Source organism: Cannabis sativa, chromosome 2 (assembly GCF_029168945.1).
Source record: "Cannabis sativa cultivar Pink pepper isolate KNU-18-1 chromosome 2, ASM2916894v1, whole genome shotgun sequence".
In the NCBI taxonomy this organism is placed as follows: Eukaryota; Viridiplantae; Streptophyta; class Magnoliopsida; order Rosales; family Cannabaceae; genus Cannabis; species Cannabis sativa.
In genome coordinates, this window is record NC_083602.1 from 33,809,923 (window position 1) to 33,882,011 (window position 72,089).

General features: G+C 35.0%; 1 protein-coding gene and 1 non-coding gene across 4 annotated transcripts; both read left to right on the plus strand.

Moving 5' to 3' along the window:
• Nucleotides 1-36,025: 36,025 nt before the first annotated feature.
• Nucleotides 36,026-51,272, plus strand: LOC115713940 (uncharacterized). Of its 3 annotated transcripts, none has more exons than XM_061110501.1 (9): nucleotides 36,026-36,418; nucleotides 44,128-45,741; nucleotides 45,971-46,197; nucleotides 46,302-46,634; nucleotides 47,607-47,853; nucleotides 49,875-50,003; nucleotides 50,087-50,302; nucleotides 50,475-50,598; nucleotides 50,721-51,272. In XM_061110501.1, the coding sequence occupies exons 2-9, from the start codon at nucleotides 44,191-44,193 to the stop codon at nucleotides 50,954-50,956; spliced, it is 3,063 nt and encodes a 1,020-aa protein (XP_060966484.1). In that variant the 5' UTR covers nucleotides 36,026-36,418; nucleotides 44,128-44,190; the 3' UTR covers nucleotides 50,957-51,272. The 3 variants fall into 3 exon arrangements, with proteins under 3 accessions (XP_060966484.1, XP_030498285.2, XP_060966483.1); XM_030642425.2 differs by lacking the exon at nucleotides 36,026-36,418 and adding an exon at nucleotides 43,615-44,002; XM_061110500.1 differs by lacking the exon at nucleotides 36,026-36,418 and adding an exon at nucleotides 43,618-44,002 and having other exon boundaries at nucleotides 44,108-45,741.
• Nucleotides 51,273-66,454: 15,182 nt separating this feature from the next.
• TRNAT-GGU (transfer RNA threonine (anticodon GGU)) lies at nucleotides 66,455-66,528 on the plus strand. Its single transcript has one exon. It is a non-coding gene; the product is annotated as a tRNA-Thr (tRNA).
• The last annotated feature ends 5,561 nt before the right edge of the window (nucleotides 66,529-72,089 follow it).

Genomic DNA, 72,089 nt, shown 5'->3' on the forward strand with positions numbered 1-72,089 from the left:
TGATACTTTGACTCTCGCCTATCGGGACACTGTATCAGTTTGTTGGAAACCTTGGAAATTATTTAGGATTGTATGTTTTAGTATTTTCACTGGTCATTCCTACTTGCTATATGTTTAATAATTTCTGAATTGTGTATGAATTTATATTGAACCATGTTATTTTCTGTTATTAAGTTGTAGTTTAATTTCGAATCTTCATTGTTGGTCTAACATGTTTGTTTTTCTAATGAGATAAATCCCTAATGGATTTACACCATTAGACATACAAAATAATGTTAGATCTCGAAAGATAAATATTATATATGCGACATCTAGCTGTTCATCAATTGATGACACTTTAGACTAGTATTTTTACGATATGAAACAAGAAGATTGTATAAATAAGATTACTTTGACATTCGCTAATCGAAGCATCGTTGGATTCTTATTTATAAACGAAATTATCCTAATTCCTCTTAGCTTATTCATTTCGAAAAGTTCAATAACATATCATTGGATGAATGGTCTATAAATCATTTCATGTCATTCTATATTTTCTCTTAAGAAATTAAATGACGCATATGATTATAATCCCAAAATTCTATTCCCAATTGATATAAATCCTCAATCTTAGAAATCTCCTACTTGTATGGGCGAATCTGACTTAGAGTTTAAAATAGTAGTGGTGGTCCAAGATAGAATTACTCATTATATTTGATATAAATTTTAAGTCTTTGACTTTAATTTTAGATTCCAAATAGAAATTTTCTTATATTTCTAATTTCAGATACAATACAGTTACACTTTCTCAAGTGTTCAGTATCCATCTTTTATTAATGGATTCAAACTGTATGGAATATGAGTTAGGTATTCTGTGACCAAGATCCACTTGCACTATTCTAAGAATTCTTTTATAAACCTAAGTCATCAAAAGACACTACAACATTTTTTTAATCTATGGCATTTGTATCTTGTTCATAGTGGATTTGACAAGATCAATCTCTGCAAAGAGTTAATATGCCTATATCCACTGAAAGTAGTTCATCTCATTCGCAGATGGATGTACATTCAGGGGTGGATATGAGTTTTCCGTTGTATTCTTAAAACGATCACTCTAGATTATACCTTATGCAAAGAAATTTGAAATGTTTGAAAAATTTCATTAATTTCTAGCAATGGTTAAAACCATTAAGGTAAGTGGTTAAAGATCTTGGGAACTGATAGGGGTAAAGAAATAGTTAGTAGATATGCAGTTCAAAGATCATTAAATTGATTTTTGAATTATATCCAAACTTACCTCCCCAGAAATTTCGAGTTGCATGTTGATGATTAGTTACTAGTCGTTGCCTAATTCCTTCTATGGTAATACAATTTCAGAATGATGTAATGGTTGTATACTTAATGTAAATCATTACTAGATTCATGGATGACCTAATCAAAATCTTAAGAAAAGCTAGAACTATTAACCATGGTTTGTTAGCTATTCTAAGTGATTAGGGGTGGACCATCCCATAGTCAATAGATAAGAAAGTGTTTGTTCAAACAAATTCTACTTTTCTAAGAAAATGACTAAGTCTAATAATAAAGTAGCAAATAAAGGAGATATTTAATTCTTGATTCCAAAAGTGTTCTATCATCTTATTTATGATGATCCCACTGCCTTTGTTGTCTTGTCACAACCGAAGAGATCAATACCATTTAGTTTTCTTAGACATAATTCACGGTACCTTGTCGTAGTGGGAGAGTTTCTAGGAACTCACCTTCTTATGACTTGGGAGACACTAGTGATTAAAATCCATTGTGAGTTTAAACAAGTTATGGATTGTCAAGATAAGAAACTAAGAAGAAAGCCAATAGAACTATGGTTTAATCCATTCACATGGAATAACCTAAAGTTTTCTATTACAAGGACATAAAAGGAAATTTTAGTTAATAAGTTTATTCTATGGACTTAACAAAACTTCATGTTCCTAGTATTATAGGTTTGAGTCTATCTAAACCTATGGCTTGTGGTATACCTGGTAATTACTTACTCTAATGCAAGCAACTTACTTTAGTAAGATGCTGAAGCATTTTCTTTCTAATGGCAATCTATAGAAGCTTCACAACTTCTTAGACATAGATTTTATTTATCTAAGGAAAAGTCTCAACTATTCCAGAAAAGATAAAGTCATTTCTTATATCAACAGTGAGAGGTCTTAGATATGTTTTTGTATGCCTTAGACCAGACACCTGCTGTTGAGTGGGAGTAATGAGTAGGTATCAGATTAATCCAGGAGAAGAACATTGGAAGACAATCAAGTAAATCTTAAGATTAAGAAGAGGAACTTTATGTTAGTCTATAAGGGTGTGTTTAAAACTCTTAGACTACACCATATCAGATTTCGAAATTTGCCTTTGTGCTAGAAAATCTTTCTGATAAGATGGTGGTTACTCTGGGGGTGGAATAGTGATTTTGGAGAAGTGTAAAAACCTATCTGAAGTCTCTAAGTCTACCAGGAAGGGACTGAAAGTTAAAGTTACAGGAAAGGTACTTATTCAGTCTAAGGAAAGTTCTATACATCTTTGGCACCATTCCAAATTGCCTTAAACTACTAGTGTTAATTTCTTGATTAACCAAAAGTAGTTGCCAAAGCTATAGAATCAGGTATCCCAAGAGAGTAGACATATAGAGAGGAATTTCACATTATCAATGATTTTGTGATTAAGGATGAGTAATGGTGGAGAAAAGGTTGTGGTTAATTCAAGGTGTTGAGATTATTTGATTTGTATATCGAGGTGTTGAGATTATTTGAAACGCACTTTTTGTTTTATATTAGTGCAAGTGGGAGTTTGTTGGGTTTTATGCCCTAAATAAAACTCATTTCAATATAATCAGATTTACTTATTAATATAGATCAGAAATAACATTTAATGTTGCATGGTTCACATGATTTATTTCATGATTATATGTACAAAATGTATAAATTCATCTGTAACCCTTTTCACATACTTGATCCTGTTTATTGTGCCGTCAACACATTGGAAAGTAAACATGACTATGTGAATAAAGTTTCCTAGATTTATCAGACATAGGGTTTTACTGATATGATAATCTACAACAGAGTTTACTTGCATTTGGAGAAGTGCTATGTTCTTTCCAGAGCATTGGTTAAAGTAAAGCTCAGGTTGGATGCATGGAGTATGCATCGGAAGGGACCGATATTGAACTTTGACTTAGATTTAATTAAACTTACCGTAAAATCTATTCAAGTCAATATCGCCAAGTTGATCCTAGATCAAATGTTCTTAATCCTGTTATGATTAGGCTCAATCTCGAGAGGCTATTCGTGTTCTTTGATTTGTTAGTTAAGCCTACTTTTAGGTCAGGGTGATACGTACATTTTGGGAACACGGTAGTGCAATTGAGTGGGAGCGCTATCATAAACATGGAATCTATAGCTTCTATCTGGCGAATAGTAAGTAAAGGATGATCTCCTTCGAGCTTGACCAAACGAAAATAAATGGTGGAGATCTCATTTCACATAAGCTGAAATATCATTTATACGGGGTCAAGTGTTTTAAGGAATAAATACATTGTAGGGTGTAACGGTAATTTAATCCCTTTACAGTGTAGATCATTCATATAGAGGATCAGTGATCACATTAGGATTATAACAATGGATAACTGATGATGCGTCTATATGGTGGAATATATAGAGCATTCTATTATACTGAGACTGCAATTCTAAGTTCTATGTGTGGATTCAACGAAGAATTAATAAGTTAGTGAATTTTAGTAATAAATTCTTGATCTACTTATTGGAAGCTCGGTTATATAGACCCATGGTCCCCGCACTAGTTGAGATAATATTGCTTGTAAGACTCATATAATTGGTTTTGATTAATCAATTATAATTCTCAAATTAGACTATGTCTATTTGTGAATTTTCATTAAGTAAGGGCGAAATTGTAAAGAAAGAGTTTTAGGGGTATATTTGTTAATTATGATACTTTGTATGGTTCAATTAATAAATATGATAAATGACAACATTATTTAATAATTATTTATAGTTATTAAATAGTTAGAATTGGCATTTAAATGGTTGAATTTGAAAATTGGCGTTTTTGAGAAAATCAGATGCAAAAAAGATAAAACTGCAAAATTGCAAAAAGTAAGGCCCAAATCCACTTGTATAGGGCCGGCCACTTTTGTAGGGTTTTCCCTCTGATATTTTCATTATTTTAATGCCAAATAATTCAAACCTAACCCTAGTGGAATGCTATAAATAGATAGTGAAGGCTTCAGGAAAATAACACTTTTCTTCTGACACTTTTGATTCAGAAAAAACTGAGCCTTCTCTCTCCCTATCTTTGGCCGAACCCACTCTCTCTCTCTTCCTCATTGAGATTTCGAAATACTTAGTGTAAGAGTAGTGCCCACACACAGCAAGTGATACCTGAATCATAGTGAGGAAGATCGTGAAGAAAGACTTTCAGCAAAAAGGAGTTTCAGCATCAAAGATTCAGAGAAAGAGATCCAGGTTCAGATATTGATAATGCTCTGCTACAGAAAGGAATCAAGGGCTAGATATCTGAACGGAGGGAGTCATTATATTCCGCTGCAACCAATGTAAGGTTTCTTAAACTTTATATGTGTTTATTTCATCGTTTTAGAAAGTTCATATTTAGGGTGTTAATCAACATACTTGTGAGTAGATCTAAGATCCTGGTAAAATAATTCCAACAGTGTCACCATTCATGTGATGCCACGTCAAAGTGCAAAAATTAGGATAACAAATATATTTTCTATTTAATTAAATTTCTTGAAATAGAATCAAATAATTAAGTATCTTGAACAAAATTAACTTAATTATTAATTCTATTTTTAAGTTCTAAGAAAAATATTATAATTTAAATATTAGAAAATATAAATTTGTTACTAGAAATCACTATCTAGAATATTTCATTAAACTAAGTGTATTTATCTAAATTAATTTTAAAATAATCCAATAAAAAATTAATTTCATTTATTTTAAAATTAATTACGTTGCTAATTCAATTTTAATTAGGTTAAACTAATATAATTTGCCTAATACAATTATTTAAATAAGGCAAATGGGCTTTCACAATTGGGGTTGTTCATGTGAGGGAGGGCTGGGTTTAGTATGTCGTACCCACTACTAATGGCCCCCTAACTCTCACACAAGGCCTAAATGAGAGAAATTTAACCTTTCATTAAATAATTAATATTCATTGAATAAGCCCAATACTAATTGGGCCTAAATAAAACTATCAAATGTGATATTTTATTTTAGCAACTTAGTCCATTTATATATCTAAAAGTAAATGGGCTTCCTATATGCATCTAAGCCCAAAAGCAAACATATAGGCTCACACAGGTCAAATTGATTTGGATGGGCCCTGTCATGTTACTAGGTTTACACAGATGAAAGAAATTACAAAATTTACCTGTTACACATTATTTATAAGATCTATTAACAATTGGACTATGATTAAAATCATATAATTGGATCTGTCAACAAGTTAATCATATTAGATAAAATAAATAATAAGTTTGTTATAAAAAAAAATTGAATAAACAATTTAAATAAACAAAGAATGTCCATCTAAAAAATGTGAAATAAGATATTAATATAATTAAATTATTATTTTAAACTAACCAACTAAAATTTGAAAATTTAGGTTTGTTAAAAGCAACCTTAAATATCTCATCAAAATTTAAAATTCAAAAATGAAACTAATTTAAAATATCTATGTTTATTTGAATTATTTTTATCAAATTAAATTAAATATCTGAGAAGATAAATGATTTGAAAATAACAAAATAGCTATTTTTAATATCATTTTCTAATCTAATAATTTAATAAAATTAAAATAATAAAATAAACTAATTTTAAAATAGATTTGGTTAGGCAATTATTATTTTAATAATAAAATAATAAATAAATAATAATTATCCTAGTTATGTGTCAACATATCTCAAATTAAGCATTATTCAAATTTCTACAAAAATATCTAGGTTATTTAAATACTTAAAATACAATTTATAAATTTCTAATAAGTAAAATGATAAAAAAAATAGCATAAATATCATTTTTCTAACTTATAATTTATAAACAATTAAATATTTAACAAAATAACCAATTTTTTAATTTGAAAAATATTATGGTTAGAATATTTATAAAAATATCTAGGTTAATTTGAAATTTATTAATTATTTAATTTATCATATAAGATAATTTTAATATAATATTTCAAATTAAAAAGATTATGCTATCATTTAATTTAAATATGTCCAATATTAAAATATCTGATCTTATAATTAAATAATATATAAATATTAAAGAAATTAACAAATTTTAAATGTGACCATAATTTTTACAAAAAATAAAATAATCATTTTTTAAATTTAAACCTCAAAATATCATAAATTAATAATAATCTATTAAAAATAAATATTAATAATTTAAAATTGATATTTAATTTTAAATATATTTAAAATAATATTTTATTTTGATATTAGGGTTTAAAAACTACAAAAAATCGAAATTGGGGAAACATCCCAAAAAATTCAGGTGGCTGCCAGCATTGGGCGTGCAACAAGCTGCACGCAGCCTTCATGCGCGCGCGAAAGGATGAGATGCAGCCTCCTTGACCGAGAAATCTCGGTCAGCTGCAGGGTGCGTGTGCGGGCGACAGCAGGGTCCGTGTCTGAATGCACACGGCTTCAGACAGCATTCATGTCCCTTGTCCGTGTGCGTCTGGCCTTCTTGTCCGAGGCTCTGGTGCGCATGAGCACCACCCTCGACACCCAATGGACCCCGATTTTCAAATTGTCATATCTCCTTCGTTTTTCATCGGAATCGAGTTCCGTAAAAACGAAAATTGCTTAATTTTTCACAAGGAATCCAAATAAATTATTTTCATGGAAAAAATTTCTTAAATGACATTCAATTATCAAATAATCACATAAACCAACATGAACACTGTTGGAATTTATTTTGCCAGGATCTTAGATCTACTCACAAGTATGTTATTTAACATCCTAAATATGAACTTTCTAAAACGATAATAAACACATATAAAGTTAAGAAAACCTTACATTGGTTGCAGCGGAATAATATTTCTCCTTCCACTCAGATCTCTAACCCTTGTATCCTTTTTGTTGCAGAGTATTATCAAGATCTGAGTCCGAATGTCCTTCTCTTTGATTTGGATCCTTCATGATCTTCCAAACTATGATTGAGGTACCACTTGCTGTGTGTGGGCACTACTCTTTCACTAGGGTATGTCGAAATTGGAAGAGGAAGAGAAGAGATATAGGGTTCGACTATAGAGAGAAAAGGAAAGGCTCAATTTTCTGAAAGAGGCAGTTTCCTGAATCACTGAATAATTGCTTAACTGCTTCATTTGGTGTGAGCCATCACTTTCTATTTATAGACAACTGCTAGGTTTAGGTTAGTAATTAATTGGCATTAAAATAATAAAAATAATAATTGGAAAATTCTTGCACAAGTGGCTGCCCTATGGTGTTAATGGGCCTCACTTGGATTTTACAGTTTTCACAATTTTTATTTTTATTTTCTCAAAAATGCCAATTTTCCAATTCTGACCATTTAAATGCCAAAACTAATTATTTAATAACTAAAATAGATTATTAAATAACATTGTCATTTAACATAATTATTAATTAGACATATAGAGTCTCTTAATTAATAAATAAACATAGAATCTCTTTTCTTTACAATTTCACCCCTGCTTAGTGAAAATTCACAAACTAGACATAGTCTAACTTTAGAATTATAATTGATTAATCATAAATCAATTATTGAGTCTTACAAGAAGTATGGTGTCAACTAGAATGGGGACCATGGATCTATATTACTGAGCTTCCAATAAGTCGAACCGAATTTACCAAATAAATTCCCTAACTATTTCTTGTTGAATCCACTCTTAGAACTTGGAATTGCACTCTCAGACTTATATAGAGCGTTCTATATGTTCCACGATATAGATACGCTATCTCATTTAACCATCGTTATAATCTTAATATGATCAAAGATCCTCTATATAGATGATTTACATCGAGAAGGGATAAATTTACCATTTTCACCCCTCAATTTATTTGGCCCCTTAAAACACTTAGCTACCTATAAATACTATTTTAGTGGTCTAAGATATAGTCACTGAAACAAGAGCTCATCCATTTACTTCTATTTAGCTAAGCTCGAAGGGAATCATCACTTGACTTCTATACACCAGTAGAAGCTATAAATTCCATTTTTATGTTCAGCGCTCCCACTCAGTCATACTATCATGTTCCCAAAATATACGTATCACCCTGACCTAAAAGTAGGCTTAACTAATAAATCAAAGAACATAAATAGCACTCCTGAGATTGAGCTTAAGCATATCAGGATTTAGATTCTTTTGATCTAAGATCAACTAGTGATATTGACTTGGACAGATACAACGGTAAGTTTATAATATCTTGACTAAGTTCAATATCGGTCCAGTCCAATGTATACTCCATACATTCGAAACTAGTATACTTTACCAATGTCCTGGAAAGAACATAACACTTACTCCAAGTGTAAATATACTTCATCGTTGATTATCACATCAGTCTAAATCCAAAACACTGATGAAACAGGGACTTAGTCTTTTGAATCATATAATCACAATCACATTCCACTGTGTTGACAACACTGTAATTGTGAATAAATATATGTTCTGGACTTAACTGATTTTGTGCATATATTAAACCATAAGCGTGAAAAATACATGTTTACATAGATCACTTCAAATCTCTTAAATTGATAACTAATCAGATTGTAATGGGTTTTATTTAGGGCACAAAACCCAACAAACTCCCACTTGCACTAACATAAAACAAGTTGTGCATTCCAATCAATTTGTTGTCTTGATCTTCAGATCAAGTGTAGTATATTTGACACCACCCAAACTTCTGGAACCAGGTTCATAAAACATTATGAAACATCCTTAACTATATGTTATACTCATCAAGGAATACTGAAATCCTTACTGCTTATTAAGTACATCTGAACAAACAGAAGACATATCTCTCTCATACTTTAAAATTTGGAACTGAGATAATACAGTGTAGAATTTTCTTCAGTAGAACAACTTTCTGGTAATTTCGAATTTAAAAAGTTATATATATCTTCTCTGGTGGAGCTTGAATTATTATAGAAGGGTTTTTACACTCTTCTAGAATAACTCCTCCACCCCAAGAGTAACCACCATCTCAAATTCTTAATGAGTTAGTGTAGATATAAGGATAACTAATATACAGTTCCTTAATATCTAACATATAGGTCACTTTCATAAATCTTTCTTGAGTATCTCCTAATGTTCCTTATTTGATTACATCTCAGATGGCTCTCACTCAATAATAGGTGTCTGGTTAAATAATACTTTCAACCTCTTACTATTGTTTTGATTGATATCTAGTTGTGACTTATTATCTTAGTCTAAAACTGTAAGTTTCTTTAAGACTAAGTCATCAACATAGCAGACTAGTATTTGAAGTGAAAAGTACTTACTAGAGATTAAGCAATCAAATTAAGATACCATATATTGTTATGAGGATTAGAAATCTTGACTCAAGTCATTCGAATGGACTATGGAAGAATTCTTCTATCTTATTGTCATAATTCTAGTAAGTTATTTCTATCCACATGAATGGTTAGATTTGCTTTCTCAAAATTGCTCTTAAGTTCCTATCACAAGTGACAACCAAATGAAGATGGGTAAAGAGTTTTAAAATTCTCCCACTCAATTAAGGTAGTGTGATACATTATCAAAGAACTTTATTGGTATCATTATCTATTACAACAGTAAATCTAAACTGGAATATATAATCAAGATCAAGGATTTATTCTGATAATAGCTAATTTATTATATTACTTCCATGTTTAAAATTATGTGTCACAAAGAGTACTGTGGAATATAGTCCACCCCTAAGTATATAGAGATTATGATCCACCCCTAAAGGTTATAGAGATTATGTGGAGTTTTGAATATAATCTAGAGTTCATTAGATATAAAAGATCGTTGAACTGCATATTATTCTTAACTTTTTCTCCACCCCTATCAGATGAAAAGATCCTTTTATTAAACAAATTCTTAATAATTGTTTTAGAATTAACAATTATTCATAAACATTGAAATAATTTGTAGTGTTTATGTAGTAATAACTCTATAAATAGTTTAAGGAACTATAGAATTTGTATCAATAAAAGCACATACACATACTAACATTATAATTTGGTAATCATTGCAGAAGAAACACTTTTCTTTTGGTGTATCACTAGGAGCAGCATCCTTTTTGTTCTTAGCTGTTTTCACAGCTTGAGCTTACTTCTTGTTATTTTTCCACTTCTTCTTATTCTTGGGTCTGGAAGTAGAGACAACGTGTGCCTCAGGTTTAATCGTCCCATTACCATTTCAAGAATTCTGAGGTTTACTCCCTTTCTTCTTGGGTCCTCCAATCAAATTTTCATATGTATAAAGGTCATTGACTAACGTGTGAAAGTCTTGTTCCTTCTTATTCATGACATAATTTGATGTATAGGGCAGAAAAGCTGGAGTAAGACTATTCAAGATAAGACTCACTTGAGTTGTCTGATCCATTTCAGCACCATGATTCTAGGCTTCTTGGAAATAACTTGCCATTTGGAAAAGGTGATCACGCACATTCTGAAGGGGTTCCATCCGTGCATTGATGAATTTCTTAGTCGCGTCAAAGCGAGACTGGATAGATGCCATTCCGAATAGCTCAGTTAACTGCGTCATTATTTCTGCAGCCGTGACAGTGTTAGCAAACCTTGTTTTCAAGTTGTCAACCATGTTGGAAAGCATGAAGTATCGAGCTTTGTTGTTAGCATTCTGCCAACGCTCGAACTTCTCTTTAACAGCTTTAGTTGCATTGTCACCCGGCTGTTCAGGTGACAGCTCAGTCAACACAAACATGGCACTTTCACCTATGAGAGCAATATTAATGTTCTCTTTCCATTTAGGGAAGTTATATCCATTTAGCTTATTTTCAGTCAACAGTGGTAACATGGGATTTGACATGGCTATACAGGATACTACAAAATAATAAATAGAAATCAATTATGGTTTAACACAAAATCTTATTCAGAAATTATTAGCAGATAGCAAGTAGGAATGACAAGAGAAAATACTAAAACATACAATCCTAAACAATTTCCAAGGTTTTCAACAAACTAATATCAGTGTCCCGTTTAGGCGAGAGTCAAAGCTACCATCCATTGAATAGAGTTGTCAGCTCATCTAAAATAATAACCATTCTAGCAACCTTTTATTCGATCGAAAAGAGAATCTGACGTTGTCCCGTTTAGGCGAGAGTCAAGGTCATTCATATTTCATGAGCTTCCACCATTGTTTCATACGTTTGTGAGTCTTATACAGTCGCCACCATTAGGGTGATCAATAATAATATAAAAAACTTACAAATGTACTTATCTTTCAAGATTCTACGGCGCTAACTTGCTAATGAACGTTCCTCCATTAGGGAGGATTACTCACTAAAACAATAGCTATGTAAAACCAACAATGGAGATCGAATATCTTAATAATAATAAAGCTCATTATTTAAAATGTATTTTCTTCTATTATTCATTTATTTTAAATATATATTTAATTAATTAAATTTTAAATTTAGAATAAAATTCTAAATAAAATTTAATTTAATATTTATAAAATTATACTTAGATGGTTATGAAAATAAAATGAATTATTTCCATCTTAGTATTAATTTTCCAATAAATATTTAGAAAATTATTTAATTTAAGTTGTATTAATTTAAATTAATATGCAACTCAAATTTAAATTTTCGATAAGAATATATATTGTATTTCGAAAAAAAATTAAAGTATAAAATTATACAATTTTTGAAATACTTAAAAATAAATTAATCTTTACTAAAAAAAATACTTCAAGCAAAAATATTACCTATCTAGATTTTCTTTTACTAATTAATTTAATTTCTAATAATAATATATTTTAGTTCATTTATTTTAAATTAATCATTAAATGAAAAAATCATAGATTTAAGTTGGTTCAAAAATTAATTAATTTAGAACTTTAATCTATTTTTCAAGATAAATTCAAAATCATCTTGCATAATCAAATGCAATTTCGAAAATTGATTAATAAAATAAATAAAATATATTTTTGAAAATTATTCAAATTTAAGTTGTTATAAAAAATTTCCAACTTAAAATAATTTTCTATTTAATTAAATGTCATGAAAATAACAATATTTAAGTATCATGATGAAAATCAACTTAGATATTTAATTTTCAATTTAATTAAATGTATTAAATTCAAGAAATAAATAATTAAATATAGAGAAAACTTAATTATTAATTTCTAGTTTAATACTAGGAAAAATATTCTTAACTAGAATTGTACCAAAATTAATTATTAAACAATTAATTTCACAATCAATGATATTTTCCTATTTTAATATTAGAAATAATAACTAGTATAGAAATAACTATCTAGAAAATATCTCAATTTAACTAAGTATCTTTTCAAGATTTGGAAAATATCTAATTTAAGTTGTTATAGAAAGAATCTAAAATAACCAACTTAAAATTTTCCAAATAAAATTTAATTAAATATCAAAATTAAGTAGTAACTACCTAATTTAAGAATATTCTATTTTAAGTTTAACAACTTAAAAAATATCTCTAGAATCTTCAATAACCAACTCCTAGAATTCCTCAACTTAATTTTAAATTCAAAAGATATTCAAATTTAAGTTGATAAGAAAAATTAGTTAGTAATAACTAATTTATAACTTAAATAGGAATATTTGATGAAATAATTAAAGTAAGTTTCAGAAAGAATCTAGTTAGTTAAAATTCTTTATTTAATTAAATACAAGAAAAATACAAATAGTTTATCTAGAAATAATATCTTAAACTAACAGTGTTTTTCTTAAAATTAACTTTGAAATATTAAAATGAAAATAAATTTCATATATTTTAAAAGTTAATTATGTTGCTAATCAATTTTATTAGGTTAAACTAATTTAATTAACCTAATACAGTTATTCAAATCAGGCAAATGGGCCTTCACAATTGGAGTAGTGCATGTGAGAGGGAGCTGGGTTCAGTACGTCGTACTCACTTCTATTGGCCTCCATCTCTCACACAAAGCCCAAAAGAGAGGAATTTAACCTTAAAATAAATAACTGTTATTCATTGAATAGGTCCAAAAACTAAATAAACCTAAATAAAATCTATCAGGGGGTGACATTTAGCAATAACTTATATGCATCTATAATAAAATAAACATATAGGCTCACACAGGCACACAGATTTGGATGGACCCTATCATGTTACTAGGTCATACACAGTTGAAAGAAGAATGTAAAATTTACCTGTTACAAATTATTTACTTGACCTATTGACAATTGAACAATGGGTTAAAATCATATCATTGGATCTGTGAACAAGTTAACTATGTCAATTTAGATCAAGCAATAATAGGTTTTATAAAACTTACACATAAGCTAAAACACAAACCCCTGCAACAGGTTGAATTTGGATAGTTGGAAGTAGGATTTATTTAATTTTAAATAATTAATTAAATTTCAAAAATAATTAAATAATAATAAAAAAAATATTTTTCAGATTTTTAAATGAAATAAAATAATATTTAAAATTAAACCTATAATTTTTGAAAAATTAGGTTTCAACTAACCTAAATATGATTTCAAAAAAAAATTGCTAACCACCTTTTAAATTTCATGTTATTTTATAAATTAAATATTCAATAAAAAATGATAAATAAATATCCTTTTCTGATTTTATAATTTATTTTAAATAAAAAATAACAAAATTTAAAAGTTAGCAAAAATATCTTATTTCTATTGAAAAATAGCATGATTATAGTAATCTTATTTTAAATTTAAATAAGGCCATATTACTTAAAATAGAATAATATTATTTAAAAAAAAAATTAATATCTGACCTTAAATTTAAAAATAAGATTAAATAATCAAATTTAAAAATAAGATAAAAAAATTAAGCAAAAAGATAGATTTTTACCTATTTTCAAATTCAAATTACACTAATATCTAAAATTAATTTTAAAAAAAAAATTAATTGATTTCTGATAATTAGATTTAAAATATGAAAAGTAAGAATCAAAATACAAAACTACACAAAAAATCGGAAGTTAATTCCATTAAACAGCATGAAAAATCAAAGAAAACGAAAAAATTGCGAGCTGTATGGATGGTATGCACAGCATACCACCCGCACGCGTACAAGGGGAAGGGGAACCGAGATTCCTCGGCGCTGGAGGCTGCAAGCAGCCATTCTGCACGCGTGAGGGAGGGTGATCACCATCCTGATTTTTTCCGATTTTCAAAAATTCATAACTAATTCAAATAAAATCGAAATTGAGTTCTGTAAAAAAAGTAAATTGCTTAATTTTTTCCAAACTATCCAATAAAAATAATTCCAGAAACGAAAATTCAATTATTTTTCCCAGAATTTCACAAACATCAATCAATCATCAATACAACACACAAAATAACATGATACCATCCAAATCACATACAAATCGTTTTAAGTCCAAATTTCTTGCAAGCAAATCAATTACCATGGCTCTGATACCAGTTGCTGGAATTTATATTACCAGGATCTTAGATCTACTCACAAGTATGTTATTTAACATCCTAAATATGAACTTTCTAAAACGATAATAAACACATATAAAGTTAAGAAAACCTTACATTGGTTGCAGCGGAATAATATGTCTCCTTCCACTCACATCTCTAACCCTTGTATCCTTTCTGTTGCAGAGTATTATCAAGATCTGAGTCCGAATGTCCTTCTCTTTGATTTGGATCCTTCACGATCTTCCAAACTATGATTGAGGTACCACTTGATGTGTGTGGGCACTACTCTTTCACTAGGGTATCTCGAAATTAGAAGAGGAAGAGAAGAGATATAGGGTTCGGCTATAGACAGAAAAGGAAAGGCTCAATTTTCTGAAAGAGGCAGTTTCCTAAATCACTGAACATGAATAGCACTCCTGAGATTGAGCCTAAGCATATCAGGATTTAGATTCTTTTGATCTAAGATCAACTAGTGATATTGACTTGGACAGATACAACGGTAAGTTTATAATATCTTGACTAAGTTCAATATCGGTCCAGTCCAATGTATACTCCATACATTCGAAACTAGTATACTTTACCAATGTCCTGGAAAGAACATAACACTTACTCCAAGTGTAAATATACTTCATCGCTGATTATCACATTAGTGTAAATCCAAAACACTGATGAAACAGTGACTTAGTCTTTTGAATCACATAATCACAATCACATTCCACTGTGTTAACAACACTGTAATTGTGAATAAATATATGTTCTGGACTTAACTAATTTTGTGCATATATTAAATATATATATTAAACCATAATCATGAAAAATACATGTTTACATAAATCACTTCAAATCTCTTAAATTGATAACTAATTAGATTGTAATGAGTTTTATTTAGGGCACAAAACCCAACAAACACATCCAAATCAACACAAAAACCATATTCATCGTTTTAAATCCATATTTCATAAAAATAAGTCATTACCATGGCTCTGAGGCAAGTTGTTAGGAATATTTTACCAGGATCTAGATTTACTAACAAGTATGTTTAATTTGTTGGAAATATTGTACCAGGATCTAGATTTACTACCATGTATGTTTCATTAACATCCTAATATGAATTCTAAAACAATGAAATAAACACATATAAAGTTTAGGAAACCTTACATTGGGTGCAGCGGAATATAATGACTCCTTCCGTTCAAATCTCTAGCCCTTGATTCCTTTCTGTAGCAGAGCATCACCAAGATCTGAACCTGGATCTCTTTCTCTCCTTCTTGTTGATTGGATTCTTCACAATCTTCCACACTATGATTGAGATACCACTTGATGTGTGTGGGCACTACTCTATCACTAGGGTATTTCGAAATTGAAGAGAAGAAAAGAGAAGAAGAGGGTGGCGGCTATGAATAGAATAGGAGGCTCAGGTTTTTCTCTGGAATGAATAAGATGCATTCTCTTAGTTTCCTGAAGCCATCACTTTCTATTTATAGAAAACCATCTAGGGTTAGGTTAGAATTGTATGGCATTAAAATAATGAAAAATATAAATGGTAAAATGCTTGCATAGTGGTCGGCCATGATATGGATAATGGGCCTCACTTTGCAATTTTGCCATTTTGTCATTTTTCAATCCCATTTTCTCAAAAATGCCAATTTTCAAATTTAACCATTTAAATGTCAATTCTAATTATTTAATAGCTAAAAAATAATTATTAAATAATATTGTCATTTAATATATTTATTAATTTATACATATAAATTCTCTTAATTAATAAATAAACCTAGAATCTCTTCTCTTCACAATTTTGCCCTTACTTAGTGAAAATTCATAAAGTAGACATAGTCTAACTTTAGAATTATAATTGATTAATCAAAATCAATTAACTGAGTCTTACAAGCAGTATGGTCTCAACTAGTATGGGGACCATGGGCCTATATAACCGAGCTTCCAATAAGTCGAACCGAATTTACCAAGTAAATTCCCTAACTTATTAATTCCTTATTGAATCCACACTTAGAACTTGGAATTGTACTCTCAGTCATATAGAACGCTCTATATGTTCCACGATATAGATACGCTATTAATTATCCATTGTTATAACCCTAATTTGATCAATGACCCTCTAATAGATGATCTACATTAAATAGGAACTAAATTGCCGTTACACCTTCAATGTATTTTATCCTTAAAACACTTAGCTCCGTATAAATGATATTTCAGCGAAGTGAAATAAGATCTCAACCATTTATCTCTGTTTAGCCAAGCTCGAAGGATATAATCGTTTCACTTCTAAATTCCTATAGAAGTTATAGACTCCATATTTATGTTAGCGCTCCCGCTCAATTATACAATCATGTTCCCAAAATGTACGTATCACCCTGACCCAAAAGTAGGCTTAACTAACAAATCAAAGAACATGTATAATACTCTTGAGATCGAACCTAACCATATCACGATTAAGATCATTTGATCTAGGATCAACATGTGATTTTGAATTGAATAGATATTATGGTAAATTTTAATATATCTAATCAAAGTTCAATATCGGTCCCTTCCGATGCATACTCCATACATCCGATACTGGTAAACTTTGCCAATGCCCTGGAAAGGACATAACACTTATCCAAGATGTAAGAATACCTATCGTTGATTATCATGCCAGTCTAAATCCAGTGAACTGACAAATCAGGGAATAAACTTTCGAACATATAATTAAGATTATATTTCACTGTGCTGACAACACTATAATCATTAGCAAATTCATATGTTCTGGACTTAAATAGAATTCATACATTATATATATAATCATGAAATAAATCATGTGAACCATGCAACATAAAATGTTATTTCTGATCTTTATTAATAAGTAAATCTGATTATATTGAAATGAGTTTTATTTAGGGCACAAAACCCAACAAACTCCCACTTGCACTAATATAAAACAAAATGTGCATTTCAAATAATCTCAACACCTTGATATACAAATCAAGTGTAGTAGTAGTATACTCCTCGTAATAGGATCATATAGGTTGAATTAAACACAACCTTTTCTGTAACACCCTAACTACCTTAGGCGTATTACGTGATTTTTAAACGTACTGTGCAGCTCGTTGCTAATCAACGAGGTTTATGGAAAAACGTGATTAATTAAAATTTTGCTTTTTAATTAAACTTATAAACCATATTACAAAAGACTCGGGATCCCGATTTATAAAATCATTTACAAAAGTTTTAACTGTTTAATTGTTACATCAAAATAAAAGTCGTCTAACGACCAGTTACAAAAATTCAGCCTTGCTGTCCCGAGGATCGTACGCTCCAGGCCTAACCGCCCCGACATGTACAATCTCATAAGCTCGCTCACGGTCCATCAGCAATAGCCTCGCCTTTACCTACACATGAACATAAACTGTGAGTCGACAGACTCAGTAAGAAAAGCATAATAATATCATACATAAAACTAACTGCCGTGTCCAACACGATGCGAGTCCCGCCTTGCCATGTCCAACATGGTGCGGAGCCACTACCGCCATGTCCAACATGGTGCGAGTTTTGAACGTTCATAAGGACGGTACTATTGACAAGTATCCTCCCGATCGGTCGAACCGGTCATACTCCGCCGCTTGGTCATACTCCAGCCTGTACCGACGGGATAGGTCAATAGCACCGAACCACCAACCAAATGTCAGCCTGATCGGTCGAACCGGTCATACTCCGGCTGCTGGTCATACTCCAGCCTGTACCGACGTGATAGGGTTGGATGGTTCGAAGCCTAAATACATAACTAATGTAATCTAGCAGGCTTCCTACATGCACGCTAGACATGTAATCTACATATGCATACTGTTATACTAATCTTACCTGGATTCCGATTTCAGGTGTGCCGGTCAACCTGACTGGAACTGAAGCTGAGCGGCGGATTACTGGCTCCTAAACCATAAAAATCACAACGCTATAAGTGACACGCTAAATCACTTTCCCGGGGACTAAAACTAGGAACTAAAAGTTTCCCTATCGATAAAAAGCATGGCAATACCCCTAAAAACATAAAAATGAGGAAAACTAGGGTTTCTGAATTTTCCCCAACCGGTAGACCGGTTGCCCAACCGGAATTCCGGTTCTGGAAAATTCAGAACCCTCATCCGGAATTCCGGATGTACAACCGGAATTCCGGTTCCTCGCAGGCAGCCAACTAAAATTTTCATAACTCGACCAATTCAACCCCAATTGGTACCAAACTTTCCAGACCTGCTCTAAACACCCCCAAAGAACAAATCTAAGGCCTCAAAACCACCCAGCAAACACATAGACAAAATTCACCATTAAAGACCAAGCTTTGAGTTCCAAAACTCAAACTTGGTTAAATCCACTAACATGCATCCAAACCTAGTTAATTCTACTCAAATAAGCATGAATAAGCTTCTGAAAACACCCAAGAACATCCAGCAATTTCACAGAAACAAAATGAACCATTTCACTCAAAAATCACATATTTGCATAGGAAATTCAAAGCTTTAAACAACACCACTAGCATGCATTAAAACCTATATAATCCATCCATTTAAAACTTAATTAAGCTACTGGAAACAACAATTAAACACAGCAATATACAGCTTTACAAACTAACATGCAACCTACCATTTTCACCTCAAAAACATCAAGAATAAAAAGAAGAGATGAGAACCACTTACTAGTAACTATGGATCATAAAATCAACACAAAAATGGCTTGAATCACCACAAAAATTCCAGCTCTTGAACCCCAAGTTTCAGCCGAAAAAGAGAGAGAGAAAAGAGAGTGTTTTGCTTGAAATTTTCTTTCTTTTTTCTAAACTTAGTATTTTGTGAAAATGAAAGAGAAATAAACTAACCAAGCACTATTCATTTCAGCCAAATAAATCATGAAATAAACATTTAATTTTTCAAATAAAAAGTCACTAAAGACAAAAAGTCATTGGGGCAAAAAGACCATTTTGCCCCTCCACCATAAAATCACAAAAATCATACTAAAGGGGTATTTTTGGGAAATTCTAAATTCCTGGCCATTCCCGACATTCCCAATGTCTAAAACCCGTCCCCAAATTACTAACATACTAAGTTGTGATTTCTACTGAGCCAAACGCCGAGTTCCAAAATACCGAACACCGGAAATGCAAAATATAAAAACTATTGATGACATAATCATGCATTTCTAAATTCCATAAATAACAGTAATAAATTATTTAAATAGCTATAAATAATTTCATAATTAAACATAAACAACTGCTAATTTCCAAATTAACTAAGCGGGCTTTACATTTTCTCCACCATTACTCTTCCTTAATCACAAAATCCTTGATATTGTAAAATTCCTCTCTATATGTCTACTCTCTTGGGATACTGGATTCTATACTTTTGACAACTACTTTTTGGTTAATCAGGAAATAACACTAGTAGTTAAGACAAGCTGGAACGGTGCCACAAATGTATAGAACTTTCCTTAGACTGAATAAGTACCTTTCCTGCATCTTTAACATTCAGTCTCTCTGGTAGACTTAGAGACTTTCTAGCACAAAGGCAAGTCTTGAAATCTGATGTGGTGTAGTCTAAGAGTTTTAAACACACCCTTATCGACTAACATATAGTTCCTCTTCTTAATCTTAAGATTTACTTGATTGTCTTCCAATGTTCCTTTCCTAGATTAATCTGATACCTACTCATTACTCCCACTCAACAGGGGGTGTCTGGTCTAAGGCATACTAAAGCATATCTGAGACCTCTCACTGTTGATTCAAGGAATTCTTTCATGGCTTTATCTTTTCTGGAATAGTTGAGACTTTTCCTTAGATAAATAAAATCTATGCCTAGAATTTGAGAAACTTCTATAGATTGCCATTAGAAAAGAAAATGTTTCAGCATCTTACTAAAGTAAATTGCTTGCACTAGAGTAAGTAATTAACCAGGTATACCATAAGCCATAGGTTTAGATAAACTCAAACCTATAATACTAGGAACATGAAATTTTGTTAAGTCCATTGAATAGACTTATTAACGAAAATTTCCTTTTATGTCATTGTAAGAGAAAACTTTAGGTTATTCCACATGAACGGTTTTAACCATCGTTCTCTTGGCTTTCTTCTTAGTTTCTTATTTTGACAATCCATTACTTGTTTAAACTTACAATGGATTTTAATCACTAGTGTCTTCCAAGTCATAAGAAGGTGAGTTCCTAGAAACCCTCCCACTACGACAAGGTACCGTGAATTATGTCTAAGAAAACTAAATAGTATTGACCTCTTCAGTTGTGTCAAGACAACAGAGGCAGTAGGATCATCATATGTAGAATAAGATGATAGAACACTTTTGGAATCAAGAGAAAAAATATCTCCTTTATTTTCTACTTTATTTCCAGACTTAGTCATTTTCTTAGAAAAATAGTATATGTTTAAACAAACACTTTCTTATCTATTGACTATGGGATGGTCTACCCCTAATCACTTAGAATAGCTAACAGACATGCAAAGCATTTATTAACAGTTCTAGCTTTTCTTAAGATTTCGATTAGGTCATCGATGAGTCTAGTAATGGCTTACACTAAGTACACAACCATTCCATCATTCTGAAATTTTCCTTTCACTAGGGTATTACCTTAGAAGGACTTAGGCAACAACTAGTAACTAATCATCAATATGCAAATCGAATTTCTAGGGAGGTAAGTTTGGATATAATTCAAAAATCAATTTAATGATCTTTGAACTGCATATCTACTAACTATTTCTCCACCCCTATCAGTTCGCAAGATCTTTAACCACTTACCTTAATGGTTTTTCACCATTGCTAGAAATTCATGAAATTTTTCTAACATTTCAAATATATTTGCATAAGGTAAAATCTAGAGTGATCGTTTTAAGATTATAACAAAAAACTCATATCCACCCCTGAATGTACATCCATCTGCGAATGAGATGAACTTACTTTCAGTGTGTTATCCCAAAATTGGCACTCTGACGTGGCATCACAAGAATGGTGACACATGGCATCTGCTTAGAGCACCTGGTCGGATCAACATGCCGAGCAGGATGCCTCGCTGGCATGTCCATGATGGAATACTCAACGAGTCGTGCAGAATGAGCAACACTTAGCGAATTCAACCAAGCACTTCGTGAGTCACCAGCTCAATCCCTATAACTCAGGGATCAACTTGCGTGGATGTGGCATACACACGATTCCACTATCGGTGTATACGGCCTCAATCCCTATAACTCAGGGATCAACTTGCGTGGATGTGGCATACACACGATTCCACTATCGGTGTATACGGCCTCAATCCCACGATCCTAGCATTCAGCAATGATCACACGATCTTTGTGTTTATGCGCTTTGTAACGAGAGAGGAAACTCTTCCTCCTCAAGGTTCCTGCCCTATAAATAGTGAGGAATGTTCACTGGGCAAGGGGAGATCGATCGAAAACTGTAAACAGAGATCATACGCCGAAACGATATAAGCTAAGGCTATCTAAGAATTATATATTCAGAGATACTATTGTAAGAGCTATAAGAAAAGGAATCTTCTTCCTTATTCTTAAGTCAATACAGCTAACGAGGATTAGGCTATTACCGAACTGCTCGGGGCTGAACCTCTATAAAATTTTTGTGTCTTCTTATTATTATTATTTTCTTTACTACATATTCTTATTACGATATATCGTTTATCGCTTATCAAAAAGACTCATTGTCGTTGGCTAAAAGCGAAGTCAACACAATGGATATAGGCATATTAACTCTTTGCAGAGAATGATCTTGTCAAAAACACTATGAACAAGATACAAATGCCATAGATTTAGAAAATGTGGTTGTAGTCTTTTGATGACTTGATTTAGTTACATCAAAGAGTACTTAGAATAGTGCAAGTGGATCCTGGTCACAGAATACTAAACTCATATTCCATACAGTTTGAATCCATTGATAGAAAATGGTTATTAAACACTTGTGAAAGTGAAACTGTATTGTATTAAAAAAAATTATTTGGAATCTAAAATTTAAAGTGAAAGACTTAAATTTATACCAAATATACATGAGTAATTCTTTCTTGGAACACCACTACTAATTTAACTCTAAGTCTGATTTGCCCATACAAGTAGGAGATTTTTAAGATCGAGGATTTATATCATTTTGGGATAGAATTTCAGGAATATAATCATATGCGTCATTTAATTTCTTAAGAGAAAATATAGAATGACATTATATGATTTATAAACCATTCATCCAACGATGTGTTATTGAGCTAATTCGAAACGAATAAGCTAAGAGGAATTAGGATAATTTTGTTTTCAAATAAGAATCCAACGATGCTTCGATTAGCGAAAGTCAAAGTAATCTTATTTATAAAATCTTCTTGTTTCATATTGTAAATACTAGTCTAAGGTGTCATCAATTGATGAACAGCTAGATGTTGCATTTACAATATTTATCTTTCGAGATCTAACACTATTATGTTTGTCTAATGTTGACAATCCATTAGGGATTTATCCCATTAGAACAACAAACCAAGTTAGACCAACAATGAAGATTCGAAATTAAACTACAATATAATAACAGAAAATAACATGGTTCAATATAAATTCATACACAATTTAGAAATTATTAAACATATAGCAAGTAGGAATGACAAGTGAAAATACTAAAACATACAATCCTAAATAATTTCCAAGGTCTCCAACAAACTGATATCAGTATCCCGTTTAGACGAGAGTCAGTGATACCATCCATTGAATAGAGTTGTCAGCTCATCTAAAATGAAAAACATTCTCGCAACCTTTTATTCGATCAAGATCAGAATCCAGCGTTGTCCCATTTAGGCAAGAGTCAAGGCTATTCTATCTTATGAGCTTCCACCATTGTTTCATACTTTTGTAAGTCAAATACAGTCGCCACCATTAGGGTGATCCATACTAAAATAAACACTTACAAATAATACTTATCTTTCGAGATTAAACGGCGCTAACTTGCTAATGAACATTCCTCCATTAGGGAGGATTACTCACTAAAACAATAGCTATGTAAAACCAACAATGGAGATCGAATATCCTAATAATAATAAAGCTCATTATTTAAAGTGTATTTTCTTCTAATATTTATTTTAATCAATTTATTTTAAATATATATTTATTTAATTAAAATTTCCAATTTAGAATGAAAAATTCTAAATATAAATTTTAATTTAATATTTATAAATTATACTTAGATGGATATGAAAATAACATGAATTATTTCCATCTTAGTAATAATTTCCAATAAATATTTAGAAAAATATTCAATATAAGTTGTTTCAAAATTAATTTAAATTAATTTACAACTCAAATTTAATTTTCTATAAATATATACATTGCATTTCGAAAAATTGAAGTATATATAAGAATACAATTTTCGAAAATGCTTGTTAAAATAAAATAAAAATAAATCCTGAAAAAAATTATTCTAATTTTATGTTGGCCCAAAATTAATTAATAAAATTAATTTACAACGAAAATATAATTTTCCTATTTAATTAAATATTTAAGAAAAATTTCAAATATTTAAGTATCATGATGAATATCAACTTAAATATTAATTTTCTATTTAATTAAATATCACTAGAAAAATACTTCAAGCAAAACAGATAATATCTATCTAGACTTTCATTGACTAATTAATTCATTTTCTAATTATAATATATTTTAGTTCATTTATTTTAATTAATCATCAAATGAAAAAAATCACTGATTTAAGTTGGTCCAAAATTAAAATAAATAATTTTTAACTTTAATCTATTTTTCAAATAAAATTTGAAATTTTACTGCATTTAAGAAATGCAATTTCGAAATACAAAAAAAAATGATTAATAAAATAAAATAAAATATATTTTGAAAATTATTCAAATTTAAGTGTTATGAAATTTTAAAGAAAATTTCCAAGTTAAAATAATTCTCTATTTTAATTAAATAACATGAAAATAATAATATTTAAGTATCATGATTAAAATCAACTTAGATATTTAATTTTCAATTTAATTAAATGTATTAAACTCAAGAAATAAATAATTAAGTATAGAGGAGACTTAATTATTAATTCTAGCTTAATACTGGGAAAAAAATACTTAACTTAGATTGTGCCAAAATTAATTATAAAACAATTAATTTCACAATCTATGATATTTTCCTAATTTAATATTAGAAAATATAATTAGTACTAGAAATAACTATCTAGAATATATATCATTAACTAAGTGCTTTTCTAAAATTAACTTTAAAATATTAAATGAAAAATAAATTTCATATATTTTAAAAGTTAATTATGTTGCTAATTCAATTTTAATTAGGTTAGACTAATATAATTAACCTCATACAATTATTTAAATAAGGCAAATGGGCCTTCACAATTGGGGTAGTTCATGTGAGGGGGAGCTGAGTTCAGTATGTCGTATCCACTTCTATTGGCCCCCAACTCTCACACTAGGCCCAAAAGAGAGGAATTTAACCTTTATATAAACAATTGTTATTCATTGAATAAGCCCAAATCTAATTGGGCCTAAATAAAATTACTTATGTCAAATTTTATTTTAGCAACCTAATCTATTTACTTAGTAAAAACTTAAATGGGCTTCCTATATGCATCTAAGCCCAATAGCAAACATATAGGCTCAGACAGGTCAAATGATTTGGATGGACCCTATCATGTTACTAGGTTTACACAGATGAAAGAAGTACAAAATTTACCTATTACAAATTATTTATAAGATCTATTGACAATTGGACTATGATTAAAATCAGATCATTGGAACTGTCAACAAGTTAATCATAGCAATTTAGATCAAATAAATAATAGGTTTGTTAAAAAAATTTGAATGAACAATATAAAATTAAACAAACATTGTCCATGTAACAAATGTGAAAATAAGATGTAACGTCCCCGCTTCAAGCCTCCATTGGGCCCTTACACCCACGGAATGAATGGCTCTTATACACGAGTACGTCACTCTGGCTGCTTCCTGGATCGATGACTGACCCTACAGACCAACACGAGTGTTTCCAGCGTGCTTTGTCCTCACTCGCACGCTTCCTGGGAAAACTTCCCAGGAGGTCACCCATCCTGAAATTGCTCCCAGGTCAAGCACGCTGGAAACACTCGTGTTGGTCTGTAGGGTCAGTCATCGATCCAGGAAGCAGCCAGAGTGACGTACTCGTGTATAAGAGCCATTCATTCCGTAGGTGTAAGGGCCCAATGGAGGCTTGAAGCGGGGACGTTACAAATGGTATCAGAGCCTTGACCCAGCCGGAAGTGTGGTCGACGAGGGCGTCGGACCCCGTAAGGGGGGGTGATTGTGACAGTCAGTAGTCCCGTGATCCGTAAGGGGAAATATCGGGTAAGCTGTGCAATCCCACACCGCCTGGGGAAGGTCAAGTGGGATGATTCTGAGACTGTGTAGGTATGGGACTACACAGTTGAAGAGAGCTTAAATGGATTGATTGGTACTACCTATATCAACAAGGTGCATCTTGTTTTTCGGTAGCCCATCTCGAAAGAACTCCACAGTTAAGCGTGCTTGGCACTGGAGTAATTTCGGGATGGGTGACCTCCCGGGAAGTTTTCCCGGGAAGCGTGCGAGTGAGGACAAAGTACGCCGGAAACACTTGTGTTGGTCCGTAGGGTCGATCATCGATCCAGAAGCGGCCAGGAGTGGCGTACTCGTGTATAAGAGCCATTCATTCCGTGGGTGTAAGGACCCAATGGAGGCTTGAAGCGGGGACGTTACAAATGGTATCAGAGCCTTGACCCAGCCGGAAGTGTGGTCGACGAGGACGTCGGACCCCGTGGGGGTGATTGTGACGATCGGTAGTCCCGTGATCCGTAAGGGGAAATGCGGGTAGGCTGTGCAATCCCACAATCGCACAGGGAAGGTCGAGTGGGATGATTACGAGGCTTGTGTAGGTATGGGACTACACAGTTGAAGACGGCTTAAATGGATTGATTGGTACTACCTATGTCAACAAGGTGCATCTTGTTTTTCGGTAGCCCATCTTGAAAGAACTCCACAGTTAAGCGTGCTTGGCTTGGAGCAATTTCAAGGATGGGTGACCTCCTGGGAAGTTTTCCCAGGATGCGTGTGAGTGAGGACAAAGCACGCTGGAAACACTTGTGTTGGTCTGTAGGGTCAGTCATCAATCCGGGAAGCGACGAGTGGCGTACTCGTGTATAAGAGCCATTAGTCCGTGGGTGTAAGGGCCCAATGGAGGCTTGAAGCGGGGACGTTACAAATGGTATCGAGCCTTGACCCGGCGGAAGTGTGGTCGACGAGGGCGTCGGACCCCGTAAGGGGGGGTGATTGTGACAGTCAGTAGTCCCGTGATCCGTAAGGGGAAATATCGGGTAAGCTGTGCAATCCCACACCGCCTGGGGAAGGTCAAGTGGGATGATTCTGAGACTGTGTAGGTATGGGACTACACAGTTGAAGAGAGCTTAAATGGATTGATTGGTACTACCTATATCAACAAGGTGCATCTTGTTTTTCGGTAGCCCATCTCGAAAGAACTCCACAGTTAAGCGTGCTTGGCCTGGAGTAATTTCAGGATGGGTGACCTCCTGGGAAGTTTTCCCAGGAAGCGTGCGAGTGAGGACAAAGTACGCTGGAAACACTTGTGTTGGTCTGTAGGGTCAGTCATCGATCCAGGAAGCAGCCAGAGTGGCGTACTCGTGTATAAGAGCCATTCATTCCGTGGGTGTAAGGACCCAATGGAGGCTTGAAGCGGGGACGTTACATAAGATATTAATATAATTAAATTATTACTCTTAAACTAACCAACTATATTTTGAAAATTTAGGGTTGTTAAAACAAACCTTAAAAAATCTCAAAATTTAAATTTAAAATATCTAGGTTTATTTGAATTATTTTTATCAAATTAAATTAAATATCAAATAAGATCAATGATTTGAAAAAAAAAATCTTCAATATCACTTTCAAATCTTATAATATAATAAAATTAAAATAATAAAATAAACCAATTTTAAAATAGATATGGTTAGATAGTTATTATTTTAAGAAAAAAAAATAATAAATAAATAATAATTAGGCTAATTAGTAATTTTTCCCCCTGAACTTTGACATGTACTAAATTGTGCCCCCTGAACTTTTTTGGCCGTTAAAAATTCCCCTCGAACTATTGAGATTGTTAAATTTAAGGACTTTTGTCTAATTTCATTCAATTTACTATTTCAATGATTGTTTATGTACTAAATCATGCTCCCCAAAATTTGATATTTACCAAATCATGCCCTCAAACTTTGATGTGTACTAAATAATGCCCCTTGAACTTTCATCCATGTTAGAATTTTTTTACTAAAATTAGACAAAAGTCCTTAAATTTAACAATTTCAATAGTTCGAGGGGAATTTTTAACGGCCAAAAAAGTTCAGGGGGCACGATTTAGTACATGTCAAAGTTCGGGGGGAAAAATTACTAATTAGCCTAATAATTACCATAATTATATGTCAAAATATCTCAAATTAAGCAATATTCAAATTTCTACAAAAATATCTAAGTTATTTAAATATTTAAAATATAATTTATAAAATATCTAATAAGTAAAAAAAAATGATATAAAATAGTAAGATATCATTTTTAAAACTTATAATTTATAAATAATTAAATATTTAACAAAATAACAAATTTTTGAATTTGAAAATATTATGGTTAGAATATTCATAAAAATATCTAGGTTAATTTCAAATTTATTAATTATTTAATTTGTCATATAAGATCATTTTTAATATCATATTTCAAATAAAAGGATAAAGATATCTTTTAATTTAAAATATATTAAATATCAAAATATATAACCTTATAATTAAATAATATATAAATATTAAAGAAATTAACAAATTTTTAAATCTGACCATAATTTAAAAAATAAAATAATTAATTTTTAAATTTAAACCTCAAAATATCAAAATTAATAATAATCTATTAAAAAATAAATATTATTAATTTAAAATATGATATTTAAGTTCAAATATATTTAAAAATAATATTTTATTTTAAATTTAGGGTTTTAAAAATGAAAAAAAAAACGAATTTTGGGAAAAAATCCCATAAAAATCGCACATTTTGTGGAGGCTGCCAACTAGGCTGCAAGTGCAGCCTTGAGAGGCTGCATGAGAGGCCTTACACCCGCGGAAAAGGAGATCTGCAGGGTGGCTGTGCGGCATATCTCGGCGCTGGCAGAGGTGACACGGGCGGACGTGCAGGGTCCTCGTGGGCTTCAGACAACGAAGGTGTCTGAGCATACGCGCGCGTCTCCTGCTTGTCCGAAGCACCTGGTGCATGCGTGCACCTAGCTTCGACAGCCATGGCTTCTACTTTTCCAAAACTCATAACTTTCTCAATTTTTATCGGAATTAAGTTCCGTAAAAAGAAAATCGCTTAATTTTTCACAAGGAATCCAAATAAAATATTTTCAAAAATAGAAAAAATATTTTTCATGGAAAAAAATCTGTACAACACATAAACCACATGAAACCATCCAAATCAACACATAACATTGTTTTAATTCATATTTCATGAAAGTAAATCATTACCAGGATACAAGTTGTTGGAAATATTTTACCATGATCTAGATTTACTACCATGTATGTTTCATTAACATCCTAATATGAATTCTAAAACAATGAAATAAACACATATAAAGTTTAGGAAACCTTACATTGGGTGCAGCAGAATATAATGACTCCTTCCGTTCAGATCTCTAGCCCTTGATTCCTTTCTGTAGCAGAGCATCACCAAGATATGAACCTGGATCTCTTTCTCTCCTTCTTGTTGATTGGATTCTTCACAATCTTCCACACTATGATTGAGATACCACTTGATGTGTGTGGGCACTACTCTATCACTATGGTATTTTGAAAGTGAAGAGAAGAAAAGAGAAGAAGAGGGTGGTGGCTATGAATAGAATAGGAGGCTTAGGTTTTTCTCTGAAAGGAATAAGATGCATTCTCTTAGTTTCCTGAAGCCATCAGGGAATAAACTTTCGAACATATAATTAAGATTATATTCACTGTGCTGACAACACTATAATCATTAACAAATTCATATGTTCTGGACTTAAATAGAATTCATACATTATATATATAATCATGAAATAAATCATATGAACCATGCAACATAAAATGTTATTGCTGATCTTTATTAATAAGTAAATCTGATTATATTGAAATGGGTTTTATTTAGGGCACAAAACCCAACAGAATTAACATCCTAAATATGAATTCTCTAAAATAATGAAATAAACACAAAAGGGTTAAGAAAACCTTACATTGATTGCAGCGGAATATAATGACTCCTTCCGTTCAAGATCTCTAGCCCTTGATTCCTTTCTGTAGCAGAGCATTATCAAGATCTGAACTTGGATCTCTTTCTCTCCTTCGGGTTTGGTTACCACCGTCTTACTCACTATGATTGAGTACTTGACTTGCTATGTGTGGGCATGGCACTCATCACTCAAGGTTCGAATGGTTAAGAACAATAAAGGAGTTTTTGAATCACTAAGGAAGGAACTCTCTCATCTAGGTTGAAGTTTGACAAAGTATCAAGTGTGGATGAGATGAGAGCATCATTTCAATATAATCAGATTTACTTATTAATATAGATCAGAAATAACATTTAATGTTGCATGGTTCACATGATTTATTTCATTATTATATATACACAATGTATGAATTCATCTGAAACCCTTTTCACATACTTGATCCTGTTTATTGTGCCGTCAACACATTGAAAAGTAAACATGACTATGTGAATAAAGTTTCCTAGATTTATCAGACATAGGGTTTTACTGATATGATAATCTACAACAAGAGTTTACTTGCATTTGGAGAAATGCTATGTTCTTTCCATAGCATTGGTTAAAGTAAAGCTCAGGTTGGATGCATGGAGTATGCATCGGAAGGGACCGATATTGAACTTTGACTTAGATTTATTAAACTTACCGTAATATCTATTCAAGTGAATATCGCCTAGTTGATTCTAGATCAAATGATCTTAATCCTGACATGATTAGGCTCAATCTCGAGAAGCTATTCGTGTTCTTTGATTTGTTAGTTAAGCCTACTTTTAGGTCAGGGTGATACGTACATTTTGGGAACACAGTAGTGCAATTGAGTGGGAGCGCTATCATAAACATGGAATCTATAGCTTCTATCTGCCGAATAGTAAGTAAAGGATGATCTCCTTCGAGTTTGACCAAACGAAAATAAATGGTGGAGATCTCATTTCACATAAGCTGAAATATCATTTATACGGGGTCAAGTGTTTTAAGGAATAAATACATTGTAGGGTGTAACGGTAATTTAATCCCTTTACAGTGTAGATCATTCATATAGAGGATCAGTGATCACATTAGGATTATAACAATGGATAACTGATGATGCGTCTATATGGTGGAATATATAGAGCATTCTATTATACTGAGAGTGCAATTCTAAGTTCCATGCGTGGATTCAACGAAGAATTAATAAGTTAGTGAATTTTAGTAATAAATTCTTGATCTACTTATTGGAAGCTCGGTTATATAGACCCATGGTCCCCGCACTAGTTGAGATAATATTGCTTGTAAGACTCATATAATTGGTTTTGATTAATCAATTATAATTCTCAAATTAGACTATGTCTATTTGTGAATTTTCACTAAGTAAGGGCGAAATTGTAAAGAAAGAGTTTTTAGGGGCATATTTGTTAATTATGATACTTTGTATGGTTCAATTAATAAATATGATAAATGACAATATTATTTAATAATTATTTATAGTTATTAAATAGTTAGAATTGGCATTTAAATGGTTGAATTTGAAAATTGGCGTTTTTGAGAAAATTAGATGTAGAAAAGATAAAACTGCAAAATTGCAAAAAGTAAGGCCCAAATCCACTTGTATAGGGCCGGCCACTTTTGTAGGAAATTTAAACTGATATTTTCATTATTTTAATGCCAAATAATTCAAATCTAACCCTACTGGAATGATAGATTGTGAAAGCTTTAGGAAATTTACACTTAAATTTTCTATTTTTCCTTCTGAGAAAAACCTGAGCCTTTCTCTCTCCCTATCTTTAGCCGCCACTTCTTCTTTCTCTTCCCTCTAGAATTTCGAAATCCTTAGTGTGAGAGTAGTGCCCACACACAGCAAGTGATACCTCAATCATAGTGAGGAAGATCGTGAAGAAAGACTTCTAGCAAGAAAGAGTTTCAGCACTAAAGAATTAGAGAAAGAGATCCAGGTTCAGATATTGATAATGCTCTGCTACAGAAAGGAATCAAGGGCAAGATATCTGAACGGAAGGAGTCATTATATTCCGCTGCACCCAATGTAAGGTTTCTTAAACTTTATATGTGTTTATTTCATCGTTTTAGAAAGTTCATGTTTAGGGTGTTAATCAACATAGTTGTGAGTAGATCTAAGATCCTGGTAAAATAAATTCCAAAAACTGGCCTCAGAGCCATGGTAATTGATTTACTTGCAAGAAATTTGGACTTTAAAACGATTGTTTGTTTGTTTTTGGATGATATCATGTTGTATTGAGTGTTATTTGATGATTGATTGGTGTTTGTAAATTTTCGTTAAAAATAATTGAATATCTGTTTCTGGAATTATTTTAATTGGATCGTATGGAAAAAATTCAGCAAGTTACTTTTTTACAGAACTCAATTTCGATTTAATTTGAATTAGTTATGATTTTTTGAAGATTCGAAAAAATCAGAGTTGTGCTGAAATTTTCCTGCGCACGCGAAAACTGTCCGTACAGCTCGCAATTTTTTTCGTTTTTCTTCGATTTTTCATGCTTTTTCATGGAATAAATTTACGATTTTTTGTGTAGTTCTATATTTATACTATTACTATTCCTAATTCAATTCTAATTATCATTATGAATTAATTTAATATTTTTTAAATTTAATTCAAGATATTAGTGTAATTTGAATTTAAAAATAGTTAGTATCTATCTTATTTGCTTAATAATCTATCTTATTTGCTTAATAATCTATCTTATTTTTAAATTTGATTATATCTTATCTTATTTTTAAATTTAAGGTCAGATTTTAAATATTTTAAATTTATTTTTTTTTAAATAATTTGACCTTATTTAAATTTAAAATAAGATAATTATAATCATGTAATTTTAAAAAGGTGTAAGATATTTTGCTAACTTTTAAATTTTGTTATTTTATTATTTAAATTACATTTAAAATCTGAAAAAGATATTCATTTATCTTTTTTAATTTTTATTTATAAAATAACATTTAAATTTTAAAAGTAGTTAGCAAATTTTGAAATGATATTTAGGTTGGTTGAAACCTAATTTTTCAAAATTGTAGGTTTAATTTTAAATTTAAATTTTTTTAAAATTTCGAATTTTTCAAATTTTTTTTTAAATTTTCGAAAATTATTTTTTATTTAATTAATTATTTCAAAATTAATAATTTAATTTAAAATTAAATAAATCCTACATCCAACTATCCAGCTAACCTTGTTGCAGGAGTATGTGTTTTAGCTTGTGTGTAAGTTTTCAAAACCTATTATTACTTGATTGCAAATAGCCATGGTTACCTTTTGCCAGATCTATTGATCTGATGGCTCCCTTGGTCAAGATAATAATTTGTAACAGGTATATTTACAATCTTCTTTCATCTGTGTATGACCTAGCAACAAGATAGGACCCATCCAAAGTGTGCCTGTGTGAACCTATGTGTTTAATTTTATTATAGATGCATATATGTTGTTGTTGCTAAAATAAATTATCATAGTTCTTGATAGAATTTATTTAGACCCATTTAGTTTTTGGGCCTATTCAATTAATAACAGTTGTTCTTATTAAGGTTAAATTCCTCTCTTTTGGGCCTTGTGTGAGAATTGGGAGCCATAGTAGTGGGTACGACATACTGAACCCAACACCCCCTCACATGAACCACCCCAATTGTGAAGGCCCATTTGCGTGATTTGAATAACTGTACTAGGTTAATTAAACTAGTTTAACCTAATAAAATTGATTAGCAACATAATTAATTTCATTTTTTATAAAATTAATTTGAGAAAAATATAGTTTAAAGAATTTTTTATTCTAAGCTAAACTATATGTATTTTATTGTATTTAATTAAATATAGAATTATAACCATCTAGATTCTTTCTGAAGCTTAATTTAAATTTTTCATCAAATATTCCTATTTAAGTTGATATTTAGTTATCTACAACTAACCAACTTAAATCTGAATATCTTTTGGATTTAAAATTTCAAAATTAAGTTGAGGAATTTTAGGCATTGGTTATTAAGATTCTTTAGATATTTTTTAAGTTAATATCTTTTCGAATATTAACTTAAAATGGAATATTTTAGATATTTTTTAAGTTAATATCTTTTCGAATATTAACTTAAATTGGAATATTTTAAAAAAAATTAAGTGGTTACAACTTAATTTTTGATATTTAATTAAATTTAAATTTGAAAATATTTAAGTTCTAGATTTTTTCTAATACAACTTAAATTAGATATTTTTTCAAATTTTGTGGAAAAGATACTTAGTCAAATAAGATATTTTCTAGATAGTTATTTCTAGACTACTTATTATTTCTAAATTAAATAGGAAAATATTATACATTGTGAAATTAATTATTTAAATAATTAATTTTGGTACAATTTATTTTAAGTATATTTTTTCCTAGTATTAAACTAGAGATTAATAATTAAGCCTTCTCTACACTTAATTATTTATTTCTTGAATTTAATACATTTAATTAATTTGAAAATGAAATATCTAAGTTGATTTTCATCATGATACTTAAATATTTCTTTTTCATGACACTTAATTAAATAGAAAATTATTTTTAGTTGAAATTTATTTTTCCAACTAAATTTAAATAATTTTCAAAATATATTTTTCCTTTATTTTATTAATCAAATTTCGAAATTGCATTTCTTAAATGCTGGAATTTCGAATTTTATTTGAAAAATAGATTAAAGTTGTAAATTATTTATTTTAATTTTGGACCAACTTAAATCAATGATTTTTTCATTTAATGATTAATTTAAAATAAATTGAATTAAAGTATATTATTAGAAATTGAATTAATTAGTCAAAGGAAAATCTAGATAGATGATATTTTTGCTTGAAGTATTTTTCTAGTGTATTTAATTAAATAGAAAATTAATATTTAAGTTGATTTTCATCATCATACTTAAATATTTGAAATTTTCTTATATATTTAATTAAATAGGAAAATTATATTTTAGTTGTAAATTAATTTTATTAATTAATTTTGGGCGAACATTAAATTAGAATAATTTTTCCAAGATTAATTTTTTATTTTAACATGCATTTTCGAAAATTGTGTCCTTGAATACTTTAAATTTTCGAAATGCAATATATATTTATAGAAAATTAAATTTGAGTTGTAAATTAATTTAAATTAATTTTGTAACAACTTAAATTGGATATTTTTCTAAATATTTATTCGAACCTTAATGATAGAGTAGTGCCAACCCACAGCAAGTGGTACCTCAATCATAGATTGGAAGAATGTGAAGGATCACACACAGAGAGAAGGGCATTCGGGCTCAGATCTTGATAATACTCTACGACAGAAAGGATACAAGGGTTAGAGATCTGAGTAGAAATAGACATTATTCCGCTGCAACCAATGTAAGGTTTTCTTAACTTTATATGTGTTTAATTATCGTTTTAGAAAGTTCATATTTAGGGTCTTAAACAACATACTTGTGAGTAGATCTAAGATTATGGTAAAATAAATTCCAACAGGTCCCCCCTAAACCCAAGTTGGGGGGTGGGGGGTCCCCCTAAACCCCAAGTTGGGGGAGTCCCCCCTAAACCCAAGTTGGGGGGTTCTTACCCCCAAAATCCCAGTTTTTTTTGGGGGGAGAAGAACAACCACCCAAATTGAGGGGGCATCTCAACAGCCATGACTTTACACTTTCTTCATTAATTTAGCCCCGGTATTTTTGTGCCACGCGGTGCTATTCTTGACACGTCATTATCGTCAAAATTTGGTTAAACAACTGTGTACTTTGTTAAGTTTTCACTGTTATTTTACTGTTGTTTTTTAGTTATTCTAATGTTGTTTTTAATTGTTATGTTTTGTGTTCTGCTAGTGTTTTATAAAATTACAGTATTTTTGGAAAAATTTCTATGTGATAGTATTTTTATAAAAATTAATTTAAATTCTAGTATTTTTGCAAATTTCTCAAAATATTATATGAATGGGTTAGAATTCTGAGGGCCGATTGTATTAGGTTGGCCTATTGAAAAACCCTCAACCCGGCCGACATCATCAGCCCTAAAAATCATTATAATTATATACTTGTAACAAAAATACGGCACACATAATTTTTCCTAAATCTCTGTCTAACACAAATTTTCTCTCTTCGAACAACCCAGAATTCCGAACCACGAAATCTCACCTCCCCCACCAGAAACCCACCGCCAGTCCCTACCCTATCTTCGACCGTCAACCTACGGCACCCAAGAGACCGAGAACCTTCGTAGTCCGTGCCTAGAGACCCACGCGCAGGCAGTGCCTACGACCCAAATCTTTGCCCAATCTCTTCACCACACTCCGGTTTGATTTGGTCTTCCCTCTCGCTCTCTCTGTCTCGGTCTTACTCTCCCAGACACTCATTCTTCAGCCGATACTCAGAAGCAATTGCGATGATTTTTGAACGAGTTTAGGTCACTATCTATGTGGGCAAAGGTTAGATTTTCTTAATGTCGATTTCTAATTTCTTATTTTATTTTGGAAAAGTTTTGATGTATAACATTCATTGATTTAGGTTTCTTATGAATTTGTGTTTTATTTGCACATCTAAGCTTCACTATTGCTAAACCTGATATCCCAGTTAATTTGAATCATGAGCCTCGTTTTCTCTGTTGCACTTGATGGTTGTAGTTTTATTGTGAATGGTTGATTCTTATTTGAAAACCCAGAATATTTCATTCATTTCAGTTTTTGAAGCATGCAAAGTTGTTCCAAATTATAGAAATTAAATCCCAGATTTTTGTTTCTGAAAGACTTGAGTTGATATTAATACATCTCATAATAGCATCATTCCTGTCATTTGTTTTATACCGAAGTATGTTAGTGTTTGATCATAATGGAGAAACATTTTCCCCTGAAGAGCATTTTAAAGGTTATGTAGCTTCGTTTTTAATTGTACTAGATTAATAGTACCGAAGATAGATGTCTGGATACTTTATTCTTTTCTTGTATGATCTTGGTCTTGATTTGTCGGTTCAATATCTTTATCTATTATATATATATATGGGTGCACTGGGTACATGAAGGGGTAAAATTAGAAAATTAGAAAATTTTGAGTTTTTATGCTTAATTTTTCTTGTTCTATCGGTAAAAGAAAATTAAAAAAAAAAGCTTTTTAGCAAGAAAAATAAGAAAAGAAAAAGTTGAGTTTGAGTTAAATATTTTTGTATGAACATGTTTTTGATATAGTGTAAAAAGAGATATTTTTGATATTTTTTTGATTTATATATGGAATACTTCTCATGGGTATTACCCATTCATGATTACTAAACAATTTAACTATAAATATTAATTTTAAAAATATTAGATTATTAGATTTTGATCCCATGATGATGAATAATGAAAGATAAATTTGAATTTCTATGCTTAATTTAGCTACTTAATTAAAAAAAATATCAAAAAATATAACCTTTTACACTATATCAAAAATATGTATATACAAAATACTTAAGTCAAACTCTACTTTTTTTTCTTAATTTTTTTTTTCAGCCGATAGAATAACCCTAACTCATATAATGTAAAAATAAGGGTTTTTCTTTTTTTTTTTTTTTTTTTTTTAATTAGATAGAAAAACTAAGTATAAAAACGTAAAATTTTACAATATTACCCATGAATAGGTAATACCCATTAAAAGTGCACCATATATATATATATATATTCTCAGACAAAAATAAAATAATTATTTTGTTTTAATAAATGATAATAATAATAATACATTGATGACCATTCATAGGTGATTGAGTATATATTAGTAATTTTTACTCAAACAACTCGGTAGAATAAGGCCAACCATGGTCATTGCGGGGTTCGAAACGAAGAAAGAATCCACAACCTTTTACCTAGTAATCTTAACTATTTGTTTTAATATTTGAGGATGCATATTAGTATTTAGTTGTATATTTGAGGATGTATATTAGTATTTGAAAACAAAGAAAGAACCCACAACCTTTTAGCCAATCAATCCAATTAATATTGGATTAAAAATATCGGATGGATACAATCTGATTTAATAAATGTTGGACTAAAAATATTGGATGGATCTGATCCAATATAGGGATTCATATCCATCGGATGGATATTAGAAAGATACAGAGAGAGAGAGAGAGAGAAAGAGACAATTCGTTTTATTATTCTGAATTGGATAAAAAACAAAGTAATGAAAAGGAAAGCCTTAAATAGGCAAGGGAACATTACAGTGAACCAAAACAGAAATGCAACTGAAATAACAGAATTCCCTAAGTAGAACTAACTAACTTAACAGCCCCCTTCAAGATGGAGTGTAAAAATTTTTGACACCCATCTTGGAAATAATCTCATTGAAATGAGTAGGAAAAAGGGGTTTAGTGAATATATCAGCTAGGTTCATTTTGGAGGGAACATGATTGAGTTTGAGGATGCCATTGGTGATTTTCTCTCGGACGATGTGGCAATCAATTTCCACATGTTTGGTGCGTTCATGAAACACAGGATTCTCGGAGATGTGGATTGCTGCGTTGTTGTCACAAAAAAGAAGAGCAGGAAGTGATATGTCGACTCTGAAATCTTTGAGCAGTGATATTATCCATTGCAATTCACAAGTGACATTGGCCATAGATCGATATTCCGCTTCAGCAGAGGAACGGGATATTGTTTGCTGCTTTTTGGACTTCCATGATATGAGAGAATCGCCTAGGAAAACACAGTAACCAGATATTGAACGTCTGGTGTCGAGACAGGCACCGCGGCGTACCGCAAAGGCTTGAAGAGTGAGTTTTGATGGTGATGAAGCAGGGAAAAAAAGACCTTGACCAGGGGAGTTCTTCAGATAGTGAAGTATTCTGTAGGCAGCGTCTAAGTGAGGTTGGCGAGGTGATTGAGTGTATTGACTGAGTTTGTTGACAGCAAATGTAATATCTGGCCGAGAGATGGTGAGGTAAGTCAATTTCCCAATGAGGCTTCTATATTGAGATGGATTCTGCAGCAAAGTTCCTGAGTCGTTATTTAGTTTTAAGTTCGGTTCCATGGGTGTAGATGCTGGTTTTGAGCCTAGGCGACTGCTTTCTTCAGAAGTTGCAGAAAGTGAAAGGCCGGTGTGACACGTAGATGCCTTTGGAGCAACGAGCTATTTCCAGACCAAGGAAAAAACGAAGGCTACCCAGATCTTTCAATTTAAACTGTGCATCAAGGCAGCTTTTGAATTTGGTTAGTTCATCAAGATTGTTAGTAGCAACAACAATATCATCAACATAAATGAGCAAGGCAAAGAAAACACCTGGTGTGTGTCTCAAAAATAAAGAATGATCTGATTTGGAATGGTGGAAACCTTGCTGAATAAGATGAGTGCTGAGTTTAGCATACCATTGTCTTGATGCTTGTTTTAAACCATACAAGCTTTTTTGTAATTTACAAACTGCATTTGGTGGAATCACTCCTTTGGAAGTATATCCTTGAGGTAGTTTCATATAAACATCCTCATGTAAATCACCATGGAGGAAAGCATTGTTAATGTCCATGTGATGTAAATGCCAATTATAGATGGCAGCAAGAGAAAAAAGGATTTTGAGGGTATTGAATTTTGCCACAGGAGCATAGGTATCGAAATAATCAATACCGGGCTGTTGTGTATACCCTTTGGCAACGAGACGTGCCTTACATCTTTCTATACTGCCATCTGGGTTATATTTAATTTTATAAACCCATTTGTTGTCGATGGCATGATGGCCATCGGGTAAGGTGACAATTATCCAAGTGTGGTTGTCCTCAAGTGCTTTGATTTCAATTCCCATTGCATTGTTCCAGATTTTGTATTTACAAGCTTGGGAATAAGACTTGGGTTCAACCAATTTATGGGCAGCAAGTATAGCAGCTCTGAAATTGTTGGAAAACCTGGTATAGGCCAGGGTGTTGGTGAGTGGATGAGAAGTTGAAGCAGGAACTTGTAGGAAATCGCACATGTATTGCTCTAAATGTTTAGGCTTGTGGGAGGGTCTACCAGATTTGGTGTGATGAACATCGGCTGATTTTTTTGAATTACTGGTGTTGAGTTGTTGTTCGTGATCATGCTCAGCAGAGGTGCTGTGATCAGATCGAAAAAAAACATCTGTTGGTATATTGTTGCTGGTTTCAGCAGTGTTGCTGGTGTCAGCATTGTTGCTGGTTTCAGCAGTTTTATTATCATCAAGCTGTTCAGAAATAAACTGGGGAGAAGTTGATGAAAAAAACTTGTCGAAATCATCTTTATGTGATCTGTTAAGCATAGGATAGATGGTTTCATAGAAAAAAACATCTCTGCAATGGAAAATGTTATTAGTACTCATGTCAAGTAAAGTATAGGCCTTCATATTTTCAGGATATCCAATGAACACACATGCTTTTGACCTGGGAGAAAACTTGTGGGGATGAACTATGTTTGAGGCATAGGCCAAACAACCAAAGTTTCTCAAATGGTCATAAAGTGTGGGGTTTTTGTGAAGAATTTCATAAGAGGTTTTGTCATGTAGCAAAGTTGAGGGTGTTCTATTTATCAAATAACTGGCAGTACGTACCATATAGCTCCAGTAGGATAGAGGGACATTAGATTGAATTGCGAGGGCCCGAGCAACATTGAGAATGTGTTGGTGTTTTCGTTCGACAACAGAATTCTGTTGTGGACGACCAACACAAGAATTGTAATTGATGACCCCTTTGCTAGCAAAAAAACTTGAGAGAGTTAGTTCCTTGGCATTGTTTGTTCTAACAGATTTGATTTGAGTTTTATATTGAGTATTGACAAGGGAAAAAAAAGTTTTGATGATGGCAGGGGCATCATATTTGGTGTGTAATAGATAAGTCCATGTATAACGTGAGTGATCATCAACGATGGTCAAAAAATATTTATATCCTTCAATGGATTCTATATGATAGGGACCCCAAATGTCCATATGTATGAGATCAAAAATAGTAGATGCAATGTTATTATGTGAAATAAAAGGTAATTTTTTTTGCTTTGCATAATGACATGTTTTGCAATGAAATTGAGAAGAAGTATGTTGAGACAAATGAAATATTTTATTGATTTTATTTGTAATCAATACAGATGGATGACCAAGGCGTGAATGCCATTGGTTTTTATTACAAGAGACATTGCAAAGAAAAGGGTTATTAGCAGCTATCTCTTGTTGGATGTAGTAGAGTTTGCCAAACTTTTTAGCAATCCCAGTCTTCAATATCTGAGAAAACTCCTGAATAAAACAAGAATTATATGTGAATATCATTTTTCTGGAAGAATGGTTCTGCAATAAAGAACTTACTGACAGTAGATTAAATCGAAATTGAGGTACATAGAGGACATTAGTGAGAGTGATCTCTGAATTAATAATAATAGTACCAATTTTTGCTATTTTGACAGAGGTGCCATCGGGTAGGGTGACACAATTAGCATGTTGTTTTGATTGGAAAGAATGGAAACATCTATGATCAAAACAAACATGGTGGGTTGCCCCACTATCGATAATCCAGAAATTATATGGAAAGTCGGATTTGTTACTAGAAAAATTTGTAGAGGCAGGAGTATTGTTCGAAGTTGAAGGAGCAGATCAATCATTGTACAAGATGTAGATTAGTTGTTGGCATTGATCATGGGTGAGTTGAGAGGGGTTTAACTCTGTAGATGAATCTGAGACTTGGGAAGCATGGGGCAAACTTTTATTGTTCTCAGGTTTCTTGGAGGATGATTCTTGTGGTCTTCTATTACCATATCCTGGGGGGAAGCCATGTAAGAAGTAACATTTGTCCTTAAAGTGCCCAGGTTTATGGCAATGAGTACACATAGGTCGCATCTTTTTGTTCTTGGAAGCAAGATTTGCAGCAGGATCTGTATCAATTTTGGGAGAATGAGTGCTGGTTTTTGGTGTAGTTGCAGCAGCAACAGGTAGATTGGGTCGATTACCAAGACTTCTTTGGCGTTCTTGATGAACGATCATGGAGAAAACCTTATTCAAAGGAGGCCAAGGATCATAGAGTAAAATCTGAGCTCTAACAGAATGGTAAGATTCATTTAAACCAGTTAGGAATTGAAGAACCTGATCGTGATCAACTTGAGCTTGTCTTTGAGTTGCTGCAGCACAGGTACACGGGATTCTTGGGCGAAGTTGATTGATTTCGTCCCAAATTGCAGTCAGCTTTGTGAAGTATGTACTGACCGAGTCTTCTCCTTGGTGTAGGTATATCAAAGATTCATTGAGTTCGAATATCCGAGGGCCATTTCCCTGGTTGAAGCGATTATTGAGTTCTGTCCACATGGCTGCTGCTGTTTCGAGATACATTATGCTGCTTTTGATTTCAGGGGAAACGGAGTGCAAGATCCATGACATAACCATCTGGTTACATCGAAGCCAAGAACTGAGGAGGGGATCTTCAGGAGGAGGTTGCGGAAGCGTTCCATCAAGAAAAGGGGTTTTGTTTCGAGCTCCGATGGAGAGCTTGAAGTCCCGTTTCCATGGATGAAAATTGCGATCCGTGAGGACAGGGGTGGCTAGAGCCAAGCCAGGATGATCTGCGGAGCTGATGTAATACGGACTACGCACATCTTCATAGGCTGGGCGATCTTGAACATTGGATCGATTTGCTGGTGCGTGAGATCGATTGATACCAGCTGATTGTTGAGATGGTGGAGGAGCAACAGGATCATTGGCATCGACTGTGGGGATATCGCCAGCAGTGGTAGCAGAAGAAGTTGCTCGTGTACGCACCATGGTTGAGTTCTTTTATCTCTGGATGATTTCTTGATGGTTGTTCAGGGTTGCATCTGATACCATATTAGAAAGATACAGAGAGAGAGAGAGAGAGAAAGAGACAATTCGTTTTATTATTCTGAATTGGATAAAAAACAAAGTAATGAAAAGGAAAGCCTTAAATAGGCAAGGGAACATTACAGTGAACCAAAACAGAAATGCAACTGAAATAACAGAATTCCCTAAGTAGAACTAACTAACTTAACAATGGAACTAATCCAATCCAAGAAATTTATTGGATCAGTTCGGTTGAGTATATAGCATTGGATTGGATCGGTTGGAGAAATCCAATATCCAATATATAATTGGATTGGACCTAGATGAGTCTAAAACATTGAATGTGGTCCAATGAACAACCCTAGCAGCAAGCACCTACTCCTAACAAAATGAAAAGTAGCAAGCGGAGCTTGACGAAACGAGCCCTGAGAAATTGCGTGCTCTTGTATAGGGTTCCAAACATGCGCATCCCTAAACTATAAGTTTTGAAGCCCCTATTTTTTTATGGGATATTTTAAAGACTTTCTACAAATCTTTCTATAATATAAGTTATTCGATAGCGAAGAAACAAAAAAAATGAAAATCAAATTTATTGGGGGATAACTCCAATTACAATAAAATGCAACTAAATTGAAGCACCATGTAAGTCCCTAAATTAAAATAATAAAATTTCTTTTCAAAACAAAATAAATTATTTAAAGGATAAAACAAAATGGGAAACATGTAAAATACATCATTGGATTCTGTTTCATCCACACCCTACCAAAATAGGAAACATGTAAAATACAACATTGGATTATGGTTTGCTAATGCTAAGAGACCACTGTTACGTACCAAAAATAATAATATCTTTATATCTAACACATTTTGTTGGTTTAACGGTGATACTTTAACGTTTTATTTTTCTCTTTGTAAAAGCTAACGGAAGTTAACTCTTCCGTTAAAGAATATGAATAGTAGGCTCTGTCTCACGATCTCTCTCCCACGATCAAACCTGCAAACTCTACAGAACTCTAAACCCCCAACAAAGCCACAATCGAACATACTAACCGCATTGAACTTGGCTGGGCACCGTCCGATATTGTTGACCCCTTGATCGAACCCACTTTGCTTCAAAATCTGAGAGTAATAAGCCTTTCCCGACCTTCCAATTCCAGCCACTCTCCTCCCGCTAATGGACTCTCTCATCCCTCCCATGTCTCATTCCAAATCTCAAACCCTATATCTCGCAGCAAATAATTGAAGCCTTTATCTTATCTAATCTCGCTTTTAGGTATTCCATTTTTAGTCTCATTTACAACATTTTTAATCTAGCTTTTATCTTATCTAATCTAATCTATGTATGTGTATATTTCTTTCGAGTTTGACTCCTTATTAGTTTGTTTGATTTTTGAATAGGATATGTTTCTAGCAGAAGGAATATTACATAGATGTTTTTGTAGCTGATCATCGATATACATAATGGCGTGGTTTAGAGCTGGGACTAGTTTGGCAAAGCTTGCCATTAGAAGAACTATATTGCAGGGTGGTTCATATGTCGCAAGAGCACGAGTTGTTCCCTCCCAGAATCGTTATTTTCATACCACCGTGTTTAAGTCTAAGGCTCAGGCTGCACCCGTGCCTCGTCCTGTGCCGCTGTCTAGGTTAACCGATAGCTTCTTAGATGGAACTAGCAGTGTGTATTTGGAAGAGCTTCAAAGGGCTTGGGAAGCTGACCCGAATAGCGTCGATGAATCTTGGGACAACTTCTTTAAAAATTTTGTGGGTCAGGCTTCTACCTCCCCTGGAATTTCAGGCCAAACAATTCAAGAGAGTATGCGATTGCTGTTACTTGTGAGAGCTTATCAAGTAAATGGGCACATGAAAGCCAAGTTGGATCCTTTGGCTCTAGAACAACGAGAAATCCCAAGTGATTTGGACCCTGCCCTTTATGGTTTTTCAGAAGCTGATCTTGATAGGGAGTTCTTTTTAGGGGTGTGGAAGATGGCTGGGTTTTTGTCTGAGAATCGTCCAGTACAAACACTTAGATCAATTTTGACCCGCCTTGAGCAGGCTTACTGTGGGACTATTGGATTTGAGTACATGCACATTGCTGATCGCGAAAAGTGTAACTGGTTGAGAGATAAGATTGAAACTCCAACCCAGATGCAATACAATAGGCAGCGGCGGGAAGTTATTCTTGACAGACTTATATGGAGTACCCAGTTTGAGAATTTCTTGGCCTCTAAGTGGACAACAGCCAAGAGATTTGGGCTTGAAGGTGCAGAGACTTTGATTCCTGGTATGAAGGAGATGTTTGACAGGGCAGCAGATCTTGGGGTTGAGAGCATTGTTATGGGAATGTCTCACAGAGGAAGACTTAATGTATTGGGTAATGTCGTTCGAAAGCCTCTTCGTCAAATATTTAGTGAATTTAGTGGTGGCATAAAGCCTGTCGACGAGGTTGGGCTTTACACAGGTACTGGTGATGTTAAGTACCACTTGGGAACTTCTTATGATCGGCCTACAAGAGGTGGGAAAAGAATTCATTTGTCTTTGGTTGCAAATCCAAGTCATTTGGAAGCTGCGGACCCAGTTGTTGTTGGAAAAACTAGAGCAAAACAATATTACTCAAATGATGTTGACAGAACTAAGAACATGGGTGTGTTGATTCATGGAGATGGTAGTTTTGCTGGACAAGGTGTTGTCTACGAAACTCTTCATCTTAGCGCCCTTCCGAACTACACCACTGGTGGGACCATTCATCTTGTAATAAACAACCAAGTTGCCTTTACAACCGATCCAATGTCTGGGAGATCTTCGCAGTACTGCACTGATGTTGCAAAAGCCCTGGATGCTCCTATATTTCATGTAAATGGTGATGACATGGAAGCAGTTGTTCATGTTTGCGAGCTTGCAGCAGAGTGGCGTCAGACTTTCCATTCAGATGTTGTTGTTGATTTAGTCTGTTACAGGAGGTTTGGGCATAATGAGATTGATGAGCCGTCTTTCACTCAGCCCAAAATGTACCAGGTTTGTCCTTCGCTCCTGTTTGGTCTAGCTTGATATAATTACTTGAGTGGAAAACAATTGGGAAGCCTTTGTTTTTTTGTTCCCCTTTCCATATGTGCATTTTTTTTCCTTATAATAATTCTTAATTCTTGTGCTTTTTGCATTTTTTCCAGCTAATGTTTTGATGAGTGTGGTTCTCTTTGTTGGACGAGTCTTCCATACTCCTGACATTTTTCACTTTACATTGCAGGTTATTAGGAGCCATCCCACAGCTCTTCAGCTTTACCAAAATAAGTTGTTAGAATCTGGGCAAGTGAACAAAGAAGACATTGATAAGATATTTCAGAAAGTTACTTCAATCCTTAATGAAGAATTCTTGGCCAGCAAAGATTATATTCCACAAAGAAGAGACTGGCTCTCGTCCCATTGGTCTGGATTTAAGTCTCCTGAACAAGTTTCACGAATCAAAAACACTGGGTATGAAAGTGCCCTTTTTTTTTTCCAGAAAATTGCTTACTTGGTTTTTGGCTTCATCTAATGTTTCAAACTCTATTCTAATTTAGTTGTATGTTATCATGCAGGGTAAAACCAGAGATTTTGAAGAATGTCGGGAAGGCAATCACATTACTCCCAGAAAATTTTAAGCCTCACAGAGCAGTGAAGAAAGTTTATGAACTGCGTCATCAAATGATTGAAACAGGTGAAGGCATTGACTGGGCAGTTGCTGAAGCACTTGCCTTTGCTACATTGATAGTGGAAGGTAACCATGTTCGCTTGAGTGGTCAGGATGTTGAAAGAGGCACATTCAGTCATCGGCATTCTGTAGTCCATGATCAGGAAACAGGGGAAAAGTACTGCCCTCTGGATCATGTTGTTATGAATCAAGATGAGGAAAGGTTCACAGTGAGCAACAGGTAATCATCTCTAATTGTACCTTTTGCTAGTGTCTTGGCTCTCCAAACCAACTATTTTGAAAGGTTTATTACAAAAATTTCAGCTACATATCATACTTAGCACATTCAGGTTGATGATTAGGGCCAATGAATATAATTTGCAGAGTGTGCAAGGTTTTCCCCTTAATATTTATTATTTTCAGTGTGAGGATTTGGTTATTTGGAAGGGATTACAACTTTCTCGGACCAAATGCATTTTTATGACCAGTTGTCAAGATGATCCTTTTAGGTGCAGTAAATTTTAATTACGACCCCTCGTCATAGTACTATCAATTGAGTGATGCTATAGAGATACAAATATTTACACCTAATTTTGCACTATTGATGTGTTATTAACTATAAGCACTTGTGTCCTAACTGAAAAAAGTGCGGATCCCATCATAGCTCATAACAAATACTGTTTGTCATAAAGTCATAACAACGTTCTTCTAACATATGTGATGTTTTCTGCCTTGGCTCTGTTGTGGCTGATGATGTCTATGCTACTGTTGATTTTGCATGTTGACATTATCATTAAAACCTTTGGATTGTTGTCTATTCCAATACTCATAGAGTATTCTAATTGTTGCCTTACTATTATTGATTGACTCATGCTCACGGGAAATGTGAAATATTATTGGATTTTTTGTTGTTTGATAAAATCTCTATTAGTGGATTATTCAGGGTACCTTGGCATAATATGTATTTCCTAACCACTATACTATTTAATGTGGTTCTTCAAGGGGGTTTATGCTGATTAGATAGACCATATTTTATATTCTCTTTTCCACGCTAGAATCTATACTTCAACTAGAGCAGAGTTTACTTTCCACTTCGAAAGGACAACGGCTAGATTCAGCTATATAACTTTTGAGAAATAACAAAGGCTTGTCTACTTGTGCATTGTATTTTTAATTTGTGTTGTCCATGGCTTAATTATGGTCTTGTTTACAGTTCACTTTCAGAGTTTGGTGTTCTTGGATTTGAGTTGGGTTACTCTATGGAAAATCCGAACTCATTGGTTCTCTGGGAAGCACAGTTTGGTGATTTTGCCAATGGGGCTCAAGTTATATTTGATCAGTTTGTGAGCAGTGGAGAGGCTAAGTGGTTACGTCAGACTGGACTTGTAGTGCTGCTTCCTCATGGTTATGATGGCCAGGGACCTGAACATTCTAGTGCAAGATTAGAGCGTTATCTTCAGGTATTTGAACTATTATACTTATTCTTTTCAATAAAAGAATCTCGTATTAGTTATGCATTTTATAAAATTTAGTTTGTTTTTTTTTTTTCCCATTACCTATGTGTCTTTCTGTTGTTTTTTTTAAAACTACTTTAGTGGACAAAAAATAAATGGTACAAGACAGCCAATATAGGCACCAAACAAACCATAAAATGGTACAATAACTGTCGATATTGACACAAAAACTTACCAAAAGCACCAAACGACACCTATTACAATTACATAACAAGTCTACACTAAAAATAAGCTTTGGTTGGATTATATATGTCTACAAAAATATAGATTAAAATACGTAAATTAAATATTTTATTTTATTTTTGAAATGCAATTATTTTTTGAAATGCAGTATATAAATTAATTTTTTTGTTTGTGAAACAGTGATTAAAGAAACTTTATACAAATAGAAAAATAAATATATTATATGGGTAAAAATATAATATATTAATACATATAAAAGTGTGAAACAATTAATCCAGCCAGGCATGATCTAAGCACTGATTGTTGAAACAATTATTCCGGCCAAAGACGTCAACCACAAAACAATGCCAAAGCAATGTCGTGATAACGGTGGTGTGGTGGAGAATGATCCTCTTTAAACCTTGGCCATTTAACAGAAACACCATATATACTACTGACAGTAAAATTGATACAATATATATACAAAAAACAAAAAGGAACAAACCTGGAGATTGAATCCCATTCACTGAGGAAACTGGAATATAACAATATAGATATAGAAAAAGATGAAATAATTGCCTTTGAATTTTACATTGGTATACCAACTAATCACATTTTCCGATTTGACCATATACCAAACAAAGTACACACTTAAATTGTAACAAAGAAAGGAACATTTAGATTGCCGTATTCAATTTTAAGTAGCCAGAACAAGAGATTTTACATAATTCTAACGCAGCAAAAACCAAATAGCAACTACTAAATCAGAAACCTGAAAAATAAAAGAAAGAACAATAAACAATGAAATTTAACCTTGGAATCGCCACCAGCAATAGTATCTCACAGCTCCTTGATCTCACCATCCTGATCCCTGGCCACCTTATCTGAGAATCCCCTCTTCGACAACTGCCCTTATTGTATTCTTAAAATCTAGGTTTATCTCCTGTTACCCAAATTTAATATTATATATATTTATAGCAGATTTTACATCATGAATTGAACCAGATTTCACACACATATAGATAAATATATATAATAATAGATTTTAGGTATACCTCTTCTAATTGCTAATGGGGAGGAGAGGATTTAGAGATGAAATCTGTGAGTGAAATAATGATGGTTTATCCAACCAATCTGAATAGAATTACCTTTGTCTGATAACTTTGGCTTGTCTGGTTACCGTCTTCTGCCTCTGAAACGGTGTTTACGAATCCTTGGAAGCCCAAAACAATTGGAAGCTGAACTTTAAGTAGCAACATTTTTTGAGTGGTAGAACCATTTTGGTAATTGATCATGTAATAAGCAAAAAAACCGTAAACATGAAGCCTTGAAAAAGTTATCGATCCCTTTATTATCCTTTGTAAAAAATTAATAATACCTACCGTCTTGTTGTTGTGTGTTTGTGTTTGTGTTTTTTTTTTTATTTTTTATTTTTGTCATGGATGGTTGTTGTGTACTTTTACGAGGTTAGAAAGAAATTTTCCTTAGTTTCTTGCCATGGTTGCTCTGCTTGTTTTACAAGGTCAGAAGGAAAGTTTTTATGCTAACGAGGGATTTTAAATTTAGTGTTTAAGCGCAAAAACCTGAATTAAATGGTTTATTGGCAAAATACCAGATATACCTGTCTAGTTTGTTCAGATGCATGTACTTATATCCTTTTGTGATCTTTTAGTTCATTAGAATTTTGTCAAATTTTTTGGATCTTTCAAGGAATTTGTAGAATTGGAAGAAAGCTTACTACTTGGCGTAGCTCTTCCAGATCTAGTTATTTTATGGATGTAATATGCTAAAAATTTTGATGGCAGATGAGTGATGACAATCCTTATGTTATTCCGGAGATGGATTCAACTGTTCGGAAGCAAATTCAGGAATGCAATTGGCAGGTTGTCAATTGTACTACTCCGGCTAATTACTTCCATGTTTTGAGGCGTCAGGTAGGTGGAGCTAATTGATTGTGTTGTGACTTTCTTTTTAACTAGAAGTTTTTCTGCATTCTAACATTGTCGTCTCCCCCCAGATACACCGAGAATTTAGGAAGCCTCTTATTGTGATGGCTCCTAAAAACCTGCTCAGGCACAAGGATTGCAAATCAAATTTATCTGAATTTGATGATGTCCAAGGACATCCAGGTTTCGACAAACAGGGAACCCGGTTTAAGCGTCTTATTAAGGACCAGAATGACCACTCTGACCTTGAGGAGGGTATTAGACGATTAGTACTTTGCTCTGGAAAGGTATCATGCTGCACAGCTAAAGAAAGCTGTTTTTTTATCCTCTTTTTTCTGCCTCTTTGTTTCTACAAAGTTACAACAAACTGAATCATGAAGCATAATCAGTATTGAAATTATGGATCACATGTAGAGTGAAAAAGATAATTTTTTGTTGACAAGATGTCCAATTTTGCAGGTTTATTACGAGCTTGATGAGGAGAGGAAAAAGAAGAGTGCATCTGATGTTGCAATATGTAGGGTGGAACAGCTTTGCCCGTTCCCATATGACCTTGTGCAGCGAGAACTGAAGCGATATCCAAGTATGTTTATTGAAAACTAGCAGCTTCTTTAATAATTATCAAGTACGTTTTTTTCTTAGTAGTACTGATAAAAATTTGACATTTTGAAGCTAACATTTCATTTGAATGAATATTGTTTTCAGATGCTGAGGTCGTGTGGTGCCAGGAAGAGCCAATGAACATGGGGGCATACTATTACATTGCACCTCGGCTCTACACAGCCATGAAGGCACTGAACAGAGGCACTATCGAGGACATAAAATATGTTGGTCGTGCTCCATCAGCTTCTACTGCTACTGGTTTCTATTCAGTTCATGTGAAAGAACAATCCGAGCTTGTGCAGAAAGCTGTGCAGCCTGAACCAATTCAGTTTCCCTGAGCCATCAAAGATTTTAAAAAAGAATATCATAATAAGGAAAATGAACAGTATGATGTTTTGAAGTTGGCCTCCCGTTAAAATCTCATCTTTTGATTTGGGATGGTGTTTTTTTGTTTTTGGTGTTTCGTTCATGCTGACTGCAGAGGTGAATAGCATCTTTAAAAGTTGAGTTATAGATACATGCTACTTCCATCTTCCCTTGCGGCACAAAGTGTTCAAGATTGCAATAATGCCACTTACAGAAACTAGAAATGTGGTTGGGGATATTATTTTTTCTGTTTCTCAACTTATCAATAATAATTTTGCAATTCATTTCTATGTTTGAGTTGAGATAAGCAAACCAAAAGCAGTACACCATTGAATTGCTTGCTGCAGTGCCTTTGCTTCCAAAATAAAAAATTGAATTCATTTTACCATGTTCTGAAATAGCTAAGCTAACCACCTTGCCCTTAAAATCTCTTAACCACCACATCATATCTAGTTTTACAAAATGAATTCAGGCAACCAGTAGGTGGTGCAATCGAAGTAGCTCTGGCTCAATCAACCTTCTGTTTTAGCAAACCTTTGTTGAGCGTGTTGTAAATAAAACATTCCTTGTCAATACACTAATGGCATGTTTACTAATAAGTGATGGGAATCAGTAGTAAGGTAATCATTCCCTTACATTTATTTACTTGCATTATTAAAATTAGGAAAGGGAGAAGTTGATTAAATAAGGGAGAAAAGAAAGGGAGAACTTCTCCCACCAATTTTGTAAGGAATGCCATTAAGGGTAATGGATTTTAATTATTTTTATTTTATTTTTTAATATTAAATATATAATGACAATTTTGTCCTTTAAAATATGTCTTGCAAAATAACTACCATATAATATAGTTTAACTCAAAAGGGCAATTTAGTCAATTTAAGCATTCCGATTACGTTTCTTAATAAAGTAAACAAGATAAATCACAACTATTCCATTTCTAAAAAATTTTAGTAAACAACATATTACAAATATTGATTCCGATTATTTTTCATTTATTCCGTTACATTTCTCCATTAATTTATTCCGATTCTGATTACTGTATAGTAAACGTGCCATAACTTCTTTTTCTTTTTGTAACTTGTAAGGTCATATCCCAATTCCCAACTTCTTAAATAGTCATGAAAGATTATAATTACATTGCACTCCATGTTGGAAATGCATTATTTTTAGCAATCGTTAAACACTTTCTTATGACTTTATTATTATCACATATACTACAGCAGAATACTCAAGGTATGCTCCAAGATATAAGTGGGGCATAAGTGTGATAAATATTTATTTGATTGTGTTACATTCCAATACAATATAAATAAATAAAATAATTTAGAATAGAATGTATCTTTTCATAAAAACTTCCTAATAAATCTACATATTAATAAATTTAAATTTTAATACAACAATATTGGTCATGAAAACTCCCTATTCTTCACAGCTAGTGACACTTAAACCCCTAATAAGAAATTAAAAAAAAATTGTAGTAGCCAGAACCGTACCACTCGCCCAGACCCAGACCTAGACCTGTATGCCCATGTCATACGAAACGGGAATAAATTACAGATTGGGTTTGATCCATGAACTTAACGAACGAGTTTTGAGTTTATACATATGAAGTTCAAGGGTACGGGTTCAACTTGTGAAACCCAACTATATCCCGTTTGAAAAATGAAAAATACATAAAATTCCTAGTACGATCAATCTGTCAACCTTAATATTTCTGTCTTCTCTCATTTTTCTTGCACCTCACTTCTCTTTCTCAATATCACGCACACGACCGCCACACCAGTCTAACCACCACATCCACAACTGCGGGCGCTGCATCACCAGATGCCACCCTTGTTGGGGTTTTATGCCCTAAATAAAATCTAACTTTAATATAATCTTATCTATTATCAATAAAGATCAGAAATTATATTTCGATCTTGTCATATACTTTGTTTACATGTTTATTTTATGATTTTATGATTATATTTTTAATATACAAGTTCTATGAAATCCTAAGCATTTAGTTATTTGCAATTATAGTGATGTATCACAGTGAAAAATAATTGTGATTATATGCTTCTAAGTTCTAACTTATTAAGTCTGAGATTTATCAGTTCTCCAAATTTACACTGACGTGATAATCAATAATGTGGTTTACTTACACTTAGACAAGTGGAATGTTTTTTCCAAGACATTAGTAAAGTAGATTTGTATCTGACGTATAATGTTTACATTGGACTGGAGCGATATTAACAGTAGAAAAAATATCATAAACTTACCGTCATATCTTTTCTAAGTCAATATCAATTAGTTGATCATAGATCAATTTGATCTCAATCTTGAGATGGTTAAACTTTAAGCTAATTATATTGCTTGAGATTTTTGACTTGTTCGTTACTAGCTTTGTAATGACCGACATACTTAGACATGATATTAGTAAGACACTTAACACTAATTAATTGTATTATGTGATTAAATTTATATTTTATGTCATTTGAGTCATATTCTCATGAAGTAGGCATTTGGTTTATTATTTCTCAATTTCTTATGCATACTATGTGTGAAATTTCATATCTTCATATTTTTATGCCCAGTAACAGTGTTAATATGTCGGACGGATATTAGAGTTACATGGATATAGTTTAGTATTATTGTGAAAATTATATATATATATATATATATATATATATGAAACACTTCTCAATGGGTAATATCCATTAATGGGTATTAAAAAAAGGATGATGTGGTAATATGTTGACTTCCTATATCAGGTTACCAACAAGAATTTTTTTTTAAAAATATATATATTTTTATTTAATAATAGGAAATAATAATTCTAACCAATAGTATTAATATATTAAAATTTATTTTTAGAAACTTACTTATTATGTTTAAATTACTACTTTATCCTTGCACCAACAATAAAAATTTATTAAATTATGAAGGTCATTGGTGATATTTCACTCTAACACTCTTTGATGAGTTTTTTTTGGTTAAAGAAAAAAAATTAAGTTATTTGATTTTATGGTTGGAAAAAGAAAAAAAAAATGAGTAGCTTATTTTTTCTACTCTTTGTTCTTATTGTAAGAATTATTCTGTTACATTTAGTGCTTGGATTTTTTGTTCGGTGCTGGTAAGTAAACAGGTGATTAGTAAAAATATTTAAACTGGAAAATATTTTCTTCAAGATTTATTTCTTCAAATTTTACATAAACTTTTGTACTATGTTTACTTGTTTGCTTGTTGAGAGAGAAGAAGATCGAGATGTGTATTATTTCTTTGCTCCATTAGTTCATGCTCTCTAATTGTATATGGACTAGAAAAATAGAACAGTGTGTATAAAATATGATCATTTTGAGAAAATAGAGAAATTGACAATAACTAAAATAAGTAATTGTTATATTCTAGTATGAAAACTATTTTGAAGATTTCTTCTAGATAATATTATTATTTATTTTTATATTTTTGAAAGAATGATTAATTAATTGAAATCTTAAATTTTATTTTATTTAATTATTAATAATAACTAACTAAAGAAGGAAAGAAGGAAACATGAAAAAAGTAGGAATTAAAATTAGAAATTTCTCTTAAATTGTATGTAAAATCATAGTAAAGAAAAAATAATAATGAAATCATTTTATATTGATATGATTATTTATTTTTAAAGAATGCACACTAAATAATTTTTAATATTTGCTTAAAATTTACTAATCAATAGCAAATTATATATAAAGATTTAGGTTTTTAAAAAATAAACTAGCTATACAGAGTGAAGATTTAGTTTATTGTCATTAATCGTAGTGTAATAGATAACATATTATTATATTTAAAAAAGAATTAATTGTGGTAAAAATACCAAATATTTAAAGGTAGTTGATCATTAATATTTAGGATAAATAATGACGTAAGTATCTAAAATTTTAAGTTTGTAAGTGGCATAAACCTAATATTTATTTTTAGCGGTATAAGTACCTGTTGACCGAGATTTTCGGCAACTATTAAAATATGATTATGATAAAGAGCTGTAAGAAAGTGAGATGAAGATTTTTACGTGGTTGGGGCGTTAATGAGCCTTAGTCCACGAGTCTTTGTTATTAATGGATGTCTTTAATACAGATTCCACACTTGAGAGAATGTCTTTCTCATAAATACAGAGAATGTTCTTGGTGAGTATTTTCTCTTCTTGCTCTTTTGCAAACCAAGATTCTCGACCCCATTAAATGAGCTTTGAGGGGGTATTTATAGTGTTTTGGTGGGGATAATCCCTAGAATTGTTCTTACACATGTATCTGTAAGTATCCATAAAGTTGGGCATTTCCAATGAATATACCATGGGTGATGCATGGTCAAATCCCTAGGTGCCGTAGGGTTTTTATGAAGAATGTCCTTTTTGCCTTGTGATTGACGTGACTCTTCGCAGAGTAGCCGTCGCTAGACTTAAATGATCATTACTGTAGCGCTGCTGTTTGGGGGTTGTGCCGTCAGACTTTATTGCGTGTTACAGTCCCAACACGCTTCCTCCCATGCGGCATTAAATGCGACTTGATTGCTCGGGAGAGACTTGACACATCCCGGAGAGCCTTCACGCTATGCGAGCTTCCTGGAGTACCTTGTATTCCGGGTGCCTCCTCCGGGACCCATGCTAACAGCGCTTCCTTGTGGCGCACAAAGACTTAACAAATATTTACAAGTTATCTGATACACGTGTCCTATTTCGACTAGTCCACGTATTTTGGGCGAATTCAGGGGCAACATTTACCCCCCAAGCCTTGTTTACTTAGCAAAAATAAACCAAGGCTTGCTTAAGTGCCTCCGGTCGACTCCTCGTTTCCCTGGCTCAAGCCTTGAGCGCGTGGGGGCACATTTAATGATGACATTTAATGCAGCGATTCGCCTTTTGCAGGAATGTCTCCAGCCGCCTCCTCGGTCTTCCGACACGAGCTTGGGGCGCGTGAAGGCGTGTCTAATGATGGCATTAAATGCAGCGATTCGCTTTTGCAGAGGTCGATTCGTTTCACGCCCTTTGATTGATGCGGCGCATTAATGGTGTCAGACGGATACTCAAACGTTTCCACCGCCTTTATGGCAGATTGATCTGATCCGTTGATTTTCGGGGATTTGAATCGTGCATCTCCCCCACCGTGCGATTGGTAGGTGATGACGCCTGTTCCTCATGCGTTTTTGCCTATAAAAGCCACCACCTTTCCTTCATTTCGGTTACTTTCCATTCCTTGCCATTTCTGCTCGAATTTCCCAGAGAGAAAATTCCCCAAAGTAGCACGAACTGTCTTAGCACTTAGACACTTCTTTCAGTTTTCCAGTATTTGCCCTCGCCAGTTCTCAACTTTCACTCGTCCACATTCAGTACCCCCAGTTCAGCGATCTACTGTAAGTTTCTTGCATCCTCAGATAATAACATGCTTTCATTTACTTCGTTCGTTTTCTGGGTTCGTACTTTGAGTTCTGAGTGTGTGAGTGTTTTAAGTTCTTTAAGTGTTCTGCTTTATGTTTACTGCTTTAGTTGTAGAATCGCCATTATCACGCCTTCGTTATAATACAGCTTTGTTGAAGAGAACCATGTGTTCTTCGTTCAACAGTTGCTTAGGGCATAGAATGGTTTTTCCTTCTTTTTTTTTTTGTTGCAAAACCACTTTCTGCGATTTCACTGCACCCGACACTTGTTCAGGGATTCTCTCTAGGGTTTCTCATGTGACACGTGTCCGGAGGGGGCCTCTTTCCAGCGGTTAGGGGACCCCCACTCCCTTTTTCTTGACTTAGGGTTTGGTATGGGACCTAACTGCTGGAATTTTCTTTTTTCCCTTTTTGTCTTTCGCAGAACACAAAATGTCTGCTTCTGGTTCGAAATCTTCAAAGAAGAAGGGAAAAGACATGGCCACGTTGGAGGAGGTTTCCCTGGGGCCTGTTGCCCAGGAGGGGTACAAATCCAGAGCGACCGGGTGGGAAGCGGCCGAGCTTCGATCCACCTTGACTTGTCCTCACCAGCTGGAGAACATTATTGAAGTTGCTGGGATCAAACCCTCCACCTCAGGGACCTATCACCGGCCTCCTCGTGACTCGGAGACGCCTAATCATAACTATGACGGCTTCGGGGCTTGGAGTCAGACCCATTTGATGGCCGATGCCATGCTCCCGCTCCAAGATTACTTTGTTAATTTCCTTGTATTTGTCGGCCTTGCGCCATACCAACTTATTCCTCAAGCTTACCGCCTGCTCTCAGGCTTATTTATTTTTTACACCGCCCGCGGCTGGGGGTCTCCCAGCCCGGCGGAGATTTTATATTTTTATGAACTTGTATCCGTCCCCAAGAAAGGGGACAAACTTAAGGATGGTTTTTATGGGTTCCGGATCCACCCTGCTAACGAGGGGGTCGTTCCGTATAATAGGCAGACTCACGTTAAGGAGTACCGCCACCGCTTTTTCTTCTCCTCCGGGTTCAGGGCCGTGGACCACCCGGAGCTTCTCACGGAGTGGGTGCGGATCCCACCTTACCAGCGGACGCCTCCCACTCAGGCTTTCCTTCGAAGGGCCCAAGCCTTTGCCTCCTATGACCGCACCGATCTTGATGTCGGGGGCCTAGTCACCACGGAGAATTGTGGGAAGGCCAAACTTATCCTTTCTCACCAATCCGTGGATGACTCCAACCTCTCACGGGCCATCTGCCCCAATGTGAGGGCACCGGTCGCGGAGAAGGCCTTCCGGGACGAGCTCATTGCCACGGCAGAGAAGAAGTACCAGGATTATCTCTACCGGAAGGCCCAGGAGAAAGCATACTCTAAGGCCCAGGCTGCCTCTGGGAGAGGACTTCGCGTGGGGAGTCCGGTGGTGCGAAGGAGCCAAGCCATTGCCGGGAAGTCCGAGGCTAAATTTTTTGACAAGATTCTTCAAGAAGAGATTGGGGATCGTCCTGCCAGGAGGCCCCTTCGTATTGAAGATTCTTCCGAGAAGCAAACTTCCCGGCCACAGCCTTCGGCCCCCGAACCAAACTCGGGGGCTCCCGGTGCTAGCACCTCCGGTGCCGGCGGTAAGTCTCCCTTGATAATTCGCTATGTTCCTTCCGTTGATGAATACACCAGTCATAGGCCCGTAGGGTTCGACGAGCGTCTTCGTAGATTTAAGATGCCGTTGACCCGGTGGGGGGATCGTTTGAAGGAATTTTATTTTTCGAACTTAGGAGATTACCTAGGTCGGTCCCGGATGGGCTCCGGCCCTCCGGAACCTATTCCCTTAGGTCCATCAGCTTACATAACGTCCAGCTGGTTCCGGCCCTCGGACAGTTATCTCGGAGATGACGCCGCCAGCATTAAAGTACAGGACTTTGCTAGGGCTGAATTAGGAAGTTCGGGTAGGAGTAGCTTATTTGTTATGTCTTGTATAAGCGGTTCCTCACGGACTTCTAACACTTGCTTATTTTGTGAATCAGGTATCTCCATGGATGCCATCCTGGACCAGCTTGCTGGAGTTCATACTCCCATGGCTCCTCCGGCTTTTACCTCCTCTCCCCCGGCACCTTCATTGAAGGTTTCTTCCAGCGCTCCCCCCGACACTATTGACTTAGTGGATGACGAGGAGGTGCTTCCGGGAGAAGGCCAAGGGAAGGGGTGGGACTTCTCGGAGGAAGCCGCTGAGGGTGCGGGAGAGCCTCGAGCCCTTCCGGAGGAAGCAGAGGAGGGCGAGGAGGAGCCTGAAGTGGCTCTGATTCGTAAGCGCAAGGGCAAGATGATTGCCCAGGATGAGCCGAAGAGGCCTCGGAGAGCCGACACTCCTGCCCATGGTCTGGACGGCGGGGTCTCCCCGATGGAGGAAAATCCTGCTCCTCCCCACATTGAGCTTACCCCGATTCCGGGGGACGAGGTGAGGCAGGAGCTTCGCATAGCCAAACACAACTATGCTATGGACGAGTACTCCCAGGGGTATGCCGAAGTGGAGGCCCTTAGGAGGATTCTGCGAGCTGAGGTTGAGGCGAGCATCAACCACCCGGAATACCAGGACCCGTGGGACCTTAATCAGGACCCCTTATCGGACTGGTTCCGTCGCTTCCTAGGGCCTACCTTGGCTCCTTTTGCCGCGGAGATGACTGGCGAGTTCGCTTCTCAGCTCACCCGTTGTGCGCCTAAGCGATTTGCCACTTGCGCTTCCCTGAACTCCATCTTCCAGGTCCAGGACCTCAGCCATTCTCTCACGGTGGTAAGTACTTTGCAATTTTTTGCGTTTCCTTTTATTGTTTGTATTTTACTTTCTCCTTTGAGAAATTCCTCCTTCTTATCCTTTCATTATGGTCCAGCTTGCTGCTGAGGCTGGTCGCCTCTCCAAGAACATCATAAACCATGGCTTCACTCTGTCCGACTTTGGGGACATGAATGATGTCAGGAAGGTCCTTCAGGACCTCACAGCGGAGAGGCAGATTTACCAGGAGGCTGCCGAGCGCCAGGAGGCAGCTGCCAAGGCCAAGGAAGAGGAGGCCAAACGGAGGGAGGCCCAGGCCGAGGCCATGATCCGGGACGAGGCCCAGCGGAGGGACAAGATGGAGGCCCATCATCAGGAGGAACTAAGGGCTCAAACCGAGGCTGCTGAGAAGGCCAGGCGAGACCTCCGGGAGGCCAGGGAGGCTTTGGATGAAACGGTCGCCAAAGTGAGATCTTTAGAGGAAACTCACCAGGCGGACATAGAGTCCAAGGCTGCTCTGGCTGCGGAGCTGAAGGAGCTGAGGGACTTCAAAGAACAATCCACCAGGAAGGCCAAGAGGGCCGAGCTCCTCTCTCCCGTTTCCTGTGCCCGGTGTCCGAAGCGCTTTGATGATGGCGTCTACATGGCTTGGTCCACCAATGATCAGAATATCAAGCTTACTTTTTATCCCAAACCCGAGGAAATGATAGCCAAATTCCGGGAAAAGAAGAAGAAGCTTGATGCTGCGCTAGAGGCGCGTATTGGACCTCGCATTCCTCCGCGGGCTGACTGAGCTGCCGTGCAACTGACCAAGATTCCACCCGTTTCTTTTATAACTCTTTTTTTTTTTGTTCGTACATATTTGCTGCTGCCTTAGAACAATTTACATATAGGTAGCAGCTTTCATTTGAAGGGGAGACAATTATATTTTAAGGCCTGTCCCCGGGCCGTTTATATGTATATGACCTGCCCTTTGGGCTAGGATATTTTTTTTATGCGATCTTTATTTGTCACACTTATATTTTTTAACCTGTCCTTCGGCTCAGGGTTTTTATTCTTATGCTTTTTATTTTTGTGCATACTCTTTGACCTGCCCTTTGGGTCAGGATATTTTACTTAGTTTGTTTTTTGTTTGTCCGTGCGGTATACCCTAGTACCCCCCTGAGTGGCATAGAAACTTTGTTTTTAAGGCACTCAGTTTTATTTAATATAGAGGAGGTATACATTTGGACGGTACAAACCCTTTGAACAAAATCTAAGTTTTAATTCGCTACTGGTAATATTTTCTGAGGTGATCGGCATTCCAGGCTCTTGGGACGGTGGTTCCGTCCATTCTTTTTAGTTTGTAAGTGCCAGAACCGATCTCGTCCTCGATCTCATATGGTCCCTCCCAATTTGGTCCAAGTACCCCCACTCCGGGTTCTTGGGTGGCTGGAAAAACCCTTCTTAGGACCATATCCCCAATAGCGAATTTTCTGTTTTTAACCTTGGAGTTAAAATACTTGGTCACCTTCTTTTGATAAGCAGCCATCCGTATTTGAGACTCATCCCGGAGTTCTTCGACTTGATCCAAAGCCTCTTGGAGCAGTGCCTGATTGGTGGCCGGATCATAAGTCGTCCTCCTGTGGGATGGGAATAATGTTTCCACCGGGACCATTGCTTCACAACCGTACGCCATTGAGAACGGCGAGTGACCGGTTGTGGTTCTGGGGGTCGTCCGGTAGGCCCACAATACCCTTGGCAATTCTTCAGGCCAGTTATTTTTACAGGCCAGCAGCTTCTTTTTCAAAGTGACCTTTAGGATTTTATTGACTGCTTCCGCCTGGCCGTTTGTTTGAGGCCGGGCTACCGCGGAGAAGCTTTTTACCACTCCGTGTTGGTTGCAAAAGTCAGTAAATTCCTCGCAATCGAATTGCTTTCCATTGTCTGAGACTATCTTGTGAGGCAAGCCGTATCGACACACTATGTTTTTGATAACAAAGTCCAATGCCTTCTTAGCAGTTATTGTCTTCATAGGCTCAGCCTCTGTCCACTTGGTGAAGTAGTCCACTGCTACTATTGCATACTTTACCCCTCCTTTTCCCGTAGGTAGAGACCCGATGAGATCTATTCCCCAGACCGCGAAGGGCCAGGGGCTGGTCATCAAAGTGATCTCATTTGGAGGAGCTCTCGGTATGTTCGCGTACCTTTGGCACGAGTCACACTTTTGGACATAGTCTATACAATCTTTTTTCATTGTTGGCCAGAAGTACCCTTGCCTCAATATTTTCTTTGAGAGGCTGGGTCCTCCCGTATGATCTCCACAGAACCCTTCATGGACCTCCAGCATGATTTGTCTAGCTTCAGGGTCCGATACACACCTTAAATAAGGCATGCTGAGTCCTCTCCGGTAGAGAATTTGGTCCATCATTACATAACGATGAGCCTGATACTGAATCTTTCGAGACAGTGCCCTCTCTTGGGGCAACTCACCTGTGGTTATGTATTTTATGATGGGGACCATCCAGCTGGGTTCTTGCCCAACCGTTAGTGTGGTCTCTTTTATTTTGATGCTTGGCTCTGCCAAGCGTTCCACTGGTACTACCCCCAGCTCTTCGATTTCACTGTCCGAGGCTAACTTAGCCAGACAGTCCGCATGAGCGTTCTTCTCTCGGGGGATTCTTTCTATCTTATAGTCCGTGAACTCGTGGAGCAGTTCTCGGACTATTGTTACGTACGCGGCCATCCGCTCGCCGCGAGTTTGGTATTCTCCGGATACCTGGTTTACGACCAGTTGAGAGTCACTGTAGACTTCCACTCTTTTGGCTCCCACAGCTTTGGCCAATTTCAGCCCTGCTATCAAGGCCTCATATTCGGCTTCATTGTTTGAAGCTGTGAAGTTGAATCGGAGTGCTGCCTGGAGCCGTAATCCAGTAGGTGATATCATAGCCACTCCGGCTCCCGAACCGTTTTCATTAGTAGCTCTGTCTACAAATACCCTCCAAGTGGGGATTGGTGGTACCGGCGTATCGGCTGTTGCCTCGGCTTCATTACATTCGGTGATGAAGTCTGCCAAGGCTTGGCCTTTTATGGAAATCCGGGGTACGTAATGTAAGTCGAATTGACTCAGCTCCATCGCCCACTTGAGGAGTCTTCCGGATGCTTCAGGCTTCTGGAGAACTTGCCGGAGCGGATGATTGGTCAAGATTTTGATCGGATGGGCTTGGAAGTATGGCCTCAGCTTCCTTGATGCCATCAGGAGGCAGAATACTAATTTTTCAATGACCGGGTACCTTGTCTCGGCCCCTATCATGCGCTTACTGACATAGTTCACGGGGTGCTGAGTTTTTTCTTCCTCCCGGACCAGGGCAGCGCTGACCGCGTGCTCGGAGACGGCCAAGTACAGGAACAAGTCTTCTCCAAGGACGGGTTTCGATAGGATAGGAGGTTTGGCCATGTGGTCTTTCAACCTCTTGAATGCCTCCTCGCATTCATCCGACCATTCGAACTTTTGGCATTTCTTCAGTATGTTGAAGAAGGGTATGCACTTGTCCGTGGAGCGTGAGATAAAGCGGCTCAGTGCGGCTACCTTTCCGGTCAAGCTCTGCACGTCCTTATGCTTCTTGGGGGATGGCATGTCCAGGAGAGCTTGGATTTTCTCCGGGTTTGCTTCGATTCCCCTTTGGCTGACTATGAAGCCCAGGAATTTTCCCGACTTGACCCCAAAAGTGCACTTTTTCGGGTTGAGCTTCATACCGTATCTCCGGACGACTTCGAAACATTCTTCTAAGTCGCTTGCATGGCTGTTGCATGCTTTGGATTTGACGAGCATGTCGTCTACATATACCTCCATGTTTCGTCCCAGGAGGCTTTTAAACATCCGGTTAACCATTCTTTGATAGGTTGCTCCGGCGTTTTTCAGTCCGAAAGGCATGACTAGGTAGCAGTATACCCCCTTATCGGTCCTGAAGCTAGTGCACTCCTGGTCTGCCGTATGCATTTTTATTTGGTTGTACCCAGCATAGGCATCCATGAAAGACAGCAGCTTAAATCCGGACGTGGCGTCCACCATCTGGTCGATCCTGGGTAGCGGGAAGCAGTCCTTTGGGCAGGCTTTGTTTAGATCTGTGAAATCTATACAAACTCGCCAAGTCCCATTCGGCTTGGGTACCAGGACCGGATTGGCCAGCCATTCCGGATAGTATACTTCGCGGATCATGCCATTGGACAAAAGTTTGTCCACCTCTTTCTCTAAGGCCTCGGCTTTCACCGAGTCGAGCGGGCGTCTCTTTTGCTGTACAGGGGGCATGTCCGGGTTGACATTGAGTACATGGGTGATGATATGAGGGCTTATGCCGGTCATGTCTTCTTGGCGCCATGCAAAGATGTCTATGGCGCCCTTCAGTGTTTTTACTATTTTTTCTTTTTCCTCCGGATCCAGGCTCTTCCCTATTCGGAGTACTTTAGTGGAGTCGTCGTCGCACACTGGTATTTCTTCGACGTCCTCCATTGGTTCCACGACCCTTTCGGATCCTATGCGAGGATCCAACTCATCCTCTTCAGCCTTCTCTATTCCAGGGGATTCCCGGAGCGTGAATACAGGTAGGTGAGTGGCAACATTGTAACATTGCCTGGCCTCTCCCTGATTTCCCCTCACAGTTCCGACTCCGGCTTCCTGGGTAGGGAATTTCAGGCACAGGTGTCGGATTGAAGTAATCGCACCAAAGTCCACTAGGGCCGGTCGGCCTAGGATCGCGTTGTAGGCTGTTGGACAGTCTACCACCACGAAGGTGCAATACTTAAATGTGCTCTGGGGGGTATCTGGGCACAGGGTAACCGGGAGCCTTACTTTTCCCATCGGGATTAGCGTCGTCCCGTTAAATCCCGTGAGCTGTGACCCACTAGGCGAGAGGTCTCGGTCGGTCAACCCTATCGCAGTGAAGGCTTCTTTGAAGAGCAAGTTCACGGAACTCCCATTGTCAATCAAGACCCTAGCCACCACTTTATTTGCGATGGGGGTCTCTATGACCAGCGGGTCGTGGTGAGGAAAACGCACCGTCTTGGCGTCTTCTTCTGTGAACGTTATGGGTTGGTCCATTAGCCGAGGCCTTTGGGCTGGGAGTTGAGTAACCTCCCACACCTCACTGTGTTTCGCGGCCTCGGCATATCTTTTTCGCTCCTTGCGAGTGTTTCCTCCGATATGGGGACCTCCGGAGATCATGGCTATCCGTCCATTAGGCCGGGGCAGTAGTTCGGGAATATGCTGGGTGTCACCTGCGGGAGCAGCTGGAGGCAATGCTCCTGCTGTACCCCCTGGCATTCCCGGAGGCATACCCCCGGCCACCTGCCCTAGATTAAGGTGGGGCAACCTATTTTTGATCCACTCATAGAGGTGGCCCAAGCGGATCAGATTCTCAATCTCGTCTTTGAGATTCTTACACTCATTGGTGCTATGACCAATGTCGTTGTGATACTCGCATCTTTTACTCGGATCTCTCCAGGAGCTATCTTTGTACAATGGCTGGGGTCTCCGGTAGTGCGTATTTTGCCTAGTGGCGAAGTACACACGTTCCTGAGAGTCCGTGAGCTCTGTGTACTGAGTGTATTGGGGTGTGTACCCCTTTTTCTGGCGCTTCTCTCCCGTTCGGGTGCTGCCCTTGGAGGACCTTTTGCTCCTCGACCCCTGGGTAGGGCCTGTCAAGCTAACAGTCGGGGCCGCCTGTGAAGGAGCTCGTCCATTCACCCCGGACGGGTTGCCGTAATGGGAAGATGCCGGTGCCAAAGCTTGGCCTTGGCTGTACCCGGGAGTAGCAGAGAATTGTATGCCACTTACTTGTGGAGTCGCGGTCGGGACAGTGCCCGAGGACGACACTCCGGGCATGTACCCTGCTATCCCGGTGGGATAGTAGCCTCCGTAAGCCACGATCTGGGCTTCTTCGAGGTTAATATATTTTTGGACTCTCTTCTGGAAGTCCTGAAGGCTAGCAGCGCCTTCTTGCTGCAACTCGTTCCAGAAGGGAGTCCCAGTGCGGATTCCTGCTTGGAGAAGCGCAAGCTGTTGTCCGTCATCGACCTTCTTGGTCTTCGAGGCTTCCTCTCGGAACCTCTTGATGTAATTCTTCAAGGTCTCGGTGGGCAGTTGCTTGATGTTGGTCAAGGCACTAACCTCCAAGTTAACCTTCCTGGCGGCGACAAACTGTCTCCGGAAGTTGGTTTGGAGTTTGTTCCAACAACCCACGGATCCTGGTTCCAGCTTTTTGAACCATTCCTCCGCTGATCCGCTCAGAGTGAGGGGGAAACACAAGCATTTGGCGTCATTGCTGACCCGCATGACTGTCATGACACGGTTGAACCGTGACAAGTGATCACCGGGGTCAGAGTTCCCAGTATATGCCGCCATTTCGGGCATCTTGAAGTTTTTGGGGAGCTCCGCCTCCAGGATGTGCTTGGCACATGGCTCCCGATCCTCACTGTCCGAGTCGGAGTCGTCTCCCTTCTGCCTCCGAGAGACTCGAGCAATATCTTTTCGAAGTATGGCAAGTTCCGCCATAATCCCTTCGTTTGCAGTACCCGAGGAGACCACGGGCCTGTATCTTTTTTGGTCAAGGTGATCCCGGAGGTCACCTTGATTCCCATTGATTTGATTTCTCAGATCAATGGGAGGACATCTCTGTCCTCTTCTTCCTCTACCCCCTGGTTCCTGGTGCACAGAAACGCTTTTCCGGTCCCCTCGATCCTGAGGGCCAAGACTCCCTCTTTGGGGCTTGCCCCTCTGCGGACCTTTCCCTTTAGGGAAATCTGAGCGGACCCTTCGCGGATCCTGCACCTTTTTCTTTCGCCCAGGGGTAGAAGTAGGGTTTTTTGTTTGATTTTCCTCAGCAGGGTGCCTTATAGGGCTAGGTTCCCTAGGTCTTTGCTGCTGGGAATTAGGCGAGGACGTCGCTGGTTCCCCGTCGAGCCCAGCGGCCATGGCCTTGGGATGCACGTGAATACCAGCAGCCTCCATGGCTTTCTGCATGGCTAGCATCACTTCCTGCATTTTTTGATTTTGCGCTTTCTGAGCTTCGTTCTCAGCTTCATGATCGATAGCTTTTTGTCTAAGGAGCACCAACTCTGAGTAACTTCCTCCGTCGTAGGCATACTCGTCGAGGTTTTCCTCGTAGTTCTCGTCGGGAACTATTTCTTCTTCTTCTTCCTCGGATTCCTCTGCTGCTCTTGAGGCTACAACTTCCTCATTTGGATCTTGAGCATCTTCCAGAGGGCGAGGGTGACGTGTACTTCTTGTCTCCACCATTGTTGTGAAGTCAAATGCTTGTTAGGTAGTAGCTTTCATAGCTCAGTTGGTTAGAGCACCCGTTTGGTAAGCGGGAGGTCTTGAGTTCAACTCTCAATGAAAGCACCAAAATGTTGACCGAGATTTTCGGCAACTATTAAAATATGATTATGATAAAGAGCTGTAAGAAAGTGAGATGAAGATTTTTACGTGGTTGGGGCGTTAATGAGCCTTAGTCCACGAGTCTTTGTTATTAATGGATGTCTTTAATACAAATTCCACACTTGAGAGAATGTCTTTCTCATAAATACAGAGAATGTTCTTGGTGAGTATTTTCTCTTCTTGCTCTTTTGCAAACCAAGATTCTCGACCCCATTAAATGAGCTTTGAGGGGGTATTTATAGTGTTTTGGTGGGGATAATCCCTAGAATTGTTCTTACACATGTATCTGTAAGTATCCATAAAGTTGGGCATTTCCAATGAATATACCATGGGTGATGCATGGTCAAATCCCTAGGTGCCGTAGGGTTTTTATGAAGAATGTCCTTTTTGCCTTGTGATTGACGTGACTCTTCGCAGAGTAGCCGTCGCTAGACTTAAATGATCATTACTGTAGCGCTGCTGTTTGGGGGTTGTGCCGTCAGACTTTATTGCGTGTTACAGTCCCAACACGCTTCCTCCCATGCGGCATTAAATGCGACTTGATTGCTCGGGAGAGACTTGACACATCCCGGAGAGCCTTCACGCTATGCGAGCTTCCTGGAGTACCTTGTATTCCGGGTGCCTCCTCCGGGACCCATGCTAACAGCGCTTCCTTGTGGCGCACAAAGACTTAACAAATATTTACAAGTTATCTGATACACGTGTCCTATTTCGACTAGTCCACGTATTTTGGGCGAATTCAGGGGCAACAGTACCCAATGTTTATAAAACTGTAATTTTTCTCTAATTTTATTTGTACAAATTCTGTTATTGTCTAAATAGGGCATATATAAGGCCTAGATTCTTAATCATAGGGTCTAAATAGAAATATGTAGTATCTAATTTCAAAACATAGTCTATACTGACGAAACTGGAGAAAAATTATAGTTTTACAAACGTTGGGTACTTATACCACAAAAAATAAATATTAGGTTTATATAGCTTAATGGTGAATGTTGATTCTTTAGTTTATGTTGTGTTCTGAGCTTATAGTTTTGTTTAGAATGCATGAACATAATGTTCTGGAAAGTTATAATTGATTTGAACAAGTTTAAGAGGGTTATAACTCGAAAATTTTTGAGTTGCAGAAACTAGGCAGAATCGAGCGACCGATTGTTCTAGAAGTGCCCAAAATTTTGGTGAGGCCCAATATGTTGGTAACTGTTGTCCGTATGCAAACGCGCTGCTAACAGTGACAGGTATGCGTGTGCGGTCGGTTTAGAGAGAGAATGTAATAGTAGTGGATGTTGGATAAAAAGGTAGTTTTCTTTTTCCCATGAACCTTTTGGTGGTCTGGCATAGGGGACAACCACCTAATTTCTCGGGACCACGTCAACTGAATGCCACGTGAGTCAAATTCCATGATCTTGAGTGATTACAAGCTCCCTTTCATATTATGTTCTTGCATGCCTCCTGAGAGTGTCCTTCCTTTTCTTAGACTTGTTTGACTTTTCAATTGAGGGAGAGGTTTGGCTTCAAAGTTCCAGATCCTTCTTGTAAATTCAGCCTGGATGGAGTCAGAGCTCATGTCCAGCTCCACTAATGCTCCTGTTCTAAACTTGGAAAGCTCATTTGAACCTTGTTCATATTATTCTAGGTCTGAACTAAGGAATTTATAGGTCAAGACAATTAGACTACTACCATTATAATTAGTATAGAACCTCTATAAATCTTATTCTTGTTATATTATATTCTTTGTTCTTTTATTAATTATAAAATCATTATTATTGTATTTGTGACTTCGTGTTGTTGGCTAAAAATTGAGTCACCAAACATCATATTTTATGAGAGAAAAAAATTAGCCACTAATGTCAAACTTTATGAAACCAAACAAGAAAAGTTAAATAAAAAAGTAAAAGACATTTGCTGCTATAACGGACGTTTAAATATCTTATATACGATGATCCAAATTTTATAGCGCTACAAATTTTCTATATTCCTCTCTTTCATATTTTTTTTTTTTTTATAAATTCTCTTTTTTTATAGTTGACTTAATGCAGTAATTAATATAGATTAACAAATAATGATGTAAGACTAATCACCACAAAAATTACAAACTCTTAAAATTTTTATTTAATACAAGAATTACTCAATGATAAAAATAATAATAAGGAAAAAAATATTTTCACTCTATTATAAAACAAGATTAATTATAATATTATTATAGAAATTCAAATTTCTAAAATTTATACTAAAAAATTTTAAGAAAAATATGTCATTACAATACTTTGAACTAATAGTATACCTACCAATTATGCTATGATTAATTATATTAATTATTATTAGGCTAAACCAATAATTAAAATTGATGTTTTTTTAATATTGATAAATTATTACGTATTTTATAATATATGTTATGGATTTTTTTTAAAAAAATTAATATATGTTATAACTTTGTTGTCTAGATTGAAAATATTTGTAGTGAAGTTTGACGATGTAACTGGCAGTTGATTATTGATATTTTTTGAATGAAAATACTTAAATTATCATAATTAAATTGTAAGACATGAATGTATTAATATTATATAGGGAGATTATATTGACACCCTCTAAAATTATAACTACACCCCATTACTAAATTTATCTCATTAAATATTAACTTTTATAACCACACCCCACTTTATTTACAAAAGGGTATTATTTAGTACACCTCAAAATTATCTTTAAAGTTTTTTTTTTTTTTAAAAATACCTCAAAGAATAAGAAGACTTCCTACAATTTACTTCTCTGCATTTAGTTGTTTTATGAACAATGATGCATTACATATATTGTGTTATAAAAAAAAAATAAATAAATAAAAAGAAAAAAAAAATGACAAATGGATAAAGATCTAGTAACAATATCTAGCATATTATATATTATGAATCATTAAATTTCTGCAGATTTAAGCATATATAATGTAAACATAAATATATAAGAATGGATAGAATAATTTTTCAAATGTATTATTTTTATATTTGATAATTACTATGAATTTTAAAATTATCTATTGATGAACGATTTTATAGTTTAAAAGTTTTTAACTAATAATTTTTTTTTCTTAAAAAAAAATTTGTAACAATCAAATCAATTTTTTTAGTAGTGGAGTAAAAGTAATTATATTTGTTATTTTACTAAAATGTAAATATTTATTGGGGTGTAGTTATTATTATTTTATGGTGTGTAATTATAACTCTCCATATATATATATGGAATGAGGAGAAAATAGAAAGAATGTATAAAAAATGACTTCCATGTCATTAGGTAATAGGTTAAAATAAGAAATATTAAATTTAAAAATTTAATTAATAGTTATAAATATCAACCATTAGATTTGATCCAATGACTAATTATAGAATACCCATTCATAGGTAATACCCATTAAGAGTATACCCATATATATATACATATATACGTAAGTGCACACAATCGACAACAAGTAATATAATGATAAGTTGAGTATGGCCTCTGTAATATCTCGATAAGCCTAATGGTATATATTTAGGGTTTATATATTATGGGTTAATCAGGTAATAAGTGGGATTATGATCCTACTAGTATATTTCAGCATAAAATTTAAATTTTTCTATAAGTGAGTAAATACGCGTAATTTATAAATTATGGAGATTTATATAGCAAGTGTGAATGTAATATGAGCTAGATGTGGAATAAAAATATTTTCAGGTTCGGCGAACCTGAAGATCCGATAAGTGGATAAATACGCGTAATTTGTTAATTACAGAGATTTATTTGAAATACGTTGATATAATATAAGATATTTGTGAAATAAAATATTTTTAGGTTCCACAACTATGGAGACTCGATTGGAGGCCAAAAATGTCACAACGATTTTAGTTAGAAATATTTATGGAATTATTGGGATAAGTTGATTTTAGAAATACTGGAGTATTTTAGGGTACTCTGAGTTAGCCAAATACCTTAGAAGTAGAAATTTCTTAGTGATTAAAAAAATAATAAGATAACTATTAATAATAAAGTTATTATTAATATTATTATTCATATCATATTATATTATTCATAAAGTTATCGTTAATATATATTATAAATTAAAGTAAACATAAACGGAAACGAATTAATAGACCCTCGTTCTTTCTCCTTCGACAAAACCTTCTCCCCCTATCTTCATTTTCTTCGATTTTCAACTCGAAACCTAGCGATCTAAGCTTCGATAGTAGCAGGATAACGAATCCTTGAAGAGAGAAAGCTTAAGTATGGTTTAATTTCGTTTTAAGTTTAAAAGACAATTGGTTTTGTATAGGAGTTTTGTGAATTAGAATAGTTATGAAGGTTCTGATTTTATAGGATTGTTCTCGGGTAGTCATGGGACTAGTTTCAATATTTTCTTGCTGAAACTGAGGTGATTTCAGGTTATAAATCAAGTTTAGAGCTTTTTAAAGCTTACTTCAAACGTTAATGACATTTTTCATTTAAGGGCTCGATTTTAATTTTTGTTAAGTAAGGTGAGAATACAAGGATAATAGATTTTATGTGAAAATCATCCATAGATGAGCATGGTGGTTTTTGATTTTGTGTTTTACTATTTTAAATAATAGTAATTTATTGTTGGGTTTTATGCCCTAAATAAAACTCCATTTCAATGTAATCCATTTTATTCAACATCAATAAAGAAACAGAAGTATTTTTCATTCATTTGTGTATGTTTTGGTTCATGTTATCAATTGTTTGTCTATTTGATTTATAAATTTATCTGAAACCCTTTTCACATACTTGATCCTATTTATTGTGTTGTCAACACTTTGGAAAGTAAACATGACTATGTGAATAAAGTTTCCTAGATTTATCAGACACAGGATTTTACTGAGATGATAATCTACAACAGATTTTACTTGCATTTAAAGAAATGCTATGTTCTTTCCAGAGCATTAGTTAAAGTAAAGCCCAGGTTGGATGCATGCAGTATGCATCGGAAGGGACCGATATTGAACTTTGACTTAGATTTATTAAACTTACCGTAATATCTATTCAAGTCAATATCGCCTAGTTGATCCTAGATAAAATGATCTTAATCCTGTTATGATTAGGCTCAATCTCAAGAGGCTATTCGTGTTCTTTGATTTGTTAGTTAAGCCTACTTTTGGGCCAGGGTGATATGTACATTTTAGGAACACGGTAGTGCAATTGAGTGGGAGAGCTAACATAAACATGGAATCTATAGCTTCTATCTGGCGAATAGTAAGTAAAGGATGATCTCCTTTGAGCTTGACCAAACGAAAATAAATGGTGGAGTACTCATTTCACATAAGCTGAAATATCATTTATACGGGGTTAAGTGTTTTAAGGATAAAATACATTGTAGGGTGTAACGGTAATCTAATCCCTTTACAGTGTAGATCATTCATATAGAGGATCATTGATCAAATTAGGATTATAACAATGGATAACTAATGATGTGTCTATATGGTGGAACATATAGAGCATTCTATATACTGAGAGTGCAATTCTAAGTTCTATGCGTGGATTCAACG

What these genes read in the sequence shown, in the direction of transcription:
- LOC115713940 (XM_061110501.1), top strand. Translation starts at nt 44,191, where the DNA reads ATGGCGTGGTTTAGAGCTGGGACTAGTTTGGCAAAGCTTGCCATTAGA. An exon ending in AGGTTCACAGTGAGCAACAG is followed by an intron (nt 46,635 to 47,606) that starts GTAATCATCTCT and finishes TCTTGTTTACAG; the next exon opens with TTCACTTTCAGAGTTTGGTG. An exon ending in TCCATGTTTTGAGGCGTCAG is followed by an intron (nt 50,004 to 50,086) that starts GTAGGTGGAGCT and finishes GTCTCCCCCCAG; the next exon opens with ATACACCGAGAATTTAGGAA.